This window comes from Chlorocebus sabaeus, unplaced genomic scaffold, assembly GCF_047675955.1.
Source record: "Chlorocebus sabaeus isolate Y175 unplaced genomic scaffold, mChlSab1.0.hap1 unalloc_scaffold_298, whole genome shotgun sequence".
In the NCBI taxonomy this organism is placed as follows: Eukaryota; Metazoa; Chordata; class Mammalia; order Primates; family Cercopithecidae; genus Chlorocebus; species Chlorocebus sabaeus.
The window spans coordinates 162,376-234,464 of record NW_027327590.1 but is presented as its reverse complement, the minus strand read 5'-3'; the positions used below and the strand labels follow the sequence as shown (position 1 = coordinate 234,464).

The window sequence follows — 72,089 nt, the reverse complement described above, 5'->3', positions numbered from 1 at the left end:
CAGCCCCAGGTGTATGGTCAGGGTCACAGCGGCCACGGGACACACACAGGCACCTTCCTCAGCTCTGACCCAGAGGGAAATGCCATTTCCTCAGGAAAACACCGCCTGGTTTCTAGGACCGCAAAGTTCCCTCTGTCATGGGCTCTCGGGGCACCTCATGTTCTCTCTTCATAGAAATCACCCCGGTGTCTCTCCCTGCAGTTACCTCGTGGTTATTTGACTTGCAGTCCTCACTAGGCTGCAAATTCCATGAGGGCAGGAACGGTGGGCTGGGCTCACACCACTGCACCATCAGCAGGACCCGGCCGAGCCCAAACAGCAGGCGCTCAAGAAATACTTGTCACTGAATGACATAAGCACAGTATTCCCCAGCCAGTCGTCTGTCCATCCGTCTGTCCAGGTCAAGGGCTGATCCTGCAGGATTCCCTAACCGGCCTCCATGGGACTCAGCCAAGAGTAAAAGCATGAAGTGGGGGTGTGGACTTGAGACTGGGAGCCATATGAGAGTCTGTGCACGAAAGTTTAACACCCACTGGGAAATGTTCACTTGAGTGCCTCGGATGAAATTTAAAAGCGCACTTTGTTGAATAAACACAGGCTTGATTAAACCATTCCAACCTATACTTCGTTTGACAGATTCTTTTTCTCCCAAAATAATTGGTTGATGTATTCAAAACTGAACACGGGCTCTAGTTAGCGGGCCACTTTGCATTGTGTAGAAGCCGAGGTGGGGAGAGAAACAGGCAATGGGAAGAATTCCTGTCTTTGTGCTTAGGAAGGACAGAGGACAGAAGCCCGTCAAGGGTCCAAAGAGCCCACAACTGCCTTCTTGAAGGGCCAGTGCAAAATTCTGAGGGTGTCACTGTTCCACCTGTACCGGCTCTCTCTCTAATTGCGATCTAAGACTTAAGATGCCATAAGGCTTTAAGACTTGCCCTTGGTGTTAGAGAATCCTGGGCATGGGAAGGAAAATGTGGGTGGGGCGTCAGGACCCCCAGAGGCACAAAGCCTCATGGGTTATTTTTCCAACTGAATCTCCCCCGCAGCCCACCCTGAGGTGGGGAATTACTGTCACTCATTCAAAGAATGACATCAACCACTTAATGGCAAAAGAATTCCGCAGGCAAAACAGCTCTCCCAAGAGGCTGATTTGTGCCCGAGAGTGTCTGAGTTCTGCTCCCGCCAGGCTGCTGCTGTGGGTGCGTGGAACAGCGCAGCCCTGACACCTGAGCCACGCCCCCGACCGTGTGCTCCTCTCATTGTAAACGCAGTGAAAGCTGGGATGGAAGAACCCGCCTTTGCTGGAGCTTAGATACAGCTTTCCTGAACTCTCTCCTCATTACCTAGATGGCATCTGAAGCCTGAATTAGCCTCTAAAAATAGCAAGTCACTCCAGCCGTGCCTCAGGCAATTAGTCAAAGTAGCACTGACAAGAAAAAAGCCGATCCCAAGCGTGGCCCTGTGTGGACAGCAGCTGTGAGCCGCACTCGTCAGGCAGAGCCTGTGACCTCAGCCATTCTTGCCACACAATGGGATGTGCCTGGCAGACACAACCCCCTGCAAGGGCACACACACGATCCTGCTAGGAAATTCCCTAAGGAGTCCCATGGGAGCGAGAGCCCAGGCTACAGTTCAAACATCACCGGCACGTTGCTCCGTGGGTGTAAAGAACTATAAATTGGTGGTGAAAGATAAGGTGGCGTTTGCTACAGCGTTAAGGTAGAAAAAAGCCACTGACTTCTCTGTGAGAACCACTTTGCTCTGTGAATCTGCAGGGAGGCCAGTTTTCCCATGACTGCTATCCCTCACGGCAGCCGAGCCTCTACTGAAGTCGGTGGCCAGACAGGGCAGGGGGTGGGGGTCCCGTCCCTGCTACAGCAAGGGACCCGCAGCAAAGCACAGCCGCTGGCCGGGGTTGTGCTGCGCCACGTGTGGGGTGCGAGGGTGGAAGCATGTGTGGACATCTACAAGGTGCTAAAGGAGAGCTAAGCCAGCGATGGCCCGAACCTAACGGCATTCAATGAACAGGGGACAAGCACGGGGCCCAAGAAAGTCCAGGGAACGAGCCTGGGCCAGCCTCTGCAAGGCCAGCACAGCACCAGGGAACACGACAAGGAGAAGCCCAGGAGAGAGATGGCCCTCAGCTCGAGTAGGAGGCACAGGAGGCTGAACCCGGAACAGAACTGCTGTTTTCCGAGGTTCTGTGCCAAGCTGAACTAAGGAGTATCCAACAGGGCTGGGAGTTTTCACCGCAAACTCCGGAGATGGTTTGGACGTGAAGATCTAAGGTAAAGGACAGTGGCTGCTCTTCAGAAGGCACAAGGCGGACAAGCCACTGATGTGACCCTACTTGCCAAGGTGGCCACCGTCCCGTCTGCAGCTGAGTGAGGACCCTCTCCGCAGCAAAGGCCTGTGAAACTCCCACAGGTCCTCATGTCCAGCTCATGACCATAGAGGTGGGTCAGCTTATCAGGGACCTGAGGGGCCACCATGTGGCTGTCAGCACCACGCCCATGACCGGCAGGATCCACTCCTCCCATAGCACATGTTGGTGAAGCTGCCTGCCCAGGAGGACTTGATTTCAGCTCTCTCAAGAACCTCTCATCTCACCAGGAAGGCTGTGGTTCCAGGCAGCGGCCCCCAGTGGACACGGCTGTGTCCCAGAGCTCTTACGTACCACGCACTCAAACCCCTTCCTGCAGGCTCCCACAGCTGGCCCTGCAGCCTCGCTAGTCAATGCAGGCAGGAGAGGCAGGCTCCAGAGAAATGGTGCTCACCGATACCCTAGTCTAGGTGGGATAGAAACATGACCCCTAGGACTGAATATATCATCTCACTTTTAGTCAGTAAAGACAGATTCTCCCTAAGGCAGAGAAGCTAAAAAATTTACCCTGTTCTGGCCAGTGTGATCGACATAAAGTCAAGCTAATAAAGAGTGGGGGTGGGTGGAGAAGAGTAATAATAAATCTGGCTCATTCTTAGCACAGAAAAAACAAATTGCTAAAATAAATGAAAGAAAGCAATGGGAGGAAACGGGGTTCTCTTACCTGGACAACAGCATTCAGGCCAGTGTCAGCGCCCAGGCTTATTTCTGTGCCCGGGACATTGTTGCTAATCGTGGCCGGCACCACACACAGGGGGATGCAAAGCTCCTGGCGGCGGCCTCACGCCTCGGCCATGTCGCACGCGCTCTCGTAAGCCTGAAGCAGCAGGGCCAAGCGGTTAGCGGGGGGTGCTGGGTGCTCACCTGCCAGCCCCAGGGCCTGCGCTGAGGTCCAGGAAGGGACAGAAGGGGCCTGAATCACCAGCGGAAGCTGGTTCATGCGGGTCAAGGGGCCGAGGGGAGCTCTGGAGGCTGTGCGGTAGCAGGACAGGCCTCAGCGACACAGGGGACTGCCTGGGCACAGCCCAGGTCCTCGTGAAAGGGGAGGCCTGCAGGCAGCACAGCAGGGTGGGGGTGAGGCAGGCAGCAGAGCAGGTTGCAGGCAGTGGCGAGTTAGTCACGAGCGGGACAGCTCAGCTCTCGGCATCTCATCGTGGGTAAGGGAGGCCGGGGCGGTCAGCAGGTTTAAAGGCAAAGCCATTCCTGTAGCTTCCTGCAGGCAGGCCACGATCAGTGGGATGGGCACACAGCTGTAAGGACCACACCAAGTGACAGCCTTCATCGTGCAGAGGCAGCCTCCACGCTCAGGCAGGGAAGGAGGCAGGCAGCTGGATTACCGGCGGGCCACACTCAGCCCCACGCCACATCTCTGCTCACCGGCAGGAAGCCGCACACAAAGCCACACAGGCGAGCAAGAGCCCGAGTTGCTGCTCTGGGGTTCCACTGGGAAATGGGCTCTGGTGTCAGAAAGGGGAGCGGTTCTGGAGCCCATGTGCACCGGGGTTTCCCAGACTCCACCTCAAGGTGTTAACCAAGGTAACAGCAGGACAGGTCTACAGGCTCACTGTTCCCACCTCCAAGCGGCCCCACACAGCAAGGTATTTTTGTCATCCACTTGGCGGCAAAACCAACTGTTTATGGACTTGGACGTGTCCCTCTTCCTGTGAATATCCCCACATCTGCTGCAGAAATGCTACTGCTGGGACGCGGGGCGGGGCCCACATCGCCCCAGGAGAGTTGGACAGTGAGCGACCCAGGCTCTGCAGCCCTGGTGCAACCCAAAGCATCCCAAGGCCAGGAGTCCGTGTGGGCTGAGGGCTTCCGACAGTGGGTGGAGATCTGTGGCAGGTGAGTTCACAGCGTGGTGGGTAGGAGGGTAAGGTGGATGGGTCAGTGCTGGGCGACCACGAGGTGAGCTGTGAGCAGGGTCCCCCACGCCCCATGGCATGGCCTCCACGTCCACCCAGGCCCAGCACATGCCCAGCTCTTGGGCTGCTCTGTACAGGCTCTGCCTTGCAGGCTCTGGCCATGGCAGTTTGTGCAGGACTTCAATCCAAATGCCAGCCTGCTTGCCAGCCAGAAACACTCATCTGGAGATACTCGCTGGCCTGGTGCCCAGGATGTGGCCCCGTCAGCACCATCACGTGGGGGGCTCCTTATGCTTTTCAGACAGGTGATGTCACTCCTTTACTGTGGAATGCCCTAGCTCAGGACTGACCAAGACTGGCTGCGGGGAGCTGGTTGCTTCTCCAAGAAGCCCTCACTGGAAGCCAGAGGGTGTGTGTAACCTGGTGCCTGAGGCACACAAGAGGGCAGGTGGGGGAGGTCTCGGCTCCTTAACTCCACATTGAAATCTGTGGGAATGGACCCATTGCTGCAAATCCTCTCTCCCCTCCTTCCCTATCGCTCCTCTTCTCCTTCCTTCAGTCTCCAAAAAAGGGGAGGGAAGCTTCAAGACAGGGGAGACCCTGCCCAGAAAAGCATAAAACTCTCAAGACCGAACACAGCCGGGCCCCTGGGTACGTGGGGGGGGGGGGGGGCACTATGACAAGGAATTACTCTCAATGCTGTGGTCACCGCCACCTTCGCGACACCTGATGGCAGCGTGGCACCCACCTACTGTGTTTCTGATGTGACCTGATCAAGCTTACAGGACAGAGTAATGCATCAGCCAGCGCTAGGGAATGAAAGGAGTCCAACCGAAACTCCCTGCAGCCACATCCTGAGAATGTGTAACACCTGCTCTGAGGTATTTCATTCACTCTGTTCTGCCTGGAAGACCCACTCACCAGCACCGCATAGATTCTGAGGGGCTGTGGCATCAGCTAAGCATCAATGCTGGCGAGAAGGAAATCACGAGTGAGGATGAGGACACACGTGTCCAAAGAAGATGATGACTTCACCGTATCAGATCCGCCCAAGGCTTCTGAAGCACAACACGGCCACGTCCTGAGCCAGACTCCTACTATGGAGCCCACCCTGTGCTTGGAGGGACTTTCCGCGGTGTCCCTTGTCTCCAGCCCCAGAAGCTGGGAGCATCCGTTCTCCCAGTTCTAACCAGAAACCTCCCTGGACGGTGCAAACATCCCCTGGGGCACAATCATCCCAATGAGAATCACCGAATATACTGAACAACTGGAGCCATCCACAGACCCCAAACATAAATGCTGCCCAGGACCAGGCCATGAGTCATGGGGCACAGAGGGTGTGGCCGGACAGGGAAGAGACGCTCACTCCCACACATCCTCAACCTCCGATGGCTTCAGGACAGTGGCTGGAGCGACCCGGAGCCATCCACATCAAGTCGCCTCACACCCTCATGTCCTGAGTTCGTCACCAGCTCCTGTTCTACGGCCAGACGAGCCCAGTTCAGACCCAAATCCAAACCTTCTCAGGCTTCATCCTGTTTTGCCGTCAGTAAACAGGACTCTGGAGAAAACAGCTGCCATGTTCACATCTCCGTCCCTCTCCCTTCAGGCGTCCACAGAGGGACCCCTCAGCAGCTTTCTCATCCCTGTCCTGGCTCCCGAGCAGCTGCTGCATTCGCCGGGGTGACCTTGATCGGCCGGTGTCACTCATCCATCACGAGACTAGAAGCACAGCACTCCCAAGACAGCCTCATTCCTCGGAGCTCAGGATCAGAAGGGCAATGAGGACACACACATACCCTTACCAAGGTGGCTGTGCCTGGCCAACGGGAGCCTCAACTAACTCCACTTTCTAGTTCTTTCTCTATTGTAATCAGTTAACTTAAGGCCCAGCATGGTGGCTCATCCCTGTAACCCCTGCACTTTGAGAGGCCAAGACAGGGGGACTGCTTGAGCCCAGAGTTTGAGACCAGCCTGGGCAACACAGGGAGACCCTCATTTCTATAGAAATACAAAAAATTAGCTGCTCACGGTGGCATGCACGTGTAGTCCCAGCTATTCAGGAGGCTGAGGTGGGAGGATCTCCTAAGCCTGGGAGGTGGAGGCTGCAGTGAATCGTGATTGCACCACTCCATTCCAGCCTGAGAAACAGAGTAAGGACCTGTCTCAAAAAAAAAGAAAAGAAAACAAAAGAAAAAAGAAAGAAAACGAAATTGTTTAACCTAGCTTTGAGAAACTTGAATGAATGAAAAACTGAATTTAAAACAATCGCATAATAAATTACACAGTCCCTGCAAGGGAAGTCAAAGTGGGTAGAACTGATCATTTGGGGGGTGTTTGCCTCACGTATTTTGGTTTTCAAATTTTGACCCTACACATTTATTACATATTTACAATCTGAAAAACAACAACAAAACAGTTATTTATAGCGGAGGACCCTGGAATTAAAGAGAGATTTTTTTATGCCTGAAAGTGTACATCACATACCACAAGGACCTCTGCTTTGTGTGGAAAGTTGAAAATAAAAAAAGTCACAGGGAGATCAACAGCAGCTTTGTCCCACATCTTCAGATGCTCAGCTAACTGCAGTGACTGCTCTCAAATTCTCCACCCATTCCCTCTGGGCAAGTTCCTTTTAGGTAACAATTTGGGAAAAAAGAAGTTTCAATCCCTCCCATTGCACACCCAACTTTCACGGACCCAAAAATCCAGCTAAAGCCAGTGAAAGAGCAGCGAAAGCCATGCTGGCATCTCCTCTGTGAAACTGACACTCATGTTCATGTTCCCAGCGTGAAGGTCAGCCCAGAGCTGGGCCAGCCCCGCAGCAGCAAAGCCGTGACACCCATCACCGGGAGAAGAGAAGCAACGTCTAGGTCAGAGATTAGTGACTGCCAAAAAAAAAGGTGAAAGTTGCCCCCAAAGCCAGTGAACACGGGAAAACCTGGGCAGGTTTCCTTCGCAAAGAAAGTGAAGAAAGTTTAAGATGCTCAGAAAAGCAAGAATCAAGTGCTAAGCGTTACTTACTATATGTGCTGTATGGTAAATGCTTTTTTTTATTTACCAGTGCTAGAAATAAGTTTCATGCCAAGGATTTGCAAAAAAAAAAAAAAAAAAAAAAAAAAAAGGAAAAGAAAAACTGAAAAATATTCATGAGAACTAAGTCACACAAGAAAAATTAAAACTTGAGAATTAGTGAAAAATTTTAGACACCAAAATTTAAAAAAAATGAAATGCTTCCTGCATTAGGTATGGATTTCAGGCTCCCACGTGAATAGCCGGGAATGGCGGCACGTGCCTGTGGTCCCAGGTACTCGGGAGGCTGAGGTGGGAGGATCATCTCAGCCCAGGAGGTCGAGGCTGCAGTGAGCCGAGATCACAACACTGCACTCAAGCCTGGGTGACAGAGTAAGACCTTGTCCCACAAAGAAAACAAAACAAAACAAAAAAACAGAAGAATATATTTCTATGTTTTATTATTGTCTCTTGGCAAAAACCTAAACTAGCCCCAATATTGCCTTAGATGTAATTTAACAGCCCCGGTTTACAAAGAGGAAAATGAGGTCAACAGACAAGACCAAAGAGATAACAAATGCAATGGTGTGCTCAGGACAATGACTACACTTATAAAATATTCAGTTCAATTTCTACCCTCAGCATCAAGGCAGGGGTTCATCATAATGGGTATTGGAGGCTTAAAGAAAATTTAGGCTCAGCATGTTCAAAAAAAAAAAAAAAAAAAAAAAGCGAATTTTAATGCTGGTGCAATCACAGGAGACTGCGGCCCAGCCCTCCTCAGCACTGCAGGTACTCACGGGCACTCCCGGGGTATTGGCCACGCTACATCCCCCGCCGGTGACCACACAGAGGAAGAGGTAGTAAAACATTTTTGGGAAGGAGATCAAAAATGTTCAGAGTCTAAAAACATAATTTTCTAGAGGGTGGGGGAAATAACGAGAAGCTCTCATTCAGGGTATTTGTAAAAGGCTGTTTCTAGCGCACTGGTAGATAAAAAAGGGCCGGCGCCCGCCTGGTGAGGCACACACGGACTTACGTCGGTGATAGTGTTCAGGGCTGTGTCTGCCCCGATGCTGAAATCGGAACCCGGCACATTGTTGGACACACTAGCGGGAATCATGATCATGGGCACACAGAACTCCTCGTGCTTCCCCCGGGGGGCTGACAGCTCCAGGAGTCCCATCTAAATTGATCCAGTATCTGCAACGCTGGCTGCTCAGAGGCCATGGTGTGGAAGGGCCAGGTCATCGCTTAGTCATACGGGGCACAAGCACGTCACTTGCCACTCCAGTCTTTCTATTTCGTCAAACCCTATTTTCTCCTGAATATTGATCATAGCAAAGTCAATACCCTTTGAAACATCAGCTTGCTCTGTTCAAGAGCTTTAAACACACGTAAGTCTTTCTTGCCATGCTCAACACACACGACCGACCGGCCGTTTCTGAAGTCAGTGTTTCTGGAACAAAAGCCTTGGCCTGCGCCGTGAACATTCACGCTGAGCACACTGTCGCGAGGCTGCTTGGCCAGCCAGCAGGGGCAGGAGAGAGCCGCAGGTGCTGTGTAGTGGTCCCTGCAAAGGCGCCTCACTCCCTCAATCAAGGGCGGTGCCTCCTGCCAATCCAGCGGCTTCCTTCATGGGGAAGCCGCCTCTTCAGCTGCCACCGCACGGACTTCAGACGGCTCAGCCAATGGGGCAACAGATTCTACAGAGTTCCATGTTGTTAAAGGAAAACTTCTGTTACCAGACAACCTTAATATCAGATTCAACGTAAAATAACCAACAAGGTTATTTCCAAACCAACATGCTACTGGTGCCTTATCCTCCAATGCTGCTTAAACACGGAGAAATATGAGGAAAAAAGAGCATGGCACTTAATTCTTTAAAAATAACACCTCTTCCAGGTTCATCTTACCCGTATCATAAAGACTTAGAACTGTGGATTCCCTACAGGAACGTGGAGTGGGGGTGGATCCCCACGCTGACCCAGCCTCCCCACAGGTCAGTCACCCCCGACCACGGGGTTCACACCTCTCTAGGCCCTGTCACCTCAACAAGAAAAGGTGGCATCTCTGAGATCTCTTCGCAGGGAGCACCCGAACGGGAGCTAGAGAGAGACACAGACACACCCACAACTGTTTTAAAATCCTGAAATGCAATACATATTTAAGGACTTCATTAGTAGCTTTTTAAAACAGTAAGAACAGAGTGAGCCTGGTTTTAACCTCTCTGCCACAATAACACCGTGTACATCTGTCTTTTACTGTTTGCTCCTCCTCCAGCAGCTGCTGCCTGGCTGGCCGACTGCAGAAGAGCCTCGGGTACTCCCGGGAGGCCCTCGGTAAAAGCGTGAGCACCACGATCACGTCTCAGGACGCCACACACGTTAAGGTCGCCCACAGACCGCCATTTCCAACGCCTAGAAGGCACTGAACCGGCCTCCTGCTCTTTGTCAATGTCAACTCTCCTAAGCTATGTTGTGTTGAACATTTTTAACTGCAGTCCACACGCACTTCTTTGTTTCTGTCTTGTTTTTATCCTAGAGGCATATTATGGAAAATTAAGTTTGTAAAGTTGAAGAGTTTTCTGAAAGTCGCCTTCTAATCCTGGAAAGAAAAAAAAATGGGCCAGATGTGTTGCTCACACCTGTAATCCCAGCAGTTTGGGAGGCTGAGACGGGCAGATCGCTTCATTCCAGGAGCTCAAGACCACCCTGGAAAACATAGCAAAACGCTGTCTCTACTAAAAATACAAAAAAAAAAAAAAAAAAAAAAAAAAAAATTAGCTGGGCTTGGTGACGCGTGTCTATTCCCAGCTACTTAGGAAGCTGAGGTGGGAGGATACCTTAGCCCAGGAAGTGAAGGCTACAGTCAGCCAAGATTTGAGTCACTGCACTCCAGCTTGGGTGACAGAGTGAGACTCTGCCTCAAAAAAAGAAAAAGCAAAAACAACTGTATAAATCAGTACAGAAGGGAGTTAGCTGGGCATGGTGGCACACACCTGTAATCCCAGCACTTTGGGAGGTCGGGGTGGGCACATCACCTGAGGTCAGGAGTTTGAGACCAACCTGGCCAATATGACAAAACCCAATCTCTAATAAAAATACAAAAATTAGCCGGGCATGGTGGCGGGCGCCTGTAATCCTACTCAGGAGGCTGAGACAAGAGAATCACTTCAACCCGGGAAGCAGAAGTTGCAGTGGGCTGAGAATGTGCCACTGCACTCCAGCTTGGGCAACAAGAGCAAGAGTCCACTTCAAAAAAAATTAAAATTAAAATTAAAAAAAAAGGGAGCTAATGTTTTTCATTTAAGGGAAGGGAGAAGAACATTCAGTATTTCTACATCTCACGCACACATCTGCAGTGGTGCCCTGAAGTATTCAAGATACACATTCCTACAAATAAAGCTTAAAACTACTCACCAAGTTACATGCTAAAAGCACATGCATTGTAAGAATGCTACATTCGATTTTTTAAGCATCTGTATCCAATATTTTAGCATACTAGCAGCTTTCCCTTCAGGTGCTGTATGCCTAAATTATTCCATGTTTAGTCATTCATTTTAGAATTTATGACTTGCTCTAGACAAAGGAAATATATTTGAACATAAGGTACTAAATTAATGACTTAGGGAAAAAATTACTAAATTAACTTGGAAGTTAAACTTTGCAAACTGAATTTGTTGGACTTCATGTAAGCTATATGATCAGTTTTTTAAATTGTTGTGTGTTTCCCTCGAGGATGGAAGTCTCCCCTTTTCTGTCATCCACTGTGTACACCGCTGCAGCCCGCGCCTCTCATCCACCAACCACAGTGCGGCCTGCAATTCACCCTGTACCACGCCTTCCACACCTTACCTGAAAGTCACTAAGTATAACCAAGAAGGAAATGAAAAGCAGATAAATGACCTCCACCCCCACATCCAGCATGCAAATGTGAAACATTCATCAAAGTAAAACCAAAAACCCATGTCAGCTCATGATTGTAACTGGTAGAATTACGTCCATGGCAATTTTAAAAGTCTAGTTATGTAAAAACCTAATTGAAAGTCTCAAGAAATACAAACTTTATACAAAAAGACATCGGCAAACATTGACAGTGAGGAGAGGACTTCGCTCTGCATCCAGTCTCTCCTGGAAGCCACGGCCAAATGCCAGACGGTATAGACCCGAAAAGCAGAGAAAAACAAGTGTTGAAATGTGTACAGTCTCAGCAATGTACAAATTTGACGTAGGATGCTCAGAAACCTTGAATTTCCAATCAGAAAACAGGAACATAAGCAAGTTCCCCAGTAGTGCCCACCTTCTGCTTACGGCGCTTGTAACAGGAACGCTGGCCACCTCGGGGGGATAGAGGCTTCCTGGTCACACTCGCTCTGGCAGCCGCACAACTGGCCCCGCCACAAACACCTGTCTAATACTGAAGAACCACTCGCTCCCTGGGCTTCGCTCACTCTTGGCCGGAGAGCGTGTTTACAGAGTACACTATCCACTGAGTTCTCGTTCAATGCGTCAAACTTGTTGAAGGCAGGGCAACCCCATTCCTGGCCCAATTAAGTGAACTGAGCAGAGCAAATGCCACGAGTTGGACAGCACTCAGTCACGACAGCAGCGGCCAATGTTCACAGGGCACTGGTTTCGTGCCGGAAACAGTTCCAAGCGTCTTCTTTCTGTCCGTGGAATGTGCACTGCAACCCTGTGGGGCCGTTTGCAACGCCCACCAGAGTTCTGAGACAACCAAGTCCAAGCTGTCTGTAGGCCTTGCCGCGTGGCCGTCCACGTCCTCTGCAAACCAGACTTCACTGCAGGGACCGCGAGTTCCACGGCTGCCTTGAGGCACATGCTCCCTTTGCCACGTCTTCCTGGTCCCTGGCACCAGCCCTCATCACCACTGCTGCCAACACTTTGTCTTCTCATGGCACCTGAGGGGCCTGTTCTTTCTGCCCTTGCTAGCTCCCTGCGTCCAGCTTGGAGAGTGCCCACATCAACGCCAACGCTCATGTAATCACCACCCCTTCCATGGGGCTTGATGCCTAGGAGTCCCAATATCAGAATGTCAGATTCCAACAGAGGTTGCAGTGAGCCAAGATCACTGCACTCCAGCCTGGGCGACAAAGCGAGACTGTCTCAAACAACAACTTAACGCTCAGGAAAAGCTTTGAGCATCCCCGGCCCCAACCAACCCAAAGAATCACATGACAACGGTTATCATTTGATTTTGACACAATAAAGTTCTATTCTCCTCTCTAAACACAATAGTAAACAGTTGCCATCAGCCCACAGAAACTCCCACGACCCAGTAACACCGGACTAGCAAGATTAATGGGCCAGGTACGCAGGGTTCAGCTGCAGAAAGTGATGATACCAAGAATGTGAGTGCGCTCAAAACCAGATTCCTTGCTTTCAGGGTGGAGGGGCTTCCCGGGAAGATCATCCAGCAGCACGGTTTCCACTTCCATCATGAGGAGGAAACGGGGGTTTCCTGAGGGCACTGACAGGACTTGGGTCTCTGCCCCTTTTTCCTCTGTCCTGTTAAGGGATGAGGATGGGCTGAAGGCAGGTTCTCTCTACATCTTCTGGGCAGGAGAGATGGAGCTGACAAGTGGACGACGGATTTTCCAAAACGTTCCCATGTTTATAACCTGTTATCAACCTGGTTTCCCTGGAGATCAGGGAAGCAGCATCATTGATTCTCTTCCATTAGGGACAACTCGGTGGTACGGGAGGCAGGAGATGGCATCCACCTTGGGTCAGCCTCCATGCAGGTCTGAGTCAGTCACTTGTGCCTGGGCCTCAGCGTGCTCGTCTGTCAAATGGACGGCCCCACAGACCAGTGACTTTCAACCAGAGTTTCAAGGAGGTTGCCCAAGGACAGGGAGGAGGAAGAAGAAGAAGAAAGCTGTCGAGGAAGGGGACGAAAAGTGGCGGGAAAGATGGGAGGAAAGGGGCGAAAGGTGGGGGGAACGGTGGGAGGAAGGGAGGAAGGAGGAGGGATGAGGGTGGGAGGAATGGGGGAGGAATGGGGAGAAGGTGGGAAGGGAGGAATGGGGAGAAGGTGGGAAGGGAGGAATGGGGAGAAGGTGGGAAGGGAGGAATGGGGGAAAGGAGGGAAGGAAAGGAGGGAAGGGAAGAATGGGGGAAGGGGGAAAAGGGGGAAGGGGGAAATGGGGGAAAAGGGGGAAGGGGGAAATGGGGGAGAAGGAAAGGGGGGAGGGGGGAAGGGGGAGGGGGGAAGGGGGAAAGGGGGGAGGGGGGAGGGGGGAAGGGGGAAAGGGGGGAGGGGGGAGGGGGGAAGGGGGAAAGGGGGGAGGGGGGGAAGGGGGAAAGGGGGGAGGGGGAAAGGGGGGAGGGGGGAGGGGGAAAGGGGGGAGGGGGGAAGGGGGAAAGGGGGGAGGGGGGAAGGGGGAAAGGGGGGAGGGGGGAAGGGGGGAAAGGGGGGAGGGGAGAAGGGGGAAAGGGGGGAGGGGAGAAGGGGGGAAAGGGGGGAGGGGAGAAGGGGGGAAAGGGGGGAGGGGAGAAGGGGGGAAAGGGGGGAGGGGAGAAGGGGGGAAAGGGGGGAAAGGGGGGAGGGGAGAAGGGGGGAAAGGGGGGAGGGGAGAAGGGGGGAAAGGGGAGAAGGGGGAGAAGGGGGGAAAGGGGAGAAGGGGGAGAAGGGGGGAAAGGGGAGAAGGGGGAGAAGGGGGGAAAGGGGAGAAGGGGGAGAAGGGGGGAAAGGGGAGAAGGGGGGAAAGGGGAGAAGGGGGGAAAGGGGAGAAGGGGGAGAAGGGGGGAAAGGGGAGAAGGGGGAGAAGGGGGGAAAGGGGAGAAGGGGGAGAAGGGGGGAAAGGGGAGAAGGGGGGGAAAGGGGAGAAGGGGGGGAAAGGGGGGAGGAGAAGGGGGGGAAAGGGGGGAGGAGAAGGGGGGGAAAGGGGGGAGGAGAAGGGGGGAAAGGGGGGAGGGGAGAAGGGGGGGAAAGGGGGGAGGGGAGAAGGGGGGGAAAGGGGGGAGGGGAGAAGGGGGGGAAAGGGGGGAGGGGAGAAGGGGGGGAAAGGGGGGAGGGGAGAAGGGGGGGAAAGGGGGGAGGGGAGAAGGGGGGGAAAGGGGGAGGGGAGAAGGGGAAGAAGGGGGGAGGGGAGAAGGGGGGAGAAGGGGGGAGGGGAGAAGGGGGAAGGGGAGAAGGGGGGAAGGGGGGAGAAGGGGGAAGGGGGGAGAAGGGGGGAGGGGAGAAGGGGGGAGAAGGGGGGAGGGGAGAAGGGGGGAAAAGGGGGGAGGGGAGAAGGGGGGAGAAGGGGGAAAAGGGGGGAGGGGAGAAGGGGGGAGAAGGGGGGAAAAGGGGGGAGGGGAGAAGGGGGGAAAAGGGGGGAGGGGAGAAGGGGGGAAAAGGGGGGAGGGGAGAAGGGGGGAGAAGGGGGGAGGGGAGAAGGGGGGAGAAGGGGGGAGGGGAGAAGGGGGGAGAAGGGGGGAGGGGAGAAGGGGGGGGAGGGGAGAAGGGGGGAGGAGGGGGGAGGGGAGAAGGGGGGAGGGGAGGAGGGGGGAGGGGAGAAGGGGGGAGAGAAGGGGGGAGGGGAGAAGGGGGGAGGGGAGAAGGGGGGGGAGAAGGGGGGAGGGGAGAAGGGGGAAAAGGGGGGGAGAAGGGGGGAGGGGAGAAGGGGGGAGGGGAGAAGGGGAGAAGGGGGGAGGGGAGAAGGGGGGAAAAGGGGGGGAGAACGGGGGGGGAGAAGGGGGGAAAAGGGGGAGAACGGGGGGGAGAAGGGGGGAAAAGGGGGGGAGAACGGGGGGGAGAAGGGGGGAAAAGGGGGGGAGAACGGGGGGGAAGGGGGGAAAAGGGGGGGAGAAGGGGGAAAAGGGGGGAGAAGGGGGGGAGAAGGGGGGAAAAGGGGGGGAAAAGGGGGGGAGAAGGGGGGGAAAAGGGGGGAAAAGGGGGGGAGAAGGGGGGAGGGGAAAAGGGGGGGAGAAGGGGGGAGGGGAAAAGGGGGGGAGAAGGGGGGAGGGGAAAAGGGGGGAGAAGGGGGGAGGGGAAAAGGGGGGGAGAAGGGGGGAGGGGAGAAGGGGGGAGAAGGGGGGAGGGGAGAAGGGGGGAGAAGGGGGGAGGGGAGAAGGGGGGAGAAGGGGGGAGGGGAGAAGGGGGGAGAAGGGGGGAGGGGAGAAGGGGGAGGGGAGAAGGGGGAGAAGGGGGGAGGGGAGAAGGGGGGAGAAGGGGGGAAGGGAGGAAAGGGGGGAAGGGAGGAATGGGGAAAAGGGGGGAAGGGAGGAAAGGGGGGAAGGGAGGAATGGGGGAAAGGGGGGAAAGGGGTGGAAGGGGTAGGCTGTCCAGGGAAAGGGAGGAGGAGGAAGAGGAGCGTGGAGGGAGGAGAAGAAGGCCGGTTCTCTGAGGAGGACCACCAAGTTTCTGAGGTGTCTTGGAGTCAGAGGTGGCAGTGGCTTGGGCTCTAGGCCCTCTGTTACATAGTTTTAGGCTTCAACTATGTATATTTGTGGACTCTTTAAAAGATTTAATTAAGAAAAACCGGAGTTGGGCATACCTTGCTTCTAAAACACGATTTCTCAAGCTTAAGACTAAGTGCTAGGCATTGCTCATTCTGTTACGGTCGTTTCCTCCTATTTAAAATCAGCCGCACACCCCCAATCTCTCCCTTCAGTGTAAACACCACCTTTTCCGAGGATCTCAAACAGCAGAGCGAGCAGCCTGTGACCCCGGCCGTGTGCACGAGGAGAGAAGAGCAGATGTATTGTGAGGGCTGTGGAGGGCACAAGAGGAGGAGGCCCAGCACCTTCCTGCACCGCTGTGCTCTGCCAGACCTAAAGGACACCCTCGCTTCTGGGGTGAACAAGCAGCACAAGCTATCAACACTTATTCCAAAGGAACAGGAAGAAAATTCAGATGAAGTTAACACGGTTATCCCAACAACACTACAACAACCCAGAAACAGGAGGGCCAGTGAGCCTGAGACAGGCAGTTATCACAGTGGGACAGCACCGTTGGCATTATGGCTTTTTGGCAAAAAACAAAAACAAAAACAAAAACAAAACACACACACAAAAAAAAGGTAACACGGGCCACCCATTATTTTCTGCCAGTGGAAAGACACCCACAGGCCCCCAGATGCCAACGGCCCCCTGGAAACGAGCCCACGCAGCACCTCGTGTCTTCGAATGAGCGGGTACGTGGTGTCCTCAGCACCCCCGCCCATGACACACACACCACACTTGACTCCCACACCTGAGAGTCCAGGGGAATGTCAGGAAGTCCCCGGAGGACAGGCCATCCTGTGAGGGCACTGCAGGGCTACGCACCTCAGAGGGCCCCCGGGCAGGTGCTCTCTCCCCAAAGAATGAGCCAGTCCTGACCACACCCAGATCGCTGTGGCCTCCAAACTGAGTGCCAACATCTCACATCCAAAGAGATGCGCAGGTGCCTGCTGCGCATGGAGCCCAAGCCCCTCGCAGAGCTCAGGACTAACCCAGTGTCCAGGCCTGGGGCCGTCACCAGCCAGGAGAGGCGTCCGGGGCACTTCCCAGCAATGGCCACCAGAAGTAACAACTCAGGCCCATCAGGAGTTTCCTCACTATGCAGGTTTTAGAAGTAGAGACAGAGGTTCAGGTCTAGTGGCACAAACATCAACGGACCCCATGGAACGGCGGGTGTGGTCCCTCCATCCCACCAGCCTGCATGGCTACTCCTTTCTGCTCCCATCACACACGTCCCTACCTGGCCAAGCCCCTTCTCCTTTTCCCCCATTAGATTCATCAAATCAAACCTCGCTGTCCTTGGCAAATGTACCATTAATTTACTTACTGCCCAGAACAAAAGCACACTTGCATTTAACATGACACCCCCGCTACAATAGAACAGCCTTAATTCAGACATGACGCGGAGGAACAGAGGCAGGAGGGGTCGAGAGCCATCCTGGAATTGGCAGCTGTTTTTTGGGGAAAGCGTCTATCGCACCCGAGCCTGACACTCGTGCCACACTGTCCCCGTGATGTCTGAAAGCTCCATGAAGACAAGGTCACTCTGACCCCTTCACACCCACAACGCCAAAGAGCAGCAGGTGTTCAGGAAAAGTCCCCCGCTAGTGGTGAAGACAAGAATAATTCCCCGTGGTGCCCAGAATGTCAGGAGGAAACAAGGTACCATGTGGATGCCTTTCAGGTGAATTTTGCAATGATTCTACCAAATGCCACTCATCCTTTTTCAGAAAATCAATACCAGAAAACATGTGTCGCCAGCAGAGAGATGGTCCCTTTGACGTCTTACAAACGCACCTACGTTACACTGAATTTATCTCAAGCCTGGTGCTCAGAAGCGGTCCCTGTGGCCTCCCAAGTCCCAGCCAGACAGGGAAGTGCCAGGTGTCAGGCCCAGAGGGACGCTGCTCACAGCTCAGGGCCTCGCCTGGGACCCAGGGGATGGGCCTCCCAGAAGTGGGCCTTTATCTCTCTTGGTCAAGCCTGCCGCCCACTCCGCCTGCCAGGAGGAAGGAAATGGCCACTTTCCTTTGTAATGAGTAGAGCTTGGATTGTTTGTTTTCCGTTGTTATTTATGAGGCTATGGTGAGCTCAGGTAATTGTGACTCCTGATGCTAGTAATACAGAGGTGTTTAGAAGGGGTACTTCTAGGGGGTTTAGAGGAGTAATGCCTGTTGGTGGTCAGTGACCTCCTAAGTAGGGGGTTGGGGCGAGGCTTGAATGGTAAAATGCTCAGAAGAAGCCGGAGAAGACGACGACTTCTGAGATGATGAATAGCACTATTCCATATCGAAGGCTTTTTTGGACGGATACTGTGTGGTGACCCTGATAGGTGCTTTCTCGTACAACATCACGTCATCATTGGTATAGGGTTAGTGTGGTGGTTAGTAGGCCTAGTATTAATAGGGTAGTCGAGTAGAAGTGAAATCATATGGTCAAGCCGGATGTTATTAGGAGGGCTGATAGAGCTCCTGTTAGTGGCCAGGGGCTAGGTTTGACTATGTGATAAGCATGGAATTGGTGAGTCATTAGGTGTTGTTGTGTAAGTAGAGGCTGACCAGGAGTGTGAAAACGTAGGCTTGAATTAGAGTTACAATATGAGTTACATAGTAACATGTTTTGGATACTGTCTCTTTCACATTCTAAGTATCAACACCAAAGAAATTCTTGAGTTCCTTGTTAAATTGAAAAGCAATTTACGAACCATAAAAGCCCCAATATTAAAGGATACAATTCAGTCTTTAGAGCATATTCTCAAAGCTGCACATCAACCAACAACTAGTAGGTAATTCCAGAAATTTTTCACCATCGGCCAAAGAAACCTCGAACCCATTCAACAGTCAGCACCTGCTCCTTCCTTCCGCCAGCCCCAGGCAATCGCCAGCCGACTTCCGTTTCTCTGGATTTGCCCATTCTGGACATTGTGAACAGAATCGTACAGTGCGTGACCTTCGGTGCTGGCATCTTTCACATCCAAGGTGAGTGGAATCTCACAGTGCGTGACCTTTGGCGTGGCCTTTGGTGCAGGCGTCTTTCACGTCCAAGGCTCGTTTGGGTTGGAGCACACGTTCTTTTGTTCCTTTTTATAGCTGAGTGATATTCCATTGTGTACATATTGTCTTTATCCATTCATCTGTTGACAGACACCTGGGCTGTTTCTACTATTAGGAATAATGCCGCTATGAAAATTCTTACATAAGATTTTTTGGTAAAAATATTTTCAATTTTCTTGGGCATATGCCTAGCAGTGAAATTGCTGGGTGGTACGGTGATTTTATGCTTAAATTTTCTGAGGAACTAACTGCCAGACTTTTCCAAAGCAACTGTACCATTTTACTTCCCCTCCTACTAGCAATATATCAAGATTTCAGTTTTCCCAAATTCACCAACATGTCACTGTCCAATACTGGGGTTTTACCCATCCCGGTGGTTGTGAAGTGGTACCTCACGCTGGTTTTGATTTGCATTTCTAAGATGATGAATTCTGTTAAACATCTCATGTGCATTTTAAGGCATTTATATGTCTTTCTTTGGAGAATGTCTATTCAAATCCTTTGTCCATTTTTAAATTGGATTTTTATTAAGAGTTTTAAAATATATTCTTCATATCAGGCCCTTATCAGGATAATGTATCCTGTTCTGTGGGGTTTTTTTTTACTGTAATAGCATCCTCTGAAATGAACATTTTTCATTTTGATACCGTCTTTTTCGCATCAGTTGCTTGTTATGCTTTAGGCATCTCATCTAAGGAAACATTGCCTAATCCAATGTAATAGTTTCACCAGGATTCTCCCCTAGAGGTGTCATGGGCTGAACTGTCCCCCTCATCAAGTTTCCCATGTTAAAGTCACAACCCCAGAAACTCAAAATGTCACTGTATTTAGATACAGTGCCTTTAACTTGACAATTTAGGTCCCATAAGATCTTAAGAGTAGGCCCTGATCCAGTATGACGGGTGTTCTTATAAGACAATTTAGACACACAATCCTCAGTGCTGCACACACATAAGAGAAACCTGTGAGGACACAGAGAAGACGTCGTCTACACAGCATGGGGTGAGGCCCCAGAGAATCCAACCCTGCCCGCACCTTGACCCCAGGCTTCCAGCCTCCAGAACAAACGAAATAAGATGTTGTTTAAGCCGCACGGTCTGTGGTGTCCTTTATGGTACCCAGAAGACTGACAGAATGGGTCTCACAGTCGACTCCTTACACTGGATCCATTTTGAGCTTTGTGTGTAGGGTGAGGAAGGGTCCAGTCCATCCTTTTCCATGTGGATAACCCAGTTGTCCCAGCACCATTGAGTTTTGAAAGGACAAAAGTAAAGCAACCCTTATGTCCTTTCTCCATCAACAGTTTAGAGGACACACTGAAGTATCATGGACAATTTTGTCGGTTTAAGCCAGTGGTTTTCAAAATTTGGGTCTCAGGAACCCTTTGCACTTTATTAAAGATCACAAAAATGCTTTCTCATAAGGCTGGGAATGGTGGCTCATGCCTGTAATCCCAGCACTTTGGGAGGTAGAAGCAGGTGGATCACTTGTGGTCAGCAGTTCGAGACCGGCCTGGCCAACATGGTGAAACCCGGTCTCTACTAAAAGACAAAAATTAGCCGGGCATGGTGGTGGACACCTGTAGTCCCAGCTACTAGGGAGGCTGAGGCAGGAGAATCACTTGAACTCAGGAGGCAGAGGTTGAAGTGAGATGAAGTCACACCACTGCACTCAAGCCTGGGTGGCAGAGGAAGACTCCATTTCAAAAAAATAAATACATAAAAGTAACAATTTGGTTCATTTTACAATGATAAAGTCATTATATCTTAACACAGTCTTAAAGAAGAAACCATTTTCCAAAATAAGCAGCAGCGTGACCAGTTTGTGCTGCTGTGAAAACGCCTAACATCTCTGCACCTCAGACAGCAGGGTTCTCATGCCTGCATCTGCGTTCAGTAGGCTGCAGAGCCGTGGTTTAAGTTTATGAAGAAAGTCCGACCTCATGCTGATATACAATTAGGAAGTAGTATTTTCATTGTGTTTTCAGATAATTTTAGGTATTCTCCGCTGCCAAATGTAACAAGCGGCACTTCCGTATAGGCTGTCTGCAACGCGGAGTCTGCGCTCTGGTTGACGGGCCTTTCTGCCCCAATTCCTTCTCAGTCCACTGGTCCGTCCTGTACTTGAATGGCTTTTACCAGGCACAGGATTTGTAAACACACATTGGTTAGAAAACACTGGTTCAGAGTTATGAGCAGCTTCCACATTTCATTCTTTGTCCAAAAAAACCACATCAATATCACCACTGATCACATGAGAAAGTGGTGGACACAAGATTTTTATAGTTTAATATTCACTGGAAATCTCAAATGTCTAATCACTGGGAATAATGTAAGGTACTTTCGTGAGATGAAAGAGTCATTTTGTTCATTTTTCAGGCCACACCTGCAAATGCCTCCGTCTGAAGTAGCATCGTTTGTAAGTCATTCTTTATATAAAGGCGGCCGTTAGTGGAAGAAGTGGTTCTGCAGGTTCATAGTTCAGAGGCACCAGTGCTCTCCCTACATAACCATAAAATCCGCAGAACACGCACCTGTGCACACTTTCTCACTCAGAACATTCCAGAAGGAACCCTGAATCCCAGTGCCGCAGCGGGACTGAAGTTTTCTCTCACCCACACAATAAACACAGGGAGCTCCCCCAGCCCCCACCCCGAGGTCACAGCCTTGGTCCTCTGTCTGATCTAGGAGGGCTCCTGCAGCTCCAGCCTAACAGGGAAAAGTAGGCACCCACATGTCAGAAAGCCCTCCCAAGGCCCGGCGAGCACTTCTGCTTATGCCCCAGCCAAGTACGTTTGACGAGGCTACAGCCAGCTGTACGGCAGGCAGCGAGGTACCCAGCAAATACTTCAGGGGTCCCGTTACTGAGAAGGAAAGGTGGACAGCGAGGTACCCAGCAAGTACTCAGGGCTCACGTTATGGAGGAGGAAGCCAGGCAGATAGTGTGGTACACAGCAGGGTTCACGATACCGGGGAGGAGAGGAGGGTGAAGACAAGGGGACTGGAACAGTCTGTCTTAAGCTTTAGCATTTACAAGGCTCGCTGTAGATTATCCGATTTGATCTTAACAGCTCACAAGAGAGGCAGAGGCATGACTGTTTTCATTTCATGAAAAGAGATCCAGAGAACTGATGATGACCATGTGCTCTTCCCACAGGCTCCCAGAAATCCTCCTCAAATCATCTCTCAGTTGTATACATGTGATAATACCTCAGTCACGTCCCCTTCCTGCAGGGGGATTGTAATGCCGCCCTGCTGTTCCTTAGTGCCCCTACCTTCTCCTGCCATGGCATTTCAGCCATGCCAACCATCCATGGGAAGTCAGCACAACCCCACCTCCGCTGCTGCTGATGGCTTGGGTCACCCTTATCTTTCATTTCCACCAGCAGGGACCTGTTCGTCCTTCAAATGCAGCACAAACTCACTCATTGTGTGAAGCCTTTTCCAGCCATCACAACTGTCATGTGTAAAATCAGTCTGTGGAATGCTTCATTTCGGAGGTGCTTATGTTTTCTCATTGGCTGTGATCACGACCAAATTCTGAGCAAACCAGGTGGTCCCCTCTCCCCATCTCTGCTCCAATGCACTTAAAACAAGGATTCCTGGAAGCACCTTTGTAGTCCAATTCACGCATGAGTCTGCCCCACACCCTGCAGTGAAGCCCTGGCGGTCAGGGCTCAGGGCCCCCAGGTGGGTCAGGAGAGCTTAGTGCCCTCTCTGGAGTTGTCACCCAGAGACCCACGGCTGGAAGGGAAGAAACTTGCATCCTGTGAAACATCCAGGCCCCGAGACCCACTCAGGAGCAGAAAACAGGGAAGGAGCCTCAACCAGACCCTCGGGAGGGCAGTCAGCAGGAGCCACGGAGGTCACTGGGAGGGAGGGAGTCAGGCAGTGAGGCCAGAGGTGATGTGGCCGGGAGGGAGGTGATGTGGCCAGAGGTGACGTGGTGGGGGATGACACGGCATGGTTGGGGGAGGAGACGTGGCCAGAGGCAACGTGGCCAGGGAAGGAGAAACGGCTGGAAGTGACAAGAGGGGTCTCCAGACCTCAGACTGTGTGCCTGATTTATAGATGACATTTTAATTATGATGTTATATCTAACTTTAAAGTAGCAATTTAGAACCACTGTGTACATTTAAAACATGGTACAAATATAGCACATTTCCCAAACCAAAGAACAGTGCATTGAAGGAAAAAATAGCAACTCACCAAAAAAAAAAAAAAAAAAAAAGGAAAAAAAATTTATTTAAGATCAGAAATAAAGAGATCCTACAGCTCTTGTAGTCCAATCCCCACCCTAATGTGAATGGGGGAAAAAGGGAATTAGATTCTAGTCAGACAAAACTAAAGGCAAAACCGATGTACTTTACTTTCTACTTGACAGAAAACAAGAAAAGCTCATCAAGGAATCCCAACAAATAGTAGCTTTAGGAGTCCCCAAAATGCAAAATTCACCTTCAAATTAAATCAACTGCTAAGTGTGTATAAAGTTATGTTTTTCTTTATTGTCTTCCTCCGCCACAGGGGCTTTTTTAGAACTTGTTTCCCCCTAATTGCCTCCAACACCAAGGAAATTTAAACCCCACAAGTAAACCGTGTCTCGATTCACACACAGCGTCCTTTGGAGCAGACAGTCCGTTGCTCTGACATTCTTCTCACCTAAGCACCGAGTACAGCCTGAGAACGCACAACACGCACACACACGAACTCGGACAGACAACAGGTGAGATACGGCACATGAGGAGGAAGATGAGACAAATGAGCTTCACCGACTTCACCAACACCGCAGATCCGTGAAGAAGTGACACACGCAGCCTGATTGGGTGTTGGTGACTCCTGGGAGACAGCCAAGGGCAACATTTGGAGAAGCAGCACCACAGGCCAGGAGGGTGTCGGGGCTTCCGAGGAGAGGGGCGACCCGACCAGGTGCTGGGGGCTTCAGAGGGGAGGGATGCCCCGACCAGGTGCTGGGGGCTTCAGAAGGGAGGGGAGCCCCGACTAGGTGCTGGGGCTTCAGAGAGGGGGGTGCCCCAAGCAGGTGCTGTGGCTTCAGACGGGAAGGCGCCTCAAGCAGGTCCTGGGGGCGGCAGAACAAGCCCTGGGTCCCCTTGTCACTTTTCACTCTCTACTCCTGAATCTCACCCTGAAGTTGCAGCAAGTCCAGGTATTCATTTACCCATAAAATTTAGTATCTGTGAGTAACACAAGTCACTAATCCACACCGATCTGAGTCCACAGATACCTCCCAGAGATGTCACCATCCCTTCTGGTAGAGGGGCAGCCCAGGGGCACACGCTACTAGAAAGGGAGACTGTCTCCAGCCTGACACTGCAGAGTCCTCAACACTAAGTCTACCTTCTGGAACCATGCCGTCTCCCACAGAAGCAACTAGGGGCATGTAGGGGCTTTTAAATCCTTTTTTTTTTTCTTAAGACAGAATCTCCCTCTGTCCCCCAGTCTGGAGTGCAGTGGCACAATCTCAGCTCGCTGCAACCTCTGCCTCTCAAGTTCAAGTGATTCTCCTGCCTCGGCCTCCTGAGTAGCTGGGAATACAGGCACCTGTCACCACGGCCGGCTAATTTTGTGTATTTTTAGTAGAGATGGGATTTCACCCTGTTGGCCAGGCTGGTCTCGAACACCTGACCTCACGTGATCCACCCATCTCGACCTCCCAAACTGCTGGGAATACAGGCATGAGCCACGGTGCCCGGCCCATATAGCTATTTAAATTGGACTAAAATTGAATAAAATTAGAAGTTCAGTTTCTCATTTACACTTCAAGCATTCTGTCACCCACAGGCGGCCACTGACCAGAGGCTGGTAGAGATGTCACACTCCACACTGTAGAAGGTTTTATGGACGAAGTGGCTCTAAGATCATCTCGGCATCTTTATATTGAAGTTACCAAAGTTTTACTCTGATTATTATAGACATCAGCATTCTCCCATTTAAAAATGTCAGTGCTATTGCAATGATCAGATCTGTGACTTTCCAGAAGCTCTTCTCTTCCTGGACAGAACTGCAGAGCATCTGCACTCTGCCTCCACACTAAGGGACAGCAGAAACCTCCGTGTAAAATCAGGGGGGAGAAAAAAAAGAAAAAAGAATCCCTGGTCCCTCTCCCCTACAATTTTGTGAAACTCCTCTTAACATTCAGAATAACTGCCAGAGTTGCAATAAACAAGCATCCCTTGACCAGGAAGAAACAGGTAAGCAAGAAGAGGGAGACGCGAGGACCCTCAGTGCCCTCTGGGACCCCAGGCCCAGCCAAGACTGAGAAGGGCAATACAGCCCGGCAGATCTGCACACCTGATGTGAACCGTGCGCACGGTTTCCCCGGGCCTCGGTCCCCTACTCTGCCGTCACTGGCCACTGTGGCTCTGGTAGAGGCAGATCCCTGAGCCCCAACACCCACAGCCAGTCCCCTCCTTGCAGGTCTCACCTCTGCTGTCACTGCCTCAAGTGCCTCCCTGATGCTTCTCATCTTCATCCGCGTACCGTGTCCCCTCTACACCGCAGTCCTTGCTACCGCCCACACCTCCACGGAGCCTGGCACACAGGTGCCTGAGACGCCCCAACAGGCGGGCATGGCAGGGTAGGGCTTGGAGTTCCAAGGGCCACATCCCACATACCACCACAAGCGCTGCGGAGGCTGTGGAACGGGTCCAGGCCTCAGGCCGGCACTCAGCTTCTCCCGGCCCCAGAGGCCAAGAACATAGCAAGGGAGCGCAGCCGGAAGCAGGATCCCAAATCCCCTTCCTGTTCCTCAAGAGGAAGGGGGCCTCGGGGCACAACTCTACCAGCGCCTTCCTCCTGCCAGGCTGCCTGTCACAGGACCGACACCTTCACCGCAGGGAAACCCACCAAGTACCTCCTGTGAGGAGAAAACCACCAAGTACCACAGGAGCCACGACCACTGGCAGCGTCTACTGAGCCCAATTAGTGACAACAGCAGCCGGGCCCCTATGTAGCACGCACCGACTCTGAACCTGTCCCGCACACCACAAGGCTGACCATCCTGAAGCTCAGCTTCGACTCATCAGGGGCCTCTTCCAGGAGAGCTCGGCATGTCTATCTTCCCTGGGGTCACAGAAAGGTGAGGGACTCAGCCCCGAGTGTGAACAGAGTCAAGCTCCCACTAGCTGTGCAGACAACCTCCCTAGTCCTGGCCTGGGAAGGGGCCAAGCCCAAACAGCCATCTTTTGCCGCCACAGGTACAGAATTCAGCCAGCTCTCTCAATGGAGTCGTGCCACGTCAACTCCAGGCTCCTCAGTACTCTGGGGTTCACCTCGGGCCGCTGCACCTTTGAAACGTGGCTGTGGACTCCTCTAGGCTGCTCAGTGTCACGGCCCATTTCATTCAGACACTGCAGGCCCCTGCTGTGGTGTCAATACCCAGGACAACCCTGCCGGCATCCTCCGAGATGCTGCTGCAGCTGCAGCTGCTGTGATCTGAGAACAGCCATGCACAGGCATCAAAGGGAGGGCTCCTCAAGTCTCCTCCGAGAGCAGCGGCTACAGCTTTGGAGGACGTTGCACTGAATCCTGGGTGAGGCTGGCTCGGTCTGCAGTCTAAGCCTGGTTGCTGGGGAGACACACTCTGTTGTAACTGACAGAGGCTGTTGGTGGCAGCTCTACCAAGACCGAGATGGCAACTAATCTGAGATTTACTATCTATACTTTCTATCTGATGTGTAAAAGGAAACATCGTGAATTTCCAGTAGCAAGGAATTTCCTATCATCTATCACATGAAGATGCAGCAGAAATGCAGCTAAAATGTTAGTAGGGTCTTTGCAGAGGAACAGACGGGTCTATTTCAGGAAAAGTGCTTGCTGGCTTTTTAGAAACAGTGAAATCCCTGCCAAGTAAAGGTTTGTACTTTTGCTCTGGAAACAGACAGGGAAAGTTCTTCCTTATTATTCAAATACATTAACTATATTTAAGTGTTCTTGTAAACTAAGTATTAAATATTCAAAAGTAAGTAATTCTGTTCGGTCTATTTCATTCTTTAAATGCAGCTTTCAAAAACGGACAAACACCTGGCCGGGTGCGGTGGCTCGCGCCTGTAATCCCAGCACTTTGGGAGGCCGAGGCGGGTGGATCACGAGGTCAGGAGATCGAGACCATCCTGGCTAACACCGTGAAGCCCCGTCTCTACTAAAAATGCAAAAAATTAGCCGGGCGTGGTGGCGGGTGGCTGTGCTCCCAGCTACTCAGGAGGCTGAGGCAGGAGAATGGCATGAACCCGGGAGGTGGAGCTTGCACTAAGCCGAGATCACACCACTGCACTCCAGCCTGGGTGACAGAGCAATACTCCGTCTCAAAAAAAAAAAAAAAAAAAAGAAAGGTGGCAAACACCTCATGTCTGCCCTGACTCCAGCCATCTCCATGGAGTGGACAGAGCTTGGGAAAAGTTCACTGTGGAGGACCAGAAGGCCAGGCCGGGCCTTTGCTCAGCAGATGAGCGAGAGGGTCAGCCACCCTAGGGAAGAAGCCCACATTTGCTATGTTACTGATGATATCCACATACATTTCTATTTTGCCTCCCACACACAGACCTGGGATCCATGTTTGAACAAGCAGCTCCTGCCAACAGAGGCTCCATGCCATCATTTCCCTGACCTCCCCAACAAGAGCCAGGCCAGCCAGTGTCCCCACACGGGTCCTGGGACCCAGGAAGATCCGGGTCCTGCCCCTCTTCTCCCTCATCCCTGCAGCACCTGGCTTGCTGTGGAAGTCCAGCAGTGCTGGCTGAACCCATGTTCACCTGGGGTGTCCAGGAGAAGCCTCTGGGCAGAAATCAGCTGGGAAGCAGGGCTATGTGTGCTGGCAGATCACTCGAATGGATTTGCAGAACCGAGTTTTCAAAACAGGTGCCACCATCAAATCCCTCAAGCCCCTTGTGAGCCTAGAGGCACAGAGCCATTTGCTGCACTCCCACAATCTCTAACCACCCTGCACAGAAGCCTAGTTTATCCAAAAGACCATAAAATTTTGTGTGTAAACAAAGTTTGGCATAATGAATTAAAAGTGAAGTCACCACTTCTATTTTCCATTAATCCATTCATTCAAACAAGTATCTCTTGAGTATGTGCATCGAATACTGTGGAATTAGGATTTAGTCCATGCCTTCAAGAAATATACATCACAGAAGAAAAGGTATAGCTTGTAACTAACAGTGCTGAACAGGCAAGAAATACACATCGCAGAAGGAAAGGTAGAGCTTGTAACTGTAACAGTGCTGAACAGGCAAGAAAGAAGCATCATAGAAGGAAAGGTAGAGCTTGTAACTAACGTCATAGAAAGAAAGGTGTAGCTTATAAACTAATAGTGGCGAACAGGACAGAATCTCACAGGCTCATCAGGAGCCGCCGAGGAGGAAGCCATGATTCATTTCCACCTGCAGTAGACAAATGTTTCCTGGATAAAGTAACTTTTCTACAGTGATATCTGTTCCCTATTGTTTCGATCTTGCTTGATAAGGGTATTAAATCACCACTTTATGTGCTGCTTATATAAAATACATCATTGTCAGGGGAGGTTATAAAATAAATACTTCACACAAGCTTGGGCTGTGAATGGTGAGAGACAATGGGACAATGTGTTCCCGTGTTCTCAAGATGCAGAAGGAGCAAGACCCTGGGGTTCCCTTCTCCTCCCCACCGCCCTGTTCCCAGATGAGGGGTGGAGGCAAGGCCGCTGTGCAGTCCTAGAGCTGGCTCCAGGGCTAGGACACTACGCCCGCACTCTCTGCGCCCCATGCGAGAAATACAGCCTGGGGGGCAATCACCAATTGACCTGGCGGTGGAGAGAGTCCTTCCATCAAAAGCCTGTGCTTCCAGGAGCCAGAACAAAGCAGGACCCCCAGGAAAACTGTTCCAGCTGCTCCTGAAACCTGGGCAGAGTCACAGCCTGGCAGGAAGCACCAGTGACGCATGTGAGCCCAAAACTGGGAGGATGGCCAGACGCCTGGAGGCCAGACCGACCTGCAGGAGATGACCACTTCTCTCTGGTTCAGTAGAGATAGACAGTCTGGGCTTCACTTTTGTATGTGGAGCCTCACAGTACAGAAATATCACAAAGGGATTAGACTTCGTGTACCCTAATTTTTTAATTAAAAAAAAAATCACATTTATTGCTACTAATTCTAAATCCAACAAAGAAAAATAAATAATTATGAAAACACATGCCTACAAAATGTAAACCACAATCTCTTTACCCATAGGAGACCCAAAATTTAGTTTACCTTTTCTTCAGTATCATCTCATTTTTTTTTTAAGCCATTACTGAGGTGTCTCCTCACTGCCCCATGAGGAGGTTCATGGGCTCTTCAGGGCTCTTTACTGTTTTGCTGTTTTTCAGGTTTCAGGGCAGGATCATTTTCCCACACTTGTTTGCTTCCTTGATCACCAATTGTTCACAAGGACATCGTTGTGCCTCAGAAAACGTAGTCACTGAACTTCACTAAAAGTGAAAGCAATAAGGACATTTTGGCTGCCATGACAGCATCCTCAGTCACTGAATCTCCCTGGGGGACCAGACACACCCCCAATCTCCTTGTAACCCCAGCATACAGTTATCGCTGCAGCTGACAGGACTGACCCAGCCTGGGGGAGGCATGAAAGCAAAGGGAAGAGAAGGCAGGTGACTCATTTAGGAAACTCGGGTGATCCTCTCAAGTCACATTTCTCAGGGTGTCAAGGGACCAGTCACATGCAGGGAACGTCCTTGGCCTGGCAGGTGGCAGACTCCTGGGACCCTCCTCAGACACGTTAATCAGAGAATCTAAAGGCGGGCAGACTCTGAAAAGTATCTGTAAAGGAAGGCCGTAGCTCTGCTGTGAGCCCACTACATGCGGGGTCGCGCAGGACGCCGCTCCCAGCGTCCAGTCTCCATTTCACCCTCCTGGGAGGAACACCCGTCAAGTCACAGAGCACGGTCTTCAGCGAACACCTTCCTGCGCGACCTCCACTGTCGCCCAACCCTGCAGGAGTAGACTCTGAGTAGGGGAAACAAGTCTTTGCTCCTGACCCGGCCACCTTGACGCTGGGCATAAGACCAGCACTGCTACGTCTCTGGGGAAAGGAGCGGCCCTGGGCAGGAATGCACTTGGCAGCCCCAGGGAGGGGCCAGGTGTGGAGGACCAGGCCTCTGCCCGCAGACACGTCAGCACAGCATCCTGGAGCAGAACCTCCAGCCCAGCTGAGCCTACAGATGGCCGCAGCCCTGGACAGCATCTTCACGGTGACGCGGGGGACTGGACCAGAGTCGCTCAGCAGGGCTGCCCTGAATTTGCAACCTGAAGAAGCTGTACAATCGTACGTGTACGTTGCCTTACCCCCTAGGTTTTGGGGTCACTTGTCACACAGCGACAGACAGTGGATGTGCACGGACTCCCAGGCCACGATGGCCTCTGCCGGCCTCACCCGGGCTGTCTCATCTGGTCCCATGACATCACGTTTCTCAAAGTCAAAGGCTGCCAGGGCCCCCTCTTTTCTTCACAAAGTCGTTACAAGCTCACGATACAAACTGAAAAAAAAAAAAATCTGTAAAATACAACATATGACGCAATGCAGGGTGAATGCCCAGGCACATACACACGCGAAACAGGTGCATGCACACATGAACAGGTGTACACGCATGAAACGGGCACGAGTGAAGGTGTACACGCGTCAAACAGGTGTGCATACACACATGAAAGCACCAGACATGAAGGACTGTCTTTGGGAGCCTGGTTTTTAGACATCTCCCTCACACTTTTACATCTGCACGATCACAAACACAGCACACCCCAGTACTGAGGAGAAGCCCCAGCTTCTCATGGGGGCACATGAGGCTTTTTATTTATGCTACAGGTTGCATCACTACATTCTAGAACTGCAAGGCCCCGCACTGCCAGGACTGGGTCAGGTCCACCCTGTGCTCCAAGGACCAGGCCGCCTGCCAGCCCACACGGACCTGCCCCTCGGATGGTGCGGCTGCTTCTAAAACAAAGGCTCAGGCCCACCCAGAGAACTGCAGTACCTGTTATTAAATCAAGACTTGGCTGTGGGTAAACGTGAAGATTTTTATTAAACATGACTCTGGAACATTCAAAGGACCATAACTAAATGCTCCTTTCGCAGTCTCAGCGTGTCCAGACACTCATAGAGAAGGCCAGAGCGTGGGAACCCACGGAGCCCTGACAAGGCAGACTCGGAGCTGTGTGGCTCAGTTAGCACAGATTTTGTGTTGATACTTGCCTTTTACATTCAGATTAAAATAAAAAATCTGCAAAAGTAGCTCACATTCTATTTCAATTCTCGATTTTTGTAGTAACTGGGGCCCTTTCCCTCTGGTTTCCCAGCCAAGCAGTAAATAGGCCCAGCTGGGATTTGTCAAAGTCTGGGCCTCTGTTGTAGAGTAAGTGAGGGGGGTAGGGAGGGGAGCCTGAGTGGTGAGGAGGATTGGGGGATAGGGAGGGACAGAGGGAAGGATAGAGAGAGAGAAACCGCCGAGGGCTGGAGGCAGGAGGGATGCTCCCTGGCAGTCTCAGGCTCCCCGTTCCAAGGTAACTGAGCTGGCATCACGCATGCGGTGCCGTCATATGACTTGGCTGACAAACGCCAGAATTGCAACAAAATGCTTAAGGAGAAGAGTAAGCACCAGCATCTTCAGATTAGGGTAGAGTCCCGGTTTCACGCTTGCCTTGTATGACATTCTATAAATTGTAAAGATAACGCATTTTCTTACCAGCCACACTGTTCCCCAAATACCAACTATAATAAAGACCAGACAGCATCTGAGTACTGAGCGTGTGTCAAGCCCCGTGAGGTAGGCATCATTTACTTTGCTAGAGAAAGAAACAGGCTCTGAGAGAAACTTTCTGAGGCCAGGCAGCTGTGTCCAAACCTACCTCGCGCCTCCTGACCCTGAACGTGGAGGACCCAAGCCATTCATGTGAATAATTTACCTACCTGCCTGTCAGATTGAGATTCAACCCCCAGATCTAATCATCTCTATGCAGGAATGTGTCAAGGAAGGTATACCATTCTATGAGTTTGAGCTGGGGGAACAAAGGCAGGCACCCTCGACACACATGTGGTATGGAGGTACGCGACCAGTGCAGGGGTGGACAGGAGCACGTCCAGCCCTGCCCAGTCACACAGCCACCCTGCCATGCCAGTGCAGGGGCCGCCACCGTGTCTCGGGGAAAAGCAGCTTCTCCTGCACAGGAATCTACCCATGAAAGTGTGTTGCTGAGCAGGTTTCGACCAACATCTCAGAAATCAGACACTGTGTAACACGCTTATCTATACAGGCTGCCTATGTCCGGGAATCACCAATAATTCCCATCTCGCCATCAATTATTTCTGGTAAATACTCATTATTCTAAGTTAACTGAGACAACACAAGAACAAAATAATGGAAATGTCAGAGTCAATCAGCTCCACCTGCTGAAGAGCTGGGACTAATGATGAAACCTAAGGAATCCTGGAGAAGGCAGCAGGACCCCAGTCCCCGCGGACCACCCCAGCCTCCTTCCACAGGAGAGTTAGTCGTGGGGCCAAGGAACGGCTTTCAAGGAATCTCAGAGGTTCTCAAAGTCTTGAAAGTTTAACGGGAACTGAATATTTGCATCTGAGTCACACGAGCACATTAAAAGTAAAATTTCCTCTTTCCACTAGAATTATGAGCTTGCAGCGGTGACACTGGCTGTATCTCATGCTCCTGAGATGTTTGGGGGCAACCGTGCATCTCGGATGAGTCATTTATAACGATGAAAGCAGTGCTTGGGCTCTCGATCCAGGACCACAGACCCCACCAGTGAGGGTCTAAACAGGACAAGCCTCGGCCTGGAAAGGCTGGTATCCGTGCGGGCTGGGAGGAGCACCAAGAAAACTCAGGGGCAAGCCCCACGCAAGCTCGGCATGTCCTACCCCACGCAGTCGGCATCAGCCACAGGGATCTTTTGTTGTTTTTTGTTCAGGAAGGAACATATTAAAAAGCCTGGGGCCCAGGGCCTGTACTCCCCAAAGCTCCCCACAGAGCCGGGTTAAGTGACACCTTCCCTCATGTTAAAGTCAACTATATATGGCTGCTGAGGGCATCTCAGAGCAGGTGCAACACTGAGCTTTCTTGCTGTCTGGGGAAAGCAGGAATTCCAGGCCTCTGCCTTCCTACCTCCCCAGAGGCTCTAGCCCAGGTGAGCTCAGCTTCTCCCAGGTAAGGAGCACAGACCAGCTTCCCCCATGCTCCTCAGGTCACACAGGAGCGGTGCAGACCCTTGCACCTTGGCACGAGCCCTCGCAACCCACCCCAGAGGCAGCAGCCCAGCCCTGTGGCCCCGGCCTGGCAGGAGGCAGCTGCTGGGGCCCCTGCTCAGGGTTCAGCACAGCGAGGTCCAGCCGCAGCAGGGGAGACATCCACCACCCGGCCATTCGTCTTTAACCTAAAACAGACACGGGAATTCAGCAAGGGGTTCCTTCCCCTGACAAACCGTCCGTCCTGTTCTCATCTCTCCCTCCTGCCCCAGTACTGCACCCAAGGCCACCCAGCACTGTGCCCAAGGCCTGACTCCCAGTTTCACAGGGAATCCAAGATGATTATGATTTTGAGAAACTGGGAGCTACATAGAAAATGAGTTGGTAAAGCCAGTGTCCACTGATCCTCCACTCCACACAGCAGAGAACAGTCCTCGGGATAAAACCCACGGGGCGGGGAAGACGTCATCAAGGTGGGCAGGACAGAGGAGCTGCAAAGCCAGTGGTTCAGGGAACAACGCCACGTGAACACAAAGCTAAAGTACTCAGCGGCTGGAAGACAAAACACAGGAGACAGAAACAGTGAACGTTTAAAGAGAAAAGAAAAAAAAAAAAAGCCTCACTCTTAAGAGTCAGTCAAGATTTAAGTTCTCAAGTCACAATGTATCAGCACAGACCTCTCATAATGCCTGAAACTTGGGGCAGTAAACACGTGAATCAGTTCTCCCAAGTCCATCGTTTTCTTTGATGAGCCTCTTGAGTCTCAGGCTGGTTTCAAAGTAAGCCCTTCTCTGTTTGTTGATGACTTAATAATTAACACACTTGAAAACACACTGACTTCCAAATTAATCTGCTAATAAAATATTAATTACCACACTGGCTGTCATCTACAGAAAAAAACACAATCACTTTCTGGTTGTAAAAACATTAGAATTCGAAGCCCCATTGGCCATCTGAACAGCACCTGCTTTTGACAAGGGCATTCCAAAGCTAATCTGAAAAACTAGTCCACGCCATGATCAGTGGGGGGTCAGACTTGCCTCATCACCCCACCTCCCTTCTGGAATTACACAGAACTTAGACGCTTAGTCTGATGGGAAACATTTACAATCTATTATCTCCAAAGCTACCTGGAGGATTCCTTCCACATGACAAAGCCTTGGTCTCCACAACCCCTTATCTGACAACTCTCTCGACCAACTGTCAATCAGGAAATTTTAGAATCTACCTGTGACCTGGACACCCCTGCTTCCAGTTGTCCCATCTTTCCAGACCAAACCAATGTACATCTTACATTTATTTTGATTGATTGTCTCATGTCTCCCTAAAAGCTATAAAACCAGGCTGGGCTCTGACCACCTCGGGAATACGCTCTTAGGATCTCCTGAGGGCAGTATCAAGGGTCATGCTAACTCATTTGGCTCAGAATAAATCTCCAAATGCTTCACAGAGTTTGAGTCTTTACTGACACACTATCTTTCATGGGTATTCATCTGGGGGACTCACAATCAACTGGAGGCAGCTGTTGCCCACTGTGCAAAAGTCTCTGCAGGACTGAGCCTCTGGTACGGGGACTCCAACCCCTGAAGCAGCAGCTCTCCCATGTCCCACGGCCTGATAGACACGCACCTCCTGGGCTTCTCATTTCAGAGTCTCAGCAACAAATCTACCAAATGTGATCAACATCACAGAAGATTCCTCGAGGCTTTTGGCTGTTGTTTCTCCCCAAGTTTAGTCTAGAACCAGAATGGCAACACTCGGAACAGGATGGTTCTCAGTCACCGACCCTCCTGGTAAAAACACTGTCTCCAAGAACCTTTCCTGCCAGTCACAATTTCCTTCGAGTCAAGCTCGAAGGCCACCTCCCCAAGAAGGAAACTTCTTCAATCCAGCAATCACAGCTCCTGTTCCCATCTAGAGCTTGTCTGCCAGGAAGGGAAGACTCCTCATTCCAGAGACAGCAGGTGCCACAAACTCAGGGTTTTAGCCATTGCGAAGGCAAACACTCATGAAATTAATACACTCTTTCCTCCTTGGATACTGACGTTTCCTCTTCTGGAGGTCAGCCAAGGCCATCTGCACGAGTCACGAGCATGATGGCTCCAGCCCCTCCTTCGGTGTCAGCAGTGTGGCTCCGCTCTGAGACCCTCCTGCACCAGCCGGGCCATGCACCTGTTCCCACAACTGCTGTCAGCAGACTACAGTGATTCTAAAATAATCAGCAAACTGAGGTTCCGAAGGATGCATTTTAAAGAAAAATGTGTAAGTTTTACTGCATGAAATCAGCTACATCTTTTGCTACTCCAGAGGCTTTTTGTTTTGCTTTCCTCAAGATTCTCTACAATGATCCCAACAGTCAAAGTTCCCAGTTACAGGCAGAGGGTTGGGCAGGCCGCGTCTGATATTTAACACACACACACGATCCACGTCAAAGGATTTTCCCTGTTCACTAACATCATCAGGACAAACTTTAAGCAGTAATAATCTCCCTGTCTGGAAAACTGACCTCTCTTAAGAACTAATGCAACAAATGTGTTTGACAAAGTTGCAGGTGGACATTTTAGTGAATGAATCACTATTTCAAGGAGGATAAAGGCTCACTATTCAAAGGCATGTTTTTGTCAAGTTCTGTAATTTCAGCTTCATGCATTTAAATCATGAAGTGAGGCTTGTACCTGATCCATTACAGAATCTCTACAAAACAGAGAAAATTCCATTTCTGCACATTGTCATTCTTTTCCATATGCATACGGATGGTGGTAATTTAAGTTGGCATTCCGACAGGATTTCTAAATTAAACTGTCTTCGACTTTAAACACTACGTGTTAAACATTACACACTCCATTGTTAAACATTTATAGTAGGGTCTGTATGGCCAGTTTTAAAGATTTCTTCCTCACTAAAAACAAGCGTTTAACCAATAAATGGTCTACTCTAAAATATTCTAGAGACAGAGATACATTTGGAGAGTGGACACACTTAACACAGAAATACGCAACATCAAACAGGCACAACCAGCAGTGACTGTGGAAGGGGCGCCATGTGAGTGCCCCTAAAAACACACACAAGCCTGGCTGCTTAAAAGGAATGAATATAGCTCAACACTCCTATGTGAACATTGATGTGTCTACTGCCTTACAGAATCCTCCTAGCTGAGCTGCAGGAATCTTCCATGGAGCCTTTTCTCACCTACACTGCCTACAGGTGCCCACTGGGCTCCCTGGGCAGTATCATGTCTTTGTTTAGAATATCACAGTATTTGGAGGCCTGTTTAATCCCAAATCAGAGCCTTATCATAACTCAGACACCATCCCTCAGGGCTTGTGGGCCAACTTCGGCTAATGCAGGCTGCTCCACAGTGCCCTGCAGATGGGCTTGGTGCATCCACACGATTTTAAGATTTGGGGCTGCCGTTTTCTGCAGTCACGGATGCGCACTTACATATTCATCATGACTGAAGGCAGCACGTGTTTTTGTGTTCCTTCTGTAATGGTAATAATCATGGCAACATTTCTTCAACCCTTAAAAAAGCCTCCTAACAGCAGTTGCATTCCACCCCCTTCCTTAAAATTAATAGAATTTACCAAACTAGGTGAAATCAGTCTTCATGAGAAAGTGACAAATCAGTGTTCACACAATGGCATAGTAGCTGGGCATAGAGTGTATGTCAACATCCCAAACTAAGCACCCATCACAGTTATTCCCAACTCACAGGAAAGCTAGAAAAATTTGAAGGCTTAAAACATAATTATAAATGAAAATAACAAGAAACCAAAGTTTCTGAAGAGCATTTGTTAGCCAAGTAAGGAAAGCCATTAACCAGTGCTGATTACATTGCATTTGATTACAGCAGCCAAAGACGTGTCCAGAGGAGGAGACTTTTAAAGATTAGTCTTTCAGTAAGAATGGTTGCTTAACAAGTTCACACTACTGGGCTACACCAATCATCAATTAAGAAGCAACATCATCCTGATACCAAAGCCTGGCAGAGACACAACAAAAAAAGAGAATTTTAGACCAATATCCCTGATGAACATCGATGCAAAAATCCTCAATAAAATACTGGGAAACCGAATTCAGCAACACATCAAAAAGCTTATCCACCATGATCAAGTGGGCTTCATCCCTGGGATGCAAGGCTGGTTCAACATACGCAAATCAATAAACATAATCCAGCATATAAACAGAACCAAAGACAAGAACCACATCATTTTCTCAATAGATGCAGAAAAGGCTTTTGACAAAATTCAACAGCCCTTCATGCTAAAAACGCTCAATAAATTCGGTATTGATGGAACGTACCTCAAAATAATAAGAGCTATTTATGACAAACCCACAGCCAATATCATACTGAATGGGCAAAAACTGGAAAAATTCCCTTTGAAAACTGGCACAAGACAGGGATGCCCTCTCTCACCACTCCTATTCAACATAGTGTTGGAAGTTCTGGCTAGGGCAATCGGGCAAGAGAAAGAAATCAAGGGTATTCAGTTAGGAAAAGAAGAAGTCAAATTGTCCCTGTTTGCAGATGACATGATTGTATATTTAGAAAACCCCATTGTCTCAGCCCAAAATCTCCTTAAGCTGATAAGCAACTTCAGCAAAGTCTCAGCATACAAAATTAATGTGCAAAAATCACAAGCATTCTTATACACCAGTAACAGACAAACAGAGAGCCAAATCAGGAATGAACTTCCATTCACAATTGCTTCAAAGAGAATAAAATACCTAGGAATCCAACTTACAAGGGATGTAAAGGACCTCTTCAAGGAGAACTACAAACCACTGCTCAGTGAAATAAAAGAGGACACAAACAAATGGAAGAACATACCATGCTCATGGATAGGAAGAATCAATATCGTGAAAATGGCCATACTGCCCAAGGTAATTTATAGATTCAATGCCATCCCCATCAAGCTACCAATGAGCTTCTTCACAGAATTGGAAAAAACTGCTTTAAAGTTCATATGGAACCAAAAAAGAGCCCGCATCTCCAAGACAATCCTAAGTCAAAAGAACAAAGCTGGAGGCATCACGCTACCTGACTTCAAACTGTACTACAAGGCTACAATAACCAAAACAGCATGGTACTGGTACCAAAACAGAGATATAGACCAATGGAACAGAACAGAGTCCTCAGAAATAATACCACACATCTACAGCCATCTGATCTTTGACAAACCTGAGAGAAACAAGAAATGGGGAAAGGATTCCCTATTTAATAAATGGTGCTGGGAAAATTGGCTAGCCATAAGTAGAAAGCTGAAACTGGATCCTCTCCTTACTCCTTATACGAAAATTAATTCAAGATGGATTAGAGACTTAAATGTTAGACCTAATACCATAAAAATCCTAGAGGAAAACCTAGGTAGTACCATTCAGGACATAGGCATGGGCAAAGACTTCATGTCTAAAACACCAAAAGCAACAGCAGCAAAAGCCAAAATTGACAAATGGGATCTCATTAAACTAAAGAGCTTCTGCACAGCAAAAGAAACTACCATCAGAGTGAACAGGCAACCTACAGAATGGGAGAAAATTTTTGCAATCTACTCATCTGACAAAGGGCTAGTATCCAGAACCTACAAAGAACTCAAACAAATTTACAAGGAAAAAACAAACAACCCCATCAAAAAGTGGGCAAAGGATATGAACAGACATTTCTCAAAAGAAGACATTCATGCAGCCAACAGACACATGAAAAAATGCTCATCATCACTGGCCATCAGAGAAATGCAAATCAAAACCACAATGAGATACCATCTCACACCAGTTAGAATGGCGATCATTAAAAAGTCAGGAAACAACAGGTGCTGGAGAGGATGTGGAGAAATAGGAACACTTTTACACTGTTGGTGGGATTGTAAACTAGTTCAACCATTCTGGAAAACAGTATGGCGATTCCTCAAGGATCTAGAACTAGATGTACCATATGACCCAGCCATCCCATTACTGGGTATATACCCAAAGGATTATAAGTTATGCTGCTATAAAGACACACGCACACGTATGTTTATCGCAGCACTATTCACAATAGCAAAGACTTGGAATCAACCCAAATGTCCATCAGTGACAGATTGGATTAAGAAAATGTGGCACATATATACAATGGAATACTATACAGCCATAAAAAAGGATGAGTTCGTGTCCTTTGTAGGGACATGGATGCAGCTGGAAACCATCATTCTTAGCAAACTATCACAAGAACAGAAAACCAAACACCGCATGTTCTCTCATAGGTGGGAACTGAACAATGAGATCACTTGGACTCGGGAAGGGGAACATCACACACCGGGGCCTATCATGGGGAGGGGGGAGTGGGGAGAGGGGAGAGGGGAGGGATTGCATTGGGAGTTATACCTGATGTAAATGACGAGTTGATGGGTGCAGCACACCAACATGGCACAAGTATACATATGTAACAAACCTGCACGTTATGCACATGTACCCTACAACTTAAAGTATAATAATAATAAATAAATTTAAAAAAAAAAAAAAAGAAGCAAGGCAAATGAGTGTGAGTCATTTTCCTTAATCCTTAATGTGTCAAAAATTACCACATTGGTCAAGCTGGTCTCCAACTCCTGACCTCATGTGATCCGCCCGCCCCGGCCTCCCAAAGCGCTGGGATTACAGGCATGAGCCACCACGCATGGCTGAGAAGTGTTTGACAGAGGCTGACGGGAGGCTCCTGTCCCTTCCTGGGACATCCACATCTCACCCAGCTTCCGACACCGACTATGACACTCGAAGCATCACAGCAAGGGCAGCTGCATCCCCGCAGTTCTCTGCACTAATGCCACAGTGGCGTGAGCAGCCACAGCCCTAGAGCTGCCACTCAGCCTTATCGTGCTGGCACAAGCACAGCAGAAACTATCAAACCCCCAAGAAGGAGGAGTGGGGACCCAGGGGTGTGAACCAGGAGGGAGGAATGCGGCCCAGGGGAGTACGGAGGAGTGGGGGCCCTGGGGATGGAAATGTGAGGGAGGAGTGGGGGCCCTGGGGATGGAAATGTGAGGGAGGAGTGGGGGTCCAGGGGGGTGAACAAGGAGGGAGAGTGGAGAGTGGGGGTCCAAGGGAGTGAACAAGGAGGGAGGCGTAGGGGCCCAGGGCAGTGAACCAGGAGGGAGGTGTGGGGACCCAGAGCAGTGTACCAGGAGGGAGGAGTGGGGACACAGGAGAGTGAACCACGAGGGTGGAAGGTGGAGTTTGGCCCAGCGAGTGAAACAAGAGGCAGGAGTTCGGCCCAGGGACTGAACCAGGAGAGAGGAGTGTGGTCCAGGGAGTGAACCAGGAGGGAGGTGTGTGGTCCAGGGAGTGAACCAGGAGGGAGGTGTGTGGTCCAGGGAGTGAACCAGGAGGGAGGTGTGTGGTCCAGGGAGTGAACCAGGAGGGAGGTGTGTGGTCCAGGGAGTGAACCAGGAGGGAGGTGTGTGGTCCAGGGAGTGAACCAGGAGGGAGGTGTGTGGTCCAGGGAGTGAACCAGGAGGGAGGAGTGTGGTCCAGGGAGTGAACCAGGAGGGAGGAGTGTGGTCCAGGGAGTGAACCAGGAGGGAGGAGTGTGGTCCAGGGAGTGAACCAGGAGGGAGGAGTGTGGTCCAGGGAGTGAACCAGGAGGGAGGTGTGTGGTGCAGGGGGTGAGCCAGGAAGGAGGAATGTGGTCCAGGGAATGAACCAGGAGGGAGGAGTGCAGTCTATCGGAGTAGGGAGGAGTACGGTCCAGAGGAGTGAACAAGGAGCCTCTGGGGGTAGCAAGTTCACACACCACAAATACCTCCCAATCTATCCGCGTGCAGGAAGGGGACGGAAACTGCGCAGGATCTGCAGCGCTTTCTCCTCACAGATGAGGAGGATACCGACTCACGCATGAAATCAGAGCTAAAGTTCTACCACGGTGGGAAGACGCTTCACAGACCCAAATGGGTGCAAAAAGAAACCAATCATACAAGATCAGTGGATGGAAAGGGTCAGAAATTTAAGCCTGTAACAAGCTTTCAGAAAAACTTCATTTGATCTGCAAGATGACTGCAGCTCTGCTGAATCATTTCTGCAAATGTCTAACTCGCGATGAGCAATCTCAGAGCCGTTCAAGGAGTAACAAAATCAACAGTCCTCCTGCCCCTTTCCTCAATGGGAACACTTTATTCTGTCTTCTATTCAAATTAAGTATCTTGCAAGGGAGTTGAAGAAAACTGCATAGCAGATTTTAAAACTTCAATGCTTTTCTCAATTTTCGCCACATTCTGATGCATTTTACTGACTACACGGCCAATAAGCCTAAAGTTTTTTGCATCGATAAAGACAATGCTCCTTGTAGCAATAGGCTTTTTCTTTTCTATAAAAAGATCTATAATTTCAGCCAGTAAAATGGGCATTTCACAAAGATTTTGCACAATTCCTAGCACAGATTTTAGCAAAATAAAACCGTTATCTTTCTGCAATTAAATAACCAAGCATAGGAAACTGCACAGTTAACATAACCATTCCATTATTTTATATAAACACAAATGAGAAAGTAGAGTATGCTTTGGAAAACAGTATTTCCACATGACAACGATGAAGCAGAAAACAGTTCCTCAGCCTCATATAACATTTGACAACCGAAGAACTCTGGCCCAAGCCCAGCCTGGTTAAACGGAAATGAAGTAAACATGTGAGTGACCGAGGTGGGGCACTCTGATAGTCACAGTCCAGGAAAGAACAGCTAACATCTTTCTTCTTCATGGGAAAACCAAAACATACTCGAGAGACCTTGATTCTTTAAAACACAGTCTGCCCCAGTACTAACCTTAAGCTCCCATTGATCAAGATTGCTATAACCACAGAGGTGTTTTTCCAGGCCCTCGAAAATCACGGACATGGCACATACACAACGTTTTCAAACACTCAATGCTACCAATTTGTTAAATGCGCTGTGATACCGGAGGTCTTGTGCAGGACCAGAAGTGTCGCAGCCTGGTTACCTGTCCTGGTGTTCAATGCTTTGTATGTGCAAAACCTGCTGTTACAATTTACTGGGCTTAATGTGATTCAGTTCATCACAGAAGAGAGCTATGACATTTACTTAATTCCACGCACAGATTCTCAGGTTCACCTTCCACGAGTGACTGTTCTGTCCACGAGACAGCGGAGGGAAGACCCAGGAAAGGCCCGGGAGATGCCAGGTGCTCACAAACTGGTATCCGTCTGCTGGTTCTGGCTTAAAGGAAAACAGACATAGAAGCAGCTAAAAGGGCTCACTACACCTAATATCACAATGTTCTCAAGTTTACCTTAGCCAAAAATAAAAGTGGAAAAGCAAAACTACTCCAGGGCATGATTCCAGTGCTAATCTGAAACATGAAATATTTAGAAGACAAAGCTTATTTTGAGTGCAAGTAATATACACATAAAACACTGGTTTCACAAAACCCAGTCTTTGCGATTGCTTTTATAAAAAGTAAAATTCTCATGAGGATCGCATACATTAACTGATTTTCAAATGAAGGGACTGGTAAACTTCAGGGCATATGATTTCTGCCACACACGAGGGGAGCAGTGAGAGAGAAGAGCTAGGATCAAGTGTGCTGAAGCTGTCCTAGGACTGAAATTCAGTTTCTGCCAAAACAAAAACACAGGAGTCAACTTCCATAGCAAGCTCTGCTTGAGAGCGACAAGATGTCAAAGTTGCAAAGGAGCTTCTCCCTGTATGGGCACGTGTGATCCTTGCAAAATCATAGCTCAGCATCATCAAAAATCAGGAAAGAACACAAGCCTTCCAGACATGAAATCCAAGAGCAGAAGGGAGCAGAGTCCAAGCTTGCTCAACAGAACTGTTCCCGGACAACAGCACAGAGGACGTCACAGGGAGGGCAGGGCAAGCAACAGCAGCTTCCGTGTTGCCGCAAGCAGGGCCTGAGCCAGGGGAGCAGTCTCCTCCAACCTGACAAGGAGGCACGAGGAGCCACGGAGAAGTCAATTCAGGGTCCTTTTCAGAAAGGGGCAACAATAAGAAAATCTGGTCTCACCCACCCCATACCCCCTACTGTAGCAGCTAAACTCGCACGTGCGTCTGTCACGTTCCCCGACCCCTCTTGCAGATGCTCTTCCTGCACCCGGGTGCCCGTCTCCGTGCTGCTCCTGAGGCCACACCTGTTGTCATCCACTAGTGACCAGGAATTCACCTTTGTCCGGGAGAAGCAAATGCAGAGTTCACACACTCCTGGTACAGGTTTGTTGGCCGAGAATCTAACTGCACTGTCCGATTCCAGATGTGCTGGTACCAAGGAGAATGTTCAATGTCTGGCATTTAAAAACCGTATCAGTGGGTTCTCCTGGGACTTCCAGGCAGCCGCACGAGGGACGGAGCTGTTGCCCTGTTACCCTGAGCCAAAGCAAGGCTGAGAGGCACACACCACAGGCCACATCACACTCGAGCACTGACTCGACACTTGCTCGTTCGTGTGTTAAGAGTTCAGGGTACAGGCGACAGACAGGCCTGATCTCAGTCATGGGACAACAGTGACTGCCCACACGTCCCGTATCTAAGCCCCGACTTGCCCATCCAGCCTTCCTTCAGGAACAATGCCCACCTCACAGTGCAGCCATGAACGCTAAGTCAGCACGTACATACACAACCAGATTCATTGCAATTGTGCTTTCTACAACAAATTAATACAACCAGGCGCTATCATTGAGACTGAATAACCTATATTAGAACAGAAGATCAGGCCAGGGATGGTGGTTCAGACCTGTAATCCCAGCACTTTGGGAAGCTGAGGTGGGTGGATCACTTGAGGTCAGGAGTTGCAGACCAGCTTGGCCAACATGGCAAAACCCCATCTCTACTAAACATAAATTATCCGGACATGGTGGCACACACCCTGTAACCCCAGCTACCAGGGAGGCTGAGGCATAAGAATCACCTGAACCTGGGAAGTAGAGGTTGCAGTGAACGGACATTGTACTACTGTGCTCCACCCTTCCAGCCTGGGTGACAGACCAAGATTCTCGTAAAAAAATAAAAGGTCAAGATGAAAACTGATTGCCAAGGTCCATGTTCCATAAACTTCAAACAAAGTTCATTAGCTGGTACTTGATCAAGTTGTTGATTTCTTCATTACAATCTTGTATATCCTTCTAACATGGCTCAAAATGTTTACATTTGAGCATACCTCGAGTATAACAAAAAATAAAGTGCCTATATTTCATAAATGAGCAAGTTCCAGTAAGACTGCATCCTGCTCTAGTTAATCCTTTGACAACGTAAAACTGAACCATCCTGACATAGCACTGACACATGGTACAAGAATAATGACCTCCAATTAAATCGCTAGATTTAGAGAATACATAAATATAGCTTATCACTAATTCACCAGCGATTAGCAAGATTTTAAAGGAAGAAAAAGTATCGGGACGGTAACTAGGAATAAAGGCAAAAATAAACACGAGAAATTAGTCACGTTTAAATCAATACCCTTTCTGTGGGGCCGTAATAAAGTATACACAACAGGTGTGCAAGCTGTCATGCTAAGGTGTCACCAAGCTCTCTATGAAGGTGGTAAGAGCGTCCCAAGTCGCAGAGCCTCATATTCCTATTTAAACGCTACACAGCCAACACCACACTCAGCACGCAGTGAGAACTCTGAAAGCTCTGAGGAACGCATGATGGGATGAAGGGCCTCAGTCCTGCCATCACCCTGTTGCTTATTAAAAATATAAAACAAAGCCCTGCCTTCAAGGTGCTCAGATCTAACTAGTACAAAGTTTTGCTTTTGACGAGTTAACTACGAATGATGAAGACTCTCAACAGCTGTGCAAAATGTAAGGCAGCCTAATAAGAGGAACTTGGCTGAGAGTAAACCCAGAGATGGTTTTTTAACCACAGAAGAGGAAAGAACTGAAGAACCTTACAGAAAGTTGACAGCAATTTCTATTTCTCTATGGTAGAACCTGGAATTTACCTTTGAGACAGACTGTCCTTCTGTTCTGAAAAATCAGATTATTCTTGCAATCCTCCATCAGGACTGAAATTCCCAAAGGCATGGAAAACCAAGTACTAATTTTAAAACCCCCCCAAAAAACGACCTATGATCTTAGATGTGAGATTTAGTGATCTCAAATTCCAAATTTGGAAATATTTTGCACAAAGTCCTTATTTTCCCTGTTTACTTGAAAGCTCTCTATTCTTTTGTCCTAAATATCTTCTTTCTCGTCCTTCCAAACAGTATCTGAAGATGAACTTACATATCGTTTTCAATGTTAACAAAGAAGATACTGCATTTGTCACGAACTGTTTATATTCACAACTCTAGGAGGGATTTTGCTACATCGTGAGGAATAACACGAGGCAGGAAATACGCCACGAATAAAGAACAGTAGAAAGTGGACACATTTCCTGATGAGTGCCGATTTCTCATTGAGCTGCTGACAAAGTTATAATACAGAAAGCTAGACAGCTGCTATGTTAGTTCTACCTCACTTAAGTGACCGAGTCATTGTTGTTTCGGTTCCCTTTCTCGTCTTGGGATGAGACACACCTCACAGAGTTGTTTGTGATTTCAGGAACACACACATCAATCAAGTGACTGTTCCTAAATCGTTGCAAAGGATATAGTAACCTGCCAAATTTCAACTAGGTTGCAACAAACAACTGTTTTTATCCTACACTCTCCGGTGCCAGCGAGATGGTGTGTTCTTGGATCCCTGCGGGAGCCCTATTCCTGGTGCCATAGAGCACACACACATTTACATCCACATAGTGTAAATTTATGGTACACTGTAACATATGTACCTGCGTAGAGCGTACACACATCCAAATACGTAGGGTGTACATAAGTGCACTACATGCGTACAGAGTGCACACACATCCAGATCCATGTGGTATACATGCATAAAGTGTACACACATCCAAACACAGTGTACAAACAAGTTCACTACGTGTGTAAAAGCATAGAGCATACACACATCCATATAGCAAATGTACATAGGTAAGCTAACACATATGTGCATGCATAGCACGTACACCCATCTATATGCATACAGTGTGCACAGGTATACTATAACCTGTATGTACATGCATATGGCATACACATGCACATCCGTATGTACACAGGTATGCTATTTGCTATATGTATACACATGCGTATAGCATACACTCTTATCCAATGTACGTAGGTGCACTACAGCATGCATACACATGCGCAGTGTACACATATGCACATGTATACAACGTACATCAGTACACTAACGTATAAAGCGTATACATATATGCAACACTGTACATACATATGCAGCATGTGTATGTATTAGTGTGTACATATCCAGAAGTTTATTCAGGGTGCATAGTGTACATGCATGCTTGTGTGCACATATGTATATATACATCTGCAGAAATAATGTGCACATACCCACATGGTGTACGTACACAGGTATGTATATGGCATTAAATACATGCATGTAGGTACACATGCAGAACAGATAGGTGTCCAAGTAGTGTGCATATAACCATAGTGACCATTGATACACACATATACACATGTACATGCATGCCTACAGCATTCACGTGTGTACGACACAAATATAGTGTACATACCTATACGTTGTAAATACATGCACAGTGGAAATACACGTAGTATGCATACACCACATACACACATGTACATTTATAGAGTACACATATACCGAGACCCAGAACGGGTCATGAGTATTAATACTTCAGAAACTCTTCCAGTTCTACCTAAGTGAATTTTTTTCAAACTATAATAGAACTCATACAAAAAGGGTTTTAAGGAAATGAATAAAGCTAGTGACAAAAATCAGTGGGAAGGGCACAACCACTTTCCCTCAGAGTTCTCGGCCTGACCGTGGAAGTTCAAAGGTTTCCTAATGCAGTACACATCAGGACTGACTCACGATAAAGCACTCCTTAAAAATTAAAAATGTGTCCTCATGTTTTGGCCTTTGAGACAAAGCCTCTTAGTTAATCGAGTTCTGACTGAATTTGACTCACAGTGCTCTGGCAGATTCTTCATTTTCTGGTGAGACAGATGAATGTCCCAGGGTGAGGGCAATGCCAGCCCTTTCAGGGTCAGCTTTTCAAGGAGCGATGTCTGGCAGAACACAATCCAACACCATAGTAGGATCCCCCACCCAGCCACTTAGACGCTTTCGGGTACTTACTCGGTCTCCTTGTTTCCCTTTCTTGAATTCAGCTGGGGGGAAAAAACCCAAAAAAATCAAAACCAAAAACAAACAGCCCATGTGTTTATGCGTCTGAAAAGTTAATACATCCACATCTAACTTTCTAAATGAGACACGGCAGGTATGATGGTCACTGAACAGTGGCCACTGTTGAGAAAATACGAAGTCTTCTGCAAACATGAACGAGTTTCTAGGAATACAAAAGTCAAGGGAATTTACTTCACATATTAAAGCTGTCAAGGGTGCTCATCAAAAATGTACTTAGAGGTTTTCCTTTAAAGTTATTTTGGAAGATTTTTAAGTTGCAATACTTAAAAGCCTCTGGGAAAAGAAAGGATACAGGTATCTGGAAGATTTTTAATAAATGATTTTCATGTCTTTTTGATAAAGTTAAATAAGGTCAGCCTTGAAGTAATGGGTTCCACTACTCTGAAACTGTGGATGGAATCCACAACACCAGACAATTGAATAAACAGCAAGGCTGCACACACAGGACACAGGCAGTGAGCCAGCCTGACTAGTTGTCAGCTTCTGGGTCAGTTCTACCCAGTTCTGCCCAGGCCCCACTGGAGATGAAAACGTGCCCTTTAGAAGCCTTGAATCCCCACCTTTCAAAATCTAATCCTCTTCAACTGAGGCCCAAGTCCAAAAATCTACTGATATCTTAGCACCTGGTAGGCCAGCTGTTGCCTAGCCTTTTTGGCACCAGGGATGGGTTTCATGGGAGACCATTTTTCTGGGGGGTGGTTTTGAATTGCAACTGTTCCACCTCAGGTCAGGCATTGGATCATCATAAGGAGCACCTCCGAGATCCCTCACATGCAGTTTACGATAGGGTTCCAGCGCCTAGGAGCACACACAGCTTATGATAGAGTCCCAGAACCTAGGAGAACATGCGGCTTACCAGAGGGTCCCAGCGCCTAGGAGAATACGCGGCTTATGATAGGGTCCCAGAACCCAGGAGAATATGCGGCTTACGAAAGGGTCCCCGCGCCTAGGAGAACAGGCATTAAATGAGTTGGCAAAGCCAAAATCCACCGGATCTACCACTCCAAAACAAACATACACCACTGCCCAATATTGATGGGAGCCAAAAACATGGAAGTCCTGAGGGCCCACAATGACCAGAGCCAGACACCACTTCTGAAAGAACCAAGCATGTGCCTAAAGATCACCCGTGATGACCCAGGAGAGCAGCTTTGAGCAGAGACAAAGGTGAAGGAGAGGCACATGGGCCAGGGTGCTGGGTGTGCCCGTCTGTGTGACCTCACTGAGATTGCTGACCTCTGGCCCTTGGTGTCCGTCCTGTGGAGGAGGTAGCCCCCAAATCCCTGCCTCCCTTCAGCACTGACTGAGGCGGTCCTGAAGTCTCCCCAGGGCTGAGGCTGCTTCTAATTCCTGTTAGCTGCACACCCACATAAAAAACAAAAAACAAAATATCAAGTATGCAGACAGGAAAAGAAAAATATGCGAATCTTCCCTTATTCAACAGGCATTTAAAGAGTAACAGGAAAATTGTGATAGTCTTTAAACAACCACCAGCTATCACGTCCTGTTGACATGTTTTAGCTAATCAGGAACACCTTTACCAAACACCTGTGTGTTCAGGAAATCAGTTGACAGGTCCCAAATAACCTCGGAGCTTACGACCTGACCCCCACTCACGTGCATCCCCTCTCCAGAAGAACGTGTCCTGGACACCTTTCAAATGGTGAGGAACAGGAACAAGGGTAGCTTTCCCTCAACCCCACAAAACAAGCTCGACCCCGAGGAGCCCGGAGAACAGCAACGTTTGTTTAGATGCTTTCCCACTGACCTTGTCACAGCAAACGTTCCCATCCCACACAACCCAGTGTTTAACTCTCGCTGGGATACCAGCAGCCGTCAACCCTCAACAAGCTGGAAACAGAGGCCAAGCTGACAGGAGGCCTCTCTCCATTCCCTACTGAATTCGCTCAGGACACGGATGTTCCCAAACACACATGGCCCCGGGTATTCCACACCTGGAGAACATTCTAACAACAGACGCTGCAAAGACATTCCCCTAAAGAGAAACTCAGTTTCTAACTTCCCTTAGGGAAAAATATGAGGCCCAGAACTTTCCAGAAAATCACGTGTGGGAGGAAGCCACTCACCTCTGGCACTTCCTAAACCTGCCTTCCCGCAGGTGCTCAGGGATGCCCCCGCGACAGCCCCGTCCACCCAGGACGGCAGCAGGGCTCAGGCAGCCAGCACCTGGGCAGCAGGCGAAGCAACCCCAGGGTGAAAACGTCATCCCAGGCACCACTTCCCGGAGCCCCTCAGCAAGAAAAACAGAGGCGGGACCAGAACCGAGGGCTGACTCGAGGCTGGGGAGCCACAGACCCGCACAGCTCAATCATCGGACACGCTCTGCTGTGGACAGAGGAGCCCAGCCCAGGGAGAGGCCAGCACAGAGACTCTCGTGCCGGCTCCACGAGCCAGCGTCCTCCAGGGCTGCAAGTTTATGATCACAGCTTCAGAATTTGTTTCCAGAATCTTCCGGAATCAAAGACGCACCAAACTGTAAAGCTGCCAGGACAGCAGGGCCCAGGAGCAGGCTCAGGGGAGGACCACGTAGAAACCCCACGTGTGCATGCTTACTCCACACAGGCCACCCCTTCACCCAATACTATACACGCAAACGCATGTATGCACTCCATACACACCCTCAAATACACTCACCAAATATGATGCGTGTACACACTCCACACACACCCTCAAATACATACAACACACATGAACATGCTCACTGCAGCCACACCTGCTAAATACACTCACCACACACGCACAAACGTGACACACCTGCACACTCATTCCAGACATCACACCCCTCACCAAGTACACAGGTGCACACACCCCCAAGTCGAGAACCTGCAGACTCCACAAGCTTTGGTTTCCCCCACTGTTTCTCTCATCACATGAGATCCACACACAGGTGTCATTTACTGACATCTAACACCCGGGGAGGCCCTTAGACAGAACTGCAGTCACAAGTCGGCTTCATTCAGGCATCCATCACCAGTCTCCTGAAGCCACCTCCTGTCCCCACGGGAAGGGAGGCCGAGACCGGAGACGTCACTGGACTTACAGATCCCCAGGCTGGCAACCCAAAGAAATGAGGAGGGCTCGGCCACGGCCCTGGAGGGAGATGGGTACTGGGCTCAGGTATGGGCAACATGAGTCCTCATTTCCATACCGTGTCACCTACGACAGCGTCAGGTGAAAGCCAGTGGTTTGGCATTCCTGGAATAGACAGTCCTGGAATTACAAGCAAAACTTTTTACTCCTCCCCTCTGAACACATGAGGTCCATGGTCCCCTCACATCTAACACTGGGAATCCGAATCGGTGACTCTTTCTGCACCTGAGGACCACCCAAGAGGATCCACACCTGCTACAACAGCAGCACCGCACCTGCTCTGCAGGGGAGCAAAGCAAATCCCACCTTTATGAATAACACTGGATTACCCCGACACTGGCAGCCTGCAGTGTGTATATCGTCAAGCCCCCAGATCTGCGCCACCTGCAAGAGGAACACCAGTCCTTAGTCCAGGGCTCTCAGGACAGCTTTTGAGGAGGATGCTAGCACCCTTCTCATCTCCCAGTGGAGAGGAGAGGCGGCCAGGGTCAGGACTGGTGTATCAGGAGGGTCAGGGTTCAAACCCCATCTGCCTCGCAAAGCAGCCCTTACCGTTCAAGTGACTTCTATCATCAGTCTTAAAATGTACCACAGTTACCAGCAATTCTGAGTGTTGTTCCTTGGGACGTCATAAGCAAACATTTTGTTAGAAACATTTTGCCAAATCTGCTTTCAAAATCCTATGTTATGAAATGACTAATGAAAATTTGAACTATGAAATAAAGCACATAGTTAAATGAATCCCAAAATGACTATGGCGAAGGAAGCTTTAACTTGAAGTGAAAAATATCCTCTAAATGACATCAGCCAGAATTATCTTCAATCATTACTGATCCCATACGCTTCAGGAATTATACAGCATCATCTCAGATATGAACTTAAAACCATTAGCTGAATGTACATTTCAGCACAACCAAAGTTCTGCTATAATAAGCAGCACAGGCGTCTCTGGAGAGGATTTTAATTGGGACTACAAACGGTGTGCACGATCGTGGTAAGAGGTTTCATGCTCGCTGTTCTCCAAGGTGCGACACAGAGAAACACCACTAACCTCAAAGACACCTGCTGCTTTGTAATGAGATGAGAGACGATGTGGATGGACTACTGTAAATATTTGAAAAGGAGAAATAATGCAAGGAAAGAATCGTATCAGTTTCCCTTTACATTCTTAGAAAAAAACTGATTTTTCTTTTGGGATGATTTAAAAAGAAAATGACATTTCTGGATTTTTTTTTTTTTTTTTACTTTTCTTTCTGAGACTGGGTCTTGGCTCTGTTGCCAAGATTGGAGTACAGTGGAGCAATCGCAGTTCACTGTAGCCTTAAGTGATCTTCCCACCTCAGCCTCCAGAGTAGCAGGGACCACAGGCACGCACCACTACACTCAGCTAACTTTTCTGTAATACAGATGGGGTCTTGCTATGTTGTCCAGGCTGGTCTTGAACCCCTTGGCCTCAAGTGATCCTCCTGCCTTGACCTCCCAAAGATTTAGCCTAAGCTACCATGTCTTATCGGAAAATAGACATTAGAGCAAATGCATTTCTATAAGATTTTCTACCTCTTTTCACTGGGGAAAAAGGTAACTTGCCTCCAAGGGTCGGAGAAAAAGCCGTTACTGCAGACAAAAGCGCTGTGCATCCCGGGAACCGCTACACCATGAGGCACGGCCATGCACCCTGGATGCAGGAGTAACACACGAGGCTAGCACAGGCTGATGCTGGCCCTCTCCAAAAGTAGGCCTATCCTTCCTCCTCTCCTCAGCCCCCTCTCCCTTCAGGCCTCAGTGGCTGCTGACAGGGCAGAGGCCACAACTAGAGGAGGCTCTCAACTCCACCAGGGACAGGAGCCCCGGACGCTGGGGACTCCGCTGCTGCCCTCTGCGCCCACCTCCTTCTGGTCAAGCCTTCTGAGGAGCCAGGCGTGGCCACTTTGACCCTCCTTCCCTTCTGTGGCTCCTACAAAAACCAGTTCAGCGAGCCCAGGCTGCCTCGCACGCCACGGATGCCCGGCACAGGCCACATGTCCTCATCCAAGCTCCTGGGGCCAGAAGGGTCTTGCAATATTTCACTTTCCAGTTGAGCATCCCCAGCCTGAAATCCAAAGTGCTCCGAAGAGCATCTCCTTCGAGCGTCACAAGGAAGCTCGGAATGTTTCAGGTTTCGGAGCATTTTGGAGTAGGGACGCTCAGCCTGAATTTGAACCTCTTCAAGGAAGCCACACACTGAAGCCCCCGATGTCCACCCTACACAATCCCAGCACACCCTTCGAAGTCCTCAGCAACAGATTTTCTTTCTTCAAAAATAACCACAAGTCACAAACTCACAAGCAATCACAGAAGGGGGTTGTGGACACCCGCACAGATGATGAAATTTAACTGTCACATTTTTACCTGAGTAATTTAAAGTCATTCCTCAAAACACACCTGTTTTACTGAGTTGCATTTTAAGGTGAACACACACAAATCATTTCAGGGAAACAAACGTCACTTTGGGCTGCGTGTGGTTTCTTGACTCCCGTGAATAACTCAGCGTTCACCCTCACTTCTGGATAAGGGAGAAGATGCAAAGAAATCTGTTAAAACAAAGACATGAAAACAAGTTTAAGAAGGGTTTGAAAGGTTCCTCCTGTCCCCCTGGAGGGGAGACGAGGACACTTGGAAAGCTCACGGGGGACAGGAGCACAGCCTCCTCGGTGTGTCATGGACACTGCCTCGCCAAGGGGAGAGGATCATGTCTGGAAGACTCACAGGGGTGGCAGCACAGCCTCCTCAGTGCTTTCTACACTCAGCAGCTTCAGAAATTCCTGCAGAAGCAGAACACATCATGAGAACTGAGACTGGAACACCCCAAAGAAAGGGGACAAGGGGTCAAAAAAAGCATTCAATCATTACCAAGGAGCGCGGGCATGAAGCCGCTTTAAAGACCGTATGAGAACTCATCTTTAAAGTGTGAAACTCATAGGCGTTTCAGAAAATAAGGGTAGCGCGAGATTGCTCGATCAGCTCAAACAGGCTGCCGTCCCTCAGGCCATGAAGTCCCTGAGATGAGCCTCTCACTGAGCAGAAGTCACTCGCATCTCTGCCAGAGAAAGGACTACAAGTTGACACATAACCTCATGAAACCTGGGCTTCAGCCCGCCGACAACAGTGAGTCTGACACGGTACATCCTTCCACATGGTTAAACACCACAGGGGTTCATCAGACAACCTCGAAGGGCTGTGTCTGTCCAGCTCCTTTACCAAGTTCTGGATTTTTCCTAATGTACTATAAGCAGCATGTTCCAGTAGAGACATAATTAACTGACTCTAGGTCCTCTTAATTTTGAAATTAGAAACACACTTGGCCAGGCACGGTGGCTCATGCCTGTGATCTCAGTACTTTGGGAGGCTTGGGCAGCTGGACTGCTTAAGTCCAGGAGTTTGAGTCCAACCTGGGCAACATTGTAAAACTCCATCTCTACAAAAAATACAAAAATAAGTCAGGCATGAGGACATGTGGAACATGTGCCTGTGGGTCCTGGCTAGTCAGGAGACTGAGGCAGGTGGATCGCTTGAGCCTGGGAGGTTAAGGCTGTAGTAAGCTTTGCTCACACCACTGCCTGGGCAACAAAAAGGTTTTTTTTTTTTTTTGCCTGTCTTAAAAAAACCAGAGAATAAGAATTATATACCTGACTAGCCCAAAATAAAAGAGGCCTTGTGGAACAACCTGAAACACAGCTGCAAATTCTGGCAGGGCCTCCCCTGGCTTGATTTGTGGTGAGTGCAGGACCGCTCTGAAGGATAGGACCCCAGGCACCTTCCGAGACTAGACCTTACAGTACAACTTCCCTTCGCTGGACGGAACACTGGCCTTGGAGCCTGGGACACCCTGGGGCAGTGCCACCATCCCGAGGCTGCCATGGCACAAGCAGGCCCTACTATCATGAAGCCTGGGACATCCTGGGGCAGTGCCACCAACCCAAAGCCACTGTGACACAAGGGGGCCCTGGTGCCACTGAGAGGCTGCACAGCAGGTCCAAGCCCAGGTCAGGAGTGAAGAGGCTCCACATCCTTTCCATCCCTCCAGCTGAGTCCACAGATGTCTTGGGGCAGAAATGCATCACCCTCAATGTCCACGGGTGAGTTTTTGGACACAGAATCTGGAAGCGTAAAAGATGGTTCTCGGCTGGTTGGTTGCCGGCTCGGATCTGTCCTCTTTCCACACAAAACCTGGCTCACACCAAGCAGCGTCTAAGTCCTGGAAGACCTGCTAAACACAAGTGCAGTTACAAAGCGGAGAAACTGGAGGGGGTCGGGCTGTGTTCCAGTGGCACCAGTGTTTCTCAGGAAGACCCCGGTCATTACAGGGTCCAGGGCAAGGGCTTCCTGGGATCCAGGACATGGAACAAGAACCCATTTCCCGATCCTGTTGAATATGAATCGGCTAAGGGCCAGTTCCCTCGGAGGACTGAGCACCGCCCCACAACACCTTGGTATGGGTATGTTATTACATACGTTGGTATGGGTATGTTATTACCCATACCAAGGTAATAACAAGCCTGTTACCAGCAGGAGGTTGGTGATGAAGACATGAGGACCAGATGAGCACGAGGGATACTGACAGATCATCTCTGGCACCGAGCAAGGGGCGGACACTACCCCGTTCCTGACGCATCAGCCCTGGCACTGAGCGAGGGGTGGCAGCACGGCCTGTGCCCCTGCAGATGCAGAGGGATGTGAGGGGGACGCAGGCTGGGCTTGGAGGCTAACTCAACCACCTGCACTTGCACTTGCGTTCCTCATGGCAGGGAGGTGAGGCACAGGCAGCATTAGGGCTCACCTTGCCCCCGGGCTGCACTTTTTTCTGCTTATGAGTCGTGCTCGCTTTACATGGACAGGCATAGCTATAATAATGGTTCCCTGATTATTTCGCTGCCTACATAAAGGGCTTTCAGAATTCACTTCCATCCTTAGGAAAGGCGGCCAACACCAGGCTGTCTCCCTTAAGATGCCATGTCTCATATGGGGGAAAAAAAAATCAAGAGAAATCAAATAAAGGCCATAAAATACATCAGTTTCAACACTAAAATTTAATAGTACGCTTTAAATTGAAGATGAGTTAAGTCACATTTCCAAACCTCTGAAAGCACGGTTACTGGGAGGGAATGGTTTGCAACACACAAACGCAGCTCTGTAGAAGTGCCCAAGCTGGATGAAGGCTCAAACGTCAGTGCAAGGAGAAAGTCTGAACAAACTCTCTCCTGCCCTGCTGCTGTCCTCTTCCAAAACACACTGTTTATCTGTCAGTTTAGAACAAGGCCTAGGGAGGTGGGAGGCAGGCCTGGGAGGGTCACCTAGCATCCAAGCTCCTCACCCACACAACTGCGCTGAGCTGAGCAGTACACATAAACACAACTAATTCTCCCCAAAAAGAAGACGGAAGGCAGCACACTGCCACGCCAGGCACCCTGCAGATGAGAAGATTGAGGGGAGCCAGAGGTACCTTCAATCTTGCTTGCATGGTGGAGGGAGAGGAATAATGCCACTCACTTGAGTGTTGCACAGTTCTTTCTAGCACTGAGTGGCAGAAAATAAAAGTTATAGATGCTTCCTCAGATAAATGTTTCTGAAGAACTGAACATAAATTATGTTCAGGAAATAGCATTATGAATGCCTCAAGTGCTTCTGTTTTCAATAATCCCAGAGTAATGCTATAAACCTGGGAATCAGTCTCACCCAACTCCAGGATCACGGCCCAGGTGACGTGGGCACACATATCCTGAAGCTCCAATGCTCAACTAAAGTGGGGCGAGTGAAAATGATCCTGGGTATAATTTACACGGACCCAGGAAGGTGGCTGAGCCCCAAACCCCTAAACCAGGAAGACCAGTGTCCTTCAGGGGCCTCACCTCTGTCCTTTCCCAGCCTCTGGGAACCACCACTCTGCTCTCTACTGACACAAACGCCCCTCCAAGGTACAACCAGGAAGATCATCATTCAAAACTGAGGAACGTGGCAGAACAAAGCTGTCAGGAGATTTTAATCACCGACACCACTTGTTACATGACCCAAAGATGATTAAAATCCCAGGCCCTTCAAGACTGAATGTTATCTATACTTAAATGCATTTCATCACCATATTGGGGGGTTATTCCTTTGTTTTGCTGCAAATATATCCAACTGCTGTAAAAGGAAAAGGCAATTTGTTAATGAAGCTTCTTGGAGTGTCTCAACAGGCCTCGAGGCAGGATAAAAGGCAGGACTTCCTGGCAGAAACGCTCAGCTCTGAGGTCAGGTGGAGTTCTTGAGCACCAACCAAGGCAAAATAAGGTCGAAGACCACACCACACTTTCCTCAATCACATCTTCATTCCACCTTTCCTTCTATTTCTCACGACTTCGCTGGGAGAAATTGTGCTGAAAGAAAATGGAAACACACACATACATAGGAGACCCTACAGATGCTGAGAATGGGTGCAGCCGTCACAGTCCGAATGTCCTTTCAGGGCCATCTGACCTGGCTGAGATCCAAGTATCCAAGTGCAGGATTGTACGTCAGACCCGTGAAGCCAGGATTAAAGCCACTGAACGGCAGTTTTCCATCCCACGGAAACCGGCCTTGCTAGGGGTTTCCTCGGGGACCACCGACCTCACACCACCAACCCTCAACTACTTCAACTAACCTACATCATGGCAGAGGCCTCTCCAGGCAGACCAGCCCTGCCCAAGTCCTGCTTCACGGCAAACCCTCCAGACAAACGTCCTTGGCCTCCTCCGGGAGGCTGTGCTCGGAAGGTGCCCTCATTTACTTCTGTGGCTCTGAGACATTTAACTAGAGCCCAACACATTTCTTCCTATTCACATAGTATTGAGTTAAAAGATTTTTAGGAGTAAACTTTCACTGGGAAAAATACCATTTCAGGAGCCCCAGTGACCACAATGAAAATGTTTTTACCTTCCCTTACGTGACATCGGCAACACCAGGTCCAGGAAACGTTCTGGATCTCAGATAATGGCATATCCACTCATAGTAAGTCTTGGTCTTGTTTCACAAGCTATCAAATGCTGCCCAGAAGCAAGAAAAACCCCACAATGTGGCAGGGAGGGGCGACCAGCGTGAGTTCTAAGGCCAGACCACCCGGGTCTGCTGACAGCGTGGCGAGGGGCAAACAGTGCAGGGTCTAAGACCAGACCGCCCGGGTCCCGCTGACCGTGTGGCTTCAGGAGTTTCCTAAACCCTCTGCTCTCCAAGTTTCATGTCAGAAAAATGCAGTGATAACCGTGTCCACCTCATTTAAATATATGTGTGTATATATATATACACACACACAGACACACACATATACACACACACACACATATATATACTCCAAAACTACAGCCCTATAAAGGCCATTAATCCTAGTTATCCTCAAGGCATTGAGCGATCAATAATGAGCCATCCCCCTGCTGCTGACCTGCCTTAGCCCCACCCTCCGGAAACCCCGCATCCACACCAGCCACACAGGATGAGGCCGAGGAAGGAGCAGGACTGTGTCTTGGGAACTTAAACTCTGGAAGCTGAGTTAAATCAGTGCCGCTCAAATCTTGCCACCAACTATCTTGTTAAATTGGGAGATTCCATCTCTGGGGATCTTGAAGGAACCTGAGGCTCTACACTGAGTGAGGTGAGCACTCGTGCTGCAATGAGACGGCAGGGAAAGCAACCGAATCTGGGGTCGCAGCTGCCTGAGGCTTGGGTCCCACCGGGAAAGTGGCACCAGGGCCCTCAGGACAGCGGCGGAGGTCCCAGGAGGCAAGTCCCGGCGCAGAGACTTATGGACCCAAAGATTGCTCCAGGGCCAGGAGGGGCTGCTGTGCTGACAGCCACGAGGCAGGCAGCCTTCAAGCTCCTCCAGCTGCCATCCTGCAGGCAGGGAGGACAGTGCCCAGACCACCCCGGGGCTTCCCCAGCCTGCCAGGCTGGTACTCTTACTCCAGCCACTGACAAGAGTCCCCATGTTGCAAGCTAGGTTGAAACAGTGCCTCAGGCCTCGGGGCACATGCACACCCCCTGCAGGGCCACTCCTACCCAACACCTGGGGATGGCTATTCCCACACATCCTCAACTCACAGCAAAACTTAAAAATGAAAGTCGAAAGATACAGCCAGGAAACCAATGCCTAAGAAGCAACTCCACGGTGACTCTTCCTAGAGCTATTGCTATTGAACATCTTTAAAAACATTTCCAGGCTGACTTCCTAGAGCTATTGCTATTGAAAATCTTTAAAATTCTTCATTTCAAAATTAGCTTTTATTACACTGTCTTCCCTATTCCACCAAGACTCTAGAAAACAAAACCATTACAATTTCCAATTCTATCTTATAGCAAGTTAGAAATACATATGTTTCCTCAAAGGATTCTACGTGTTTCCTTGGCAATATCCTTTCCATGCCCCATGCTACTGCCCCCAACAGGGAAGGCTTTTCCAACCCAACCCAACCCAACCCAACCCAACCCAACCCAACCCAAGGGCCCTGAGACAGGCCCCTAACGAATCGTCTACAAACTCTTGAGACAGGCTTGCCCTGACAAATCATCTGCAAACTCCATCTTCCATTAAAAACAGTACCGAAAATAAGCATATTACCACCTTTTAAAAATTACTGTAAAGTGGACAGTGTTCAGTTCTGTGAATTTCGGCACAAATATTCCCATAATCATCATCACACAAGCAGAACAGTCCAACAGCCCCAAACCCACTCACGGAGCCTCATAAGCATACCCTCCCATTCCCAGCAACCACCCTCTCTGTGTTCTCCCATCCCCCGGGTCTGTCTTTTGCGAGTGTTGTCGCAAAACACTCGCAAAATCACGATTTCCTGGGCATCGTGCTTGGAGGTGCACCCGGGGTGTCCTGTGATCAACAGCCAGGCCTCGGGGCTGCTGGGTATATATTATTCCACGTATGGCTGTGACACCTTGTGACCTGTTTTGGGCAACTATAGACAGCGCTATTAACATCTGGGCACAGTTTTTCTTAAACATCAGATTCTGTTTCTCTAGGGTAAATACCCAGGATTGGGGTCACCGGGCCCCACGTTTGTGTGAGTTCAGTTTTGTAAGAAACTGCCAAGCTGTCTGCACCGTGCTGAACCCCAGCATTGCACAGGAGTCCCGACAGCCTGTCCTCACCAGCACCTGGGGCTGTCGGAAGACCTTAGGCCCTCCAGCAGGGGTGTGAACAAATTCACTGCGGCTTCGTTGCACATCTCGGTGCAACCAGTCATGTTGAAGGTCCTTTCAGATGCTTTCGGGCCATCCTCCCATCCTTCTCAGCGAAGCATCTGTTCATGTCTCTTCCGCTTTTAAGTCAGGTGGTTTGTTCTCTGTCATGAGCCGTGGGAGTCCTGTGCATTCTGGATATGAGTCCTTTGCCGGCTGCATGGTTCACAGAAATCTTCTCCCCGTCTATCAAAAATGTGTTTCTTCAATTCCCTAGGGGTGTCTTTTATATTAGAAGTTTAATTTTGATGTGTCTTACCTACTTGTTTTCTTCCTTGATTATGGATCATGGTATGGCTAAGAGCTCTCACCCTCGGTCTCCACAATTTCCCTTTCTTTTGTAGTTTGATATTTTACATTCAGAGCTATGGTCCACCTTAATTTTCATACAGGAATTTCTCCCTATTTTCACTCTTTTGCATTCGGCTGTCCCATAATTCCAGCACCATTTGTTGAAAAGACTCAAATTCCACTGAACTGCTTTTGCGTCTTTGGATCTGTTCTGGACTCCACTCTGTCAGCTGACCCATGTGTCCATCCTGAGCATAATTTGTGACTTTAGTGGCTGTCTCTGTGAAAAAAGTAATTCTGTCTGGAAGCAAAAACCACATTAGAAATGCTCTAAATAAGATTCTTCCTGTTGGCAGGAGAGCAAAGCCACTGCCCTAAGCAGAGGTGAGGCCTCGACAGCTCCCGGGCACAACCTTAACACACAATGGGGAAGGGAATTCATTTCAAGGGCCACAACGTGAGACCAGCATAGCCATGAAAACTGCAATAATTTCACAACAGAATGAAATTCATAAAGAACTGCTGAGAAGCGTGTGATAAGTTACATAAATCACTGTTCCTTAAATTCTGACGGTTGACTAGAACAGAAATAGCTTCACGGTACAGTTCAAACAGGAGAAAGGTAGGTAGGGGTGGTTTCCACACCACACAGGGCCTGCAGGAAACGGACACTCTTCCTCTAAACGGGAGATCCCGGAAGTGATGTGGTAAACCATGGTGAGAGGCAAGGAACTGTGCAAGCCGGAGTCGCGGCCTTGGCCCCACCACGGAGCCTGTGTCCTTGAACGACGAGACTCAAATGTCAGGCCAGGGCAACCGAGGCAGTTATCAGGGGACAAGAAAATGAGCGCACGGTGGAGGCAAAGGTCTGAAATTGCGCAGCAACTTCGAGTCAAGTGGGACAAACTGACTCAAAATACAGGTTTCAAAAACCATCACAGAGAGCTGTTCCTCGGCTCTGGAAAGGCTAAGGGACTAATGCCCACACTGAGCATCTGCTCCCAGAGACGACCCTGGTGACCTAAGGCCCAGCTCTTCCGAACCCGCGCCAAACCTCAGTGAGGAACTTTGTTGGTATCTTATGGCACATTGACATGTTCCCTTAAAATCTGGTATTTCATCAACAATGCAGGCGCCAGCTTTGACTCATACACATTTCAATTAAACAAGATAATTTACACCCTGACCATGCCAGGTAAGAGGTTTACTACAATCTTTAAACAGCCAGAGGCTACAGTCTGCTCCTACACAACACCATGTCTCTACAAGTTCGATGGGTTATTTACTTTCCATGTCTTCACTTGACTAGTGCTAGAAAGCAGATTAAAAACAGAAGGAACCCAGAAACACTATTGAACGAGACTCAAATATCTTGCAGTCATCATCGTGATGAGACGTTTATTAAACAGAAATGTTCTCCCCTGTAGAAAGCAGCACACATCAACACACACCGATAACTGTCGCCAGCATTCCAGATCATCTTCCCTTCCATGGCCACAGTGCAGGGCAATGGACCACGCACACCTGCAGACCCACGGAAAGCGGGGTGACACGGCCGATTCTTGTAGCGAGCAGGCCAGGGTGCACTCAAACTGCATCTCTTTCCAGAGGTCCGCCATGGAAAGTTACACATTTATTCCACGAGTTAATGGCACTGCACCAAACATTTCTGTAAGATTCTCTTAGCAAGCTTTTCCTTCTGCCTAAAATGTCCTGACACAAACTGAAAAAGCTCTTGGAGCTGCCAAAGACTTCAGTATCCCCTTAACTATTGTCATGTACGCCAGTGTGAAGAGACCACCAAACAGGCTTTGTGAGCGCAACATGTCTGTTTATTTCACCTGGGTGCAGGCGGGCTGAGTCTGAAAAGAGTCAGCGAAGGGAGGTAAGTGTGGAGCCGTCTTATAGGATTTGGATAGGTAAAGGAATATTACAGTCAAAGGGGGCTTGTTCTCTGGCGGGCAGCAGTGGGGGTCACAAGGTGCTCAGTGGGTGAGCTTTTTGAGCCAGGATGAGCCAGGAAAAGGAATTTCACACAGACACACAAAAAATCATCGCTTAAGGCAAGGACCGGCCATTTTCACTTATTTCTGGTAGAATGTTATCAGTTAAGTCCAGGCAGGGCATTTGCACTTTTGTGATTCTTCAGTTACTTCAGGCCATCTGGGTGTATATACGTGCAAGTCACAGGGGATGCGACGGCTTGGCTTGGGCTCAGAGGCTTGACAACCATAGTCTTTACTTTTAAGGTGTGGGGTAAGATCATATAATCCCCAACTAAGCTCCTGATGCTGTGTGTGGCATCCAGCAACAGGACGTTCCATTCCTGGATTATATTTGACTCAAGAGTCCACAGTGAGAACAATTTCTGGTGAATGAAATACCAGGCAGGAGGGTGATTCCGCTGGGCAGCTCTTCACACACAGCCCAGTCGCTGAGGGGAGAGGAAGAGGCCCACGCGCGTCCACCGTGCTCACGCCCCCTTGGAATGCGCCCCACTCCTAGAGACCCGGACCCAAGGGAAATCTCACCTAAAAATGGGCAAACCCTCACTTTGGCAGAGGGACAGGGACTCGGGGCCACAACTTCACCTCAGAGCAACACAAGTGCAGACACAGCACCCCAGGACACCCTCCCCACCCAAATTCAAGGAGGAAAACCAACCCCCGCCCCCTTGCGGAAACCCCCGGCTGCTGGAGCAGACGCCTGCCGGCGTGTGCAGCCTCTGCCGTCCCACATTCCGGGCTCAGCACCTGTGCCTCAGCCCTGGCACTGCTCGCCACACCCACAGGTGTGCCAGGAGGGGCAGGTCCTAAGGTCTCCACTGCACCAAAGCCTGCAAGGCAAAGGGGCAGCTCCCTCCAGCAGGAGTCCAGAAGCACACACTGCACCAGCGTCACAGCGTGAGAACTCTCCCCTCGGTCTCCGAGTCTCCAGTCTGTTGCCCGCCACGGTCTTCTGCCAACGGCAAGGCCCAAGCTGGGCGGCACGTTTGGTTCTCACCATTTCCCTTGTCAAGATCAATACTGCAAACATATCCAATTCATCCTGCCACTAAAAATGAAATAATCCGCCATCTCCATCACAGATGACGCAACCAGGTTTCCATTACCGGGGTGTTTTCCCCCCCCCCTCCATTTTGAGATGGAATTTCTGCTCTGTCTCCCAGGATGCAGTGCAGTGGCGCGATCTCGGCTCACTGCAACCTCTGCCTCCCGGGTACATGTGATTCTCCTGCCTCAGCCTCCCAAGTAGCTGGGATTACAAGGTGCCTGTCACCATGCCCGGCTAATTTTCATATTTTCAGTACAGACGGGGTTTCACCATGTTGACCAGGCTGGTCTGGAACTCCTAACCTCAGGGGATCCACCTGCCTCCTCCTCTCAAAGTGCTGGAGTTACAGGCGTAAGCCACCAGGCCCAACCATTACTGGTGTAATTTCTAAGCCACTCTCTCACACCTACTCCTTTTTTTTTTTTTTTTTTTTTTAAAAGAACCAGCTTTATGGCTATATTTTTTGCCAGAGAACCAGTTACCCATTTCAAGTACAAATAAGACACCATGTTTAAAAACCAAAAATGCCAATTTGCACAGAAGTCTCCAAATACCTAGTTGATTTGAGCCTTGAGAATAACATCAAGCTGTTGGCTGAATACAACTTCCCTTTCCATCTGTCTGCTTGTGAGTTAGACACAAGGACGAAGCCACGAGCTAGGGACATAAAGGCAGGAACCACCAAGGCAGCCGAGACTCCAAATAAAAGCTCGAAGGACCAACACAAATGCACCACACCCTGCACGCCCTCCTCTCCTTCCTTTTCAGAATTTCCAGAGGATGAAACAGGGACCTCCTCAGACGTCCCACGGTGCAGGTGGCCAGAGGGGAATGCGGCAGCAGCCTGAATGAGGTGACCAGGAAATCACATTCCACAGACAGAAATTCTCCATGTGCTTTACATCCTCTGTCTCTGAAGAACTATGCCAGCCTAACAGTCGCTAGAAAACCGCCTTCAAGTGTCATTTCCCATTTCAAGCAAAGAAAACAGTGGTGGGGCATGAGGGAAAAACATAGCCATATGTTCTGGGGTATTAAATAAGGTTTTTTTCTGTTATAAACGTATAATTTTACATTCTCAGTTTTCTGTATAATTGATATGCTTCCTAATTGGCAGACATAGTAATAAAAAGTGAATTCCAAGTGTAAGATCAGAGGACCCGTTCACATGGCTTCAGGTTCTGCTACTGTGTTTCAACTTAAGAAAATGGTTCTGTGCGTTGGTAACAAGGCCTGAGAGTCTGTGTGTGAGTCTGTGTGGCTGTAATCAGGGTTCGTGTTGGCTCTGTACCAGAGGATGTTACACTGTTACATTATCTTCTACAAAAAATCCTGAAAAAATGAAGGCTGAATAGACATACTCACCCTCCCAAAACAATCCAAATGTCCACCGATATGAAAAACGGATGAATTACGGTTTCCATCATAGAATATTCCTCAGCAGTGAAAACAAACCATAGCCACAGGTGCCAACTAGGATAAAGAAAACCTTTTAAACACGTTTAAAGTGAACTGACTAGGTGGAATTCCTCGATTACAGGCATCTGCTCCAAAAGGGTACTGTTCTGAATCCTGTGATGTAGAATGATATTTAGCAATCCTGTTTTGGGGCACATCTAGAAAAAAAGCAAAATAATGACTACACAATTTTAAATTCTTTGTAAATTATAACTATTACTATGAAAATTCTAAAAATGTGAAAATCTTCCCAACTGTTGTTGGACAAGCTTCAAAATAAATACCCTGGCATTGCTTGCCACACCCACAGGTGTGCCAAAATAAATGAAAATATAGCCTAAGTTAGTAGAATTGAAACCTGAAGATGTACGAGCCGTCCCCCTGCCTCGCTATCTATACATCGTGTAGAAATTTAAGAGCAGGTAGTGACACTGCAATGCAAGGCTCAAACCAACTGGGTATTTGGAAACTTCTATGCAAATTAGCATTTTTGGTTTTTAAACACGGTGTTATTTGTACTTCAAACAGGTAACTTTTTGATTCCCTTGGAAAAAATATAGCCATAAACCTGGTCTAAAAAAAATAAATACAGAAGTGGGTATGAGAGAGAGTAGCTTAGAAATTTTAAAAGTATCAGCAGGGAGCAGTGGCTCATGCCTGTAATCCCAGCACTTTGAGAGACAGGCCCAAGGGGCCTTTGAGGACACTGGTCTCCTCTGCTGCCTTCCTGCTGGACTGACCCCAGGATATTCACTGGATTTCCACCCCGTCTCATTTAACATCCCAAGGGTGGTCTTCATCCTCATCTGGGGCTCAGCTCTGCCCCAATTTCTTAAATCTCTGCCTTCAGAGCCTGAAAACACCCACGCCCAGGGTCACCCTAAGTCCACGTTTACCCCAGAGAGTCCCAATTTTATGTTTTCCCAGCATCGCCTTAGTGATAATTTATCCTGTCAATTCCAACTGCCTTCACACCTCACCCCTGCTGTCTCCCAGCAGACCCCACTCAGATGCACATGCCCCAGACCCCACACCCAGGTCTGTGCATGCTGCCCTGCTCTGCCCATGTGGGGACCACCTCTCTTTCTTGAGGAATCAGCTGGCGATCATCTCCTTGTGGAGGGCTGCCCTGACTTCCAACTCTCTCCAGCAAAGGCAGAAGCCATCCTCGGTACTTCCCCAAAACTCAGGCCAAGTACGAAGATGGCACAGATGTTAGCTGTGCCTGGGATGCCATGGGCAGGGTCCCCAGATGCTCTGCACATGGCCCGGGGCACTGCCTGAACATAGCAAGTGCTGAAGAAACAAAACTGACATGCGCTGACCTCTGATAGGGCCTCCTTCACCATCCACATCTGTCTCCCCTCTGGACAGTAAAATCCACAAGACACGGAGGGCTTGTCTCACTCATCTTCAAACTCCCAGAGTCACCCTGGTAGGTAAAGGGGACTCAAATGTCTTCTGAAGGAAGCGGCTGGTTAGCTGCCAAGTTAAAGGGCCTCTGAAATTCAGAGCTCTGCATAGGAGTCCAGCACACTTTATTATGAATGACTCCAACCACGGCAGAAGTGGCCGTGGAACCAGTGCTAACCAATTCAGGGTTTGTTCACTGTTTCTCAGTTAATTATCACAACTCATTCTCACAGAGCAGCTGCGAACAGATCCTCAGACGTCTACACAGAGTGGGACGATGGCGCCGAGTCACGTGAACGTCTTGTTGCAGACTGGGAGACACCGGTCAGACATGGACCCAGGCAGAGCACAGACCTCACGTTAAATCTGCTCCCTGTAAACAGCACTCCCTGCCACGCCCTTTCCTATCCGCACAGCTTCTACAAATTCAACTCTCACACCTGACACCTAACAATACTGCACACCCCCATGTGAACGCCCCATTTACCTCCCAAAATGACCCGGCATGGCTGAGTACAAAAAATTTCAACATAAGGGAACTGGAGGGCATGTGGGGCTTTCTCGAGTACCTGCTGCCTCCTGATGGGAGGGCCCAATGCTTCACACCCCTAGTGAAGGGCGGGTCTCTTCGGCCCCCCGACTTTGACCTGGAGCTTAAATCAGCATTAACTAATTTCACTTTCCAGGACCAACTTCAAAGGCCTGAAAAGCCAGAGAAGGGAGAGGAGATGGAACACGCCCTCACCTCAGACCTGCCGCAAGCACGCACTTCTCAGATGCGTCCCAAGGTGCACAGCGTGTCCGATGCCTGTTTCACATCCACCGACCTGCAGGTCTTCTATGTGGCATCAGCCTCTTGGGCACTGGAACCAAGAGGTATAATGGCAAATCCCCTATGCAGCAAAGGTGAGGCAAAGGGGCCCAACGCAATGGAACTGACCTTTTTCTGACAGTCTCAAAACAGAAGGAAAATACTGTACAACCAACTTCCCCTCACGCAGGTTTATTTACCTGTGACTCAGAGGCCATGACAGACAACTTCAGGTTCTTACCGATTCCTATTTTCCCCATCCAGGAAGCCTTTGTTTTTAAAATCGTACGCACTTGCCATTTTGTAGGCCAAAACCAGCAAATACTGGCAGTTTCCTACAGTTCAACTGAATAAAATATGATCATGGCCTTTTGTGAAACCATGAAGAAGAGGTGGATATCTCAGTATGTGTTTCCAGACTGGCTTTGTTCCTGAAGTGGTAACTCTGTTCACTCAGGATTTTAGACACTGAAGAATAAACATCAATATCCCACCAAGAAAATCAAAAAAATGAAATAATTTTGCATCCACCTTGGAGCCGTTTTAGGGTAAGGCAGGACACAAACTTTTAAAAAGCTGCAGTTGTCCCTCTGTATACACAGGGACATGGATTCCAGAACACCCCCCGCGTTTACCCAAATCTACGTATCCACAGGACTCCACGGCCACCCTATGGAACCGCATGTAGGAAACGTCGGCCCTCCACAAAGCCACGTGTTTTCAGTAAGGGTTTGGTTGGAAAATAATTAACGTAAGTGATCCTTCGAAGCTCAAAACCTATGTGGTTCAGGGTCAGCTGCATTTATTACTTGTGTCATATCTGAGGCCTGAAAGCCATCATTCTCGATACCTTAACGTGATGGTTAACAAACTAACTGTTCTGATTAGAAAGAGGAAAAAGCTTATTTTTAAGCTGACAATGAGAGTGGATGCGGCTACGGTGAACGGAGAACAGACCTAAGCAAGCACCAAGGCTGGGGTGACTGCCTGTGCTCAGACCCACCAGGGCCTGTTCCTCCATCTCCCTCTGCTGAAAGGGATAACCGCTTCTCCCCCACGACTAAAGGGCCTTTTTTATATACTCACACGAGAAGTGCTATGAAAAGCTAAAAGGTCACAGATAACATTTTTAAAAATAAACATTAATGTAAGCATTTAACAAGCCCATTATGATTTTAAAAAAAATGGTAATAAGTTCTTGGGTGTGGTGGCTCATGGCCGTAATCCCAGCACTTTGGGTGGCCGAGGTGGGTGCATCACCTGAGGTCAAGAGTTTAAGACTAGCCTGGCCAACATGGTGAAAACCCTTCTCTAACGAAAATACGAAAATTAGCCAGGCATGGTGGCAGACGCCTGTAGCCCCAGTTACTTGGGAGGCTGAGGGAGGAGAATCACTTGAACCCAGGAGGGAGAGTTTGCAATGAGCCAAGATCATGCCATTGCACTTCAGCCTGGGCGTTGAGTGTGAAACTCCATCCCAAAAAGAAAGAAAGATTATAAAGTTTTCTTTCCAATGAACCTATCATTCAGCCACCGAGGTATCCTATAGCTACTTATTCAGCCATGAGATACACAACAGGAGATATAGGCGAACAGGACACAGTTCTTCCCTGAAAGAAGGCTGCACCCTCAACAGAAGGGAGGCACATACTCCGAATGGAATCGGCATAGGGAACAGATGCTGCTGCAGGTGGAACTGGCTGCACAGAGCACCCACTCAAGTGTCTGAGAAACAAGGAGCCGTTGGTGCCATCACCTTTCATACCTGAGCTGGGTGGTGATGACATCACTACCACTACCACCCGGGACAAAGAGCCCCAGAAGCACACAATGAGCTTACAAACTCACCAAGGCGACGACCGAGTAATGTGCGTGGAGTGATGCGAACACGCAGACATCAGGGCCACGCGCGGAGTTGGTTTTGTGCATCAACCTGAGCGTGCCTAGGGTGCCCAGATGGCTGGTTCTGCATTATTTCTGTGTGAGATGCATGTTGGCCTCTGGACTGAGTGGAGACCCATCCTCGCCGGTGTGGGGGGCACCACCCTATCCACCCAGGGCCCGAGTAAAACAGCAAGGCGGGGAAAACTGGGTTCACTCCACCTGTCTGGCTGATGGGCCAGTGACATTTGTCTTCTGCAGCCCGTGCTCCTGGGTCTCAGCTCCTCAGACCCGGGTGGGATCTGCACCCTCCACTTCTCAAGTCTTCAAGCCACACCCTCCCAGGACTCCAGCTTGCAGGCTGTGGGTCCTGGGGTTTCTTGGACACTGTAGCCCCTGCAACAAGCCTCGCCCTGGAGACACACGCACACCCGGCTGGCTGTCTCTCTGGAAGCCCTGACTAAAAGCCGCCCCTGAAAGTGGTCTTCAGAGTTTCTTTCTAGCCCTAAGATCCCAGCGCCCCTCCTACAATTCTAGGCGGAAAGGTGAACGGAGACCAATGGACAGAGGTGTGTGCGAGGACACACCAGGCAGCAGCACTAGGCAGGAGGGCACTAACGCTCACTAAGCAAGGAATCAATGCTGCTTGCCACAAAAATGAGAGCAGTAAAGATTTCTTCAAACAGAAATGAGTTTGTTTCATGATTTGCTCTTAATATATAAGAAAGCATAAAATTAGGCCTATTAACAATTACGTAAGTCTTTAGAGGCCCTTGAACTACTTCTGTCCCTTTGTGTTTTTATAGAAAATAAGCCTGAGGTTAAAGAGAATAACGTCACTGGCCACAGCTGGGGCCACGAGAGGACACAGCTTATACCCCTGAGGTCCCTGGGTGCCCCCGAGTCCTTCCCTTGCTATTTATGGAAATATGGGAGAAACCAGGAGGTCTGAGCACAGACCTGGCCGTGCTCCCGGGGGCCGAGGAAAGCACCCATCTGTCCAGTCTTCCCTCCACACCCCAAGGTTCCCTCTTACCCAGACTCTTGGGCTGACGCGGCTCATGCACTGAACAGCGCCATCATTAAACGTTTAGCTTCGCATCACGAGGGCCTCCCTCTGGCCTCCTCTGACCACTCCTGAACCTGCAGTCAGCACTAGTCTGCAGGACACGCGTGGAAAAAGTTCATGGATCACGGTCTCCAACGAGGAAGGTGCCAGGCAAGGAGTCGGAGAGCTGGGGATGGAACAGCACTCACCCAGGGAGGCGAAGGGCAACAGCGGCCACCACCGAGGGCCTCCCTTCCCACCTTGAGGGCAGCTCACCCAGGAAAGCGAAGGCCGACACCGGCCACCACTGAGGGCCTCAAGGGCTCTCCCCACCCTGAAGGCGGCTGCGATCACATTTCCCATCGCACCAAGAGACCCCTGTATTGAGCACAAACCTTTCCAATCTTTGAATCTATAAGGAATCACAACACAGACATTCCCTCAATCCAAATGGCCAGCCCACAAAACAGACACGCAATCATGCACATTTCCTGTGGGAAAATCAGTCAGTCCCTGGGGCCTCGCGCCAGGGGTGGGGGAGCATCATGGGGAGATGCCCCAGGCCCAGCCTGGCTCTTCTCTCTACAGCTCCTTGCCTTTTCCCTCCTCTTCCCCCCGCCCCTTCCCACCCCCTCCTAGCCTCAGAGGCTCCTTCCTCAAATTCTTTCCCCTTGATGAAGTCATTCATGCCCAAAATACAAGGCAAAGTCATGGGGGCTCAAGAGAAAATCCATACCGTGGCTCGCGTTTTAGATTCTCATAAGTTTGAGAATAACCAAGCAAGAATCTTTGGCATGTGAATGCGGTCTGAAGGCATCTGAGCACAATGCCCGGCACTGGCCCGGAGTGGATCATGGGTGTCTCGGACATCTTCGCAACTCTACGCCAATTATTTTGAAACATACCAGCAGAATAGAACCATGTGAATAGCTGCTTCTCAGTTAAAAGTAGGAAAAGACTCCAAAAGCTGCCCTCAAGGAACATCCTTCCCACCAGGAGTTTTCTGCATCGGGTCCTTCAGGCATAGTCAAGGCCCCTGGGCCCAACTCCCTCATCCCTGCATCATAAAGCAGCAAAGACAGTGAGGAATAAAGCAAGTGAAGGAGTCAGTCCCGCACAAAATGGGCTCCAGAAGCCACAGCCACTCTCCCAGTGTGGGAGCCAAGTTCAGAGACCTGGAAACACCAGCTTTCCCAGGGAGGAGGGCAGAACAATGCCATTTCCCCCTAGTTTAGGGAGACACCACCCCACGTCCTCTGGCCTTAATAGAAGAGACACTTCACATAAATGATTTCAATGACTCCACCACACACAGAAAGTGGGCTAAGGGCTAACACACCCAAATAAATGCCAGGCAAAAACACATTAAATGAACACACAGATAACCAAGGTTCTCCTGTTATCCACGAAATATTCAGAAACAAATCCAGTAAGCAATCTCTTTGCAATCAAAAGACCAATTCAGAGGTGCAGAGTAAAAATAAACATACAACTGAACCCTTAATACACCAAGAACCAAATTCCACGGAAGTGTTATTACATCACCACCTCCCAGCTGAAGGAAGCAGCACTGGCCACTGACCAGCTGTTCACTTGTGGGTCAGTGAACGAAAGGCAGTGCTGTCCAGGACAACAATGAGATGTTAACCTGAAAAGGGCAAAATTGCAGAGGCTGGAGGGACCTTCCAGGTAACCCGGCCCCCTCAGTGGACAGAGGACCCCCGTGGGGCCACAGAGCCCAGAGCTCCAGTGTGTTCGGGGCAAGGACTCAACTGCAACCCTGATGATGTCCGAAAGCCTTCTGCCCTTCTGTGTCTCTGCCCCACTAACGGAGAATCCGTGAATGCTAAGGAAATGTAACACATTTTACAATACGTGTAGATTTTTAGCAAATTAAAGATAAACAGTGACAAACTTTGAGAATTAACCAAAATATAGTTCAATGAATGCCCAAACTCAAAGCTAGTCTCCAAGAGGTGATAAGCTGTGTGTGGTGGTTAACGCCTGTAAATCCCAGCCGTTGGGGAGGCTGAGGCAGGAGAATCACTTGAGCCTAGAAGGTTGGGGTTGCAGTGAGTTGTCATTGTACTACTACACCCAGCCTGAGAAACAGAGTGAGACTGTCAAAAACAAACAAACAAAAACAAATTAAAGGAGTTCAAATGAACTCGCCCATACCCTTTAAATTTTCATTTGGGTACATGGGGTGATCTAGTTCCTTTTTCCCTTGCAATACATGAATAATCTAATAATTCAATATAATCTAACAATTACATGGGAAAATTTAATTATTTTCCCATTTCATTATTCCCTATCTCAGGGAAAAAGTTAAAAGTATTCCCTATTTCAGGGAAAAAGTTAAAAATCATTTTAAACTTTCCTTCCACAAAACAGTATACTCAGTCATCTCTATCTGCTTTATCATGTGGACTTCAGCTTCACATGTCTATAATACGGTTTTTGTTAAACAGCGTTTATGTAGACAGGCAAGAGAAAGAAACACTTGGTCTATGTAGAAGCAGCAGAAGACACGTTTTAACAGAAAAG

General features: G+C 49.4%; 1 long non-coding RNA gene across 1 annotated transcript; it reads right to left on the bottom strand.

Annotated features, from left to right (window-relative positions):
* Nucleotides 1-41,576: 41,576 nt before the first annotated feature.
* LOC140711213 (uncharacterized) lies at nucleotides 41,577-70,138 on the bottom strand. The gene is made up of 3 exons (XR_012092376.1): nucleotides 66,548-70,138; nucleotides 48,472-62,903; nucleotides 41,577-48,181 (listed from the first exon to the last, which is right to left on the bottom strand). It is a non-coding gene; the product is annotated as an uncharacterized lncRNA (long non-coding RNA).
* Between the last annotated feature and the right edge of the window lie 1,951 nt (nucleotides 70,139-72,089).